This window comes from Saccostrea echinata, unplaced genomic scaffold (genome assembly GCF_033153115.1).
Source record: "Saccostrea echinata isolate AGI-Se365-2 ecotype Australia unplaced genomic scaffold, CSIRO_AGI_Sech_v1 ptg000033l, whole genome shotgun sequence".
NCBI lineage: Eukaryota > Metazoa > Mollusca > Bivalvia > Ostreida > Ostreidae > Saccostrea > Saccostrea echinata.
Window position 1 is genome coordinate 9,920,866 of NW_026889782.1, and position 72,089 is coordinate 9,992,954.

General features: G+C 33.2%; 5 protein-coding genes across 5 annotated transcripts in view; 3 read left to right on the forward strand and 2 right to left on the reverse strand.

Annotated features, from left to right (window-relative positions):
• The first annotated feature begins 13,941 nt into the window (after positions 1-13,941).
• On the forward strand, positions 13,942-21,927 carry LOC133198648 (signal peptidase complex catalytic subunit SEC11A). Its single transcript, XM_061334690.1, has 6 exons — positions 13,942-14,037; positions 15,756-15,865; positions 16,563-16,712; positions 18,125-18,244; positions 19,006-19,063; positions 20,708-21,927. Exons 1-6 carry the CDS (start codon positions 13,981-13,983, stop codon positions 20,756-20,758), a joined length of 546 nt encoding a protein of 181 aa, XP_061190674.1. The 5' UTR covers positions 13,942-13,980; the 3' UTR covers positions 20,759-21,927.
• Positions 20,822-44,028, forward strand: LOC133198097 (uncharacterized). Its single transcript, XM_061334242.1, has 11 exons — positions 20,822-20,855; positions 27,228-27,371; positions 28,691-28,912; positions 30,175-30,235; positions 31,094-31,230; positions 31,442-31,486; positions 32,176-32,292; positions 33,916-34,050; positions 34,223-34,396; positions 42,443-42,917; positions 43,797-44,028. Exons 1-11 carry the CDS (start codon positions 20,822-20,824, stop codon positions 44,026-44,028), a joined length of 1,776 nt encoding a protein of 591 aa, XP_061190226.1.
• A 353-nt stretch (positions 44,029-44,381) lies between these two features.
• On the reverse strand, positions 44,382-46,535 carry LOC133198098 (Rieske domain-containing protein-like). Its single transcript, XM_061334244.1, has 3 exons — positions 46,373-46,535; positions 45,308-45,423; positions 44,382-44,560 (listed from the first exon to the last, which is right to left on the reverse strand). The coding sequence occupies exons 1-3, from the start codon at positions 46,533-46,535 to the stop codon at positions 44,480-44,482; spliced, it is 360 nt and encodes a 119-aa protein (XP_061190228.1). The 3' UTR covers positions 44,382-44,479.
• Positions 46,536-56,748: 10,213 nt separating this feature from the next.
• Positions 56,749-59,608, reverse strand: LOC133198099 (uncharacterized). The gene is made up of 2 exons (XM_061334245.1): positions 59,403-59,608; positions 56,749-57,509 (listed from the first exon to the last, which is right to left on the reverse strand). The coding sequence occupies exons 1-2, from the start codon at positions 59,587-59,589 to the stop codon at positions 56,749-56,751; spliced, it is 948 nt and encodes a 315-aa protein (XP_061190229.1). The 5' UTR covers positions 59,590-59,608.
• A 6,148-nt stretch (positions 59,609-65,756) lies between these two features.
• The window catches only part of LOC133198100 (NADPH oxidase 5-like), a 39,492-nt gene continuing 33,159 nt past the window's right edge, over positions 65,757-72,089 (forward strand). The window contains exon 1 of the mRNA XM_061334246.1: positions 65,757-65,859. Within this exon, the coding sequence (XP_061190230.1) occupies positions 65,757-65,859 (103 nt within the window). The remainder of the gene's footprint in view (positions 65,860-72,089) is intronic.

A 72,089-nucleotide genomic window follows, 5' to 3' on the forward strand; every position in this document is an offset into this window, starting at 1 on the left:
ACGATGAGTTTTAGAAATCAAAGAAGATTAGTAAATCTATCAAAGTAAATTTGCTTTTACGTGAATTTGGGATAAAGATGTAGCGGTGTTTTTGGGGTAACATGATAAGATCATGGCCAATCATGTGAGGTACGGATGTAGATCTACTAAAAGTTATGTTAAGTATGAAATGTGAAATATAACAGTAATCATTCTCAAAGGCCCGTTTCATCGGTTCAAATAATGAGCAGGGATAACAAGGACTTTTGGATACAGAGGTGGGATTAGGGGAATTGGAGGAGTAAAGATCCCCTGTAAACCGGTCACACCCACCATGTGCTCTTGTCATCAACGGGTAAGAGGAAAAATCCGTGGACAATTCAGTGTGAAAATAATGGCCTAACAGTTTGAATGAAAAACGTCAGTCACGCGGTTATGTTAAGGCTACACCCGGATACCCTACATGCCTATACAATATGACGTCATAGTAAGCTGTATGACGTGAACTTTAGAGATAATAATTTCTTCATATCTGTATTTTAGGAATGACTCCAATTCTTGGCTAAATTATTCGAGTATAACCTGGTTTGGGTCAGTTTACTCTTTATAATCCGCGAAGCGGATTATAAAACAGCGCAAACTGACCCAAACCAGGTTATACTCGAATAATTTGGCCAAGAATTAGAGTCATTCCTTATAATTTAATTTTAAAATCATTAAATAACTACGGGTGTAAAATTTCGTTGCTTTTTATAAGTTCAAATTTGCCGCTCAATAATACAACCGTAGTAACGGAAGTGATGGGAAGCGAGGGGAGGTAAAAACTGATACATAGGCCTGGCAGCCTTGTTGTTTGTTTACATGTGGTAAGGTCGAATTATTGTTTGAAGTTAAAGGTACATTTATTAAATCTGGAATTTTCCATGAATCCCGAGGACTGGAAATGAGAGGATTGTATGGATACAGATGATTCAGCTGGTTGTCAAGGGGGGGGGGGGGGGGGAGGGGGGGTCCCCATACCAAACCAGGTTATACAGAAATAGTTTGTGTTCCTTTTTGGATATTAACCAATCAGAGGCTAGAATACAAACGAAATTAAATTATTTTAAGTTTAATATCAGGTCGAATAAATAATTGAAATCATTCGAAAACATAAGATAAACTAAATCTTGTCGTTTTTGGGTGGTATTTACAGTGGCTGCAACGTTATTGTTGACAACTTACACGAACGATCACGTTACACAAACGATTCCGCACGATTAACGCACGATAAAATCTGTTACACGAACGATCCTTCATGCACACGATTCTACACGTTACATGATCTTACACGATTGCTAACGCAAACGCACGATTCTTCACGCAAAATAGTTCAAATTCTTTAGGAATGGATATTTTCAAAACGAATTAAGGCTTAATACTTATTTTAGATTTCAAATAATTATTATATTATTTCAGCAACTTTGAAAAATTAAAAAAAGAAAAAAGAAATGGATATTTCTGGAGCTAAATACATGTAAGACTTATTAATTATTTTAGATTACAAATAATTATTTACGTAATTCTCCGACTTAAAAAAACTGATTTTTTTTTTTTTTTTTTTTTTTTTTTTTTTTTTTGTTCTATCGGAGGATGTCCATATGTAGGTGGACCGTGCGTTTTGATTGAATCGGATTACAAAATATGCAGAAAGGGATAAGTTTGAAAAAAAAAATGGCATGAAAATGAATTAAAATTATAAGTTATATCCATGTTTCCATTTGTGAATCTCTAAAATCAACACTTATTTTACAAATCATTTATTTGCGGAAATTAATATATTATTAAAAGTAAGATTTAGAGATAAACACTGATAAACGAAACCCCGACAATCATGTCGTGTACATGTACATTCGTCGCCTAAATATTTATATAAGAATTGAAAATAGTTTATTATTTATTTGTAAAAATATCTATTTTTGATCTATTAATTTTAAAAATATCTTGACCATAATTAGCAATGAACATAATTAACATCAGAGAAAAAATCCTTAAACTATCATAAAAAATCACGCGATTTGACGAGAACACAATATTGTACGACTTACTATATTGTACGGTGGCTGCTATAGGACATGGTATGAGATTTTTTTTTATTAATTCGTGGCCACGAAATAAAAATTCGTGGCCACGAAATAAAAATTCGTGAACACGAAATAAATTTCGTGGCCACGAAATAAAATTCGTGGCCACGAAATAAAAATTCGTGACCACGAAATAAAATTCGTGGGAACGAATTTTTATTGCGTGGCCACGAATTTTTATTTCACAATGATATGTACATATAGTGTTAAAATGAAAATTTGCTATGGACCTAGTGAGAGTCTGTCCCATGACACACAGACACAGTTAGATTATTGTAACTGGCCCGCACTGATAAACATCATTATAAATACCCATATATTTAATTTGCATATATATTAGAAGCAGCTGAGAATTGGTACACGCATTATGAACATAGTCTAGATGTAAATAATAATAATAATAATAAACTATCTCTTTTGCTCTGTGCCCAAAATTAAAACAAGACATTCAAGCCGATTCAATTGACTGTTCTGGAGTTTAAGGCAGTTCAATGATACTGCATCCAAAATGACATCCTAACCAAATGATAAAACAAAATGAAAGTGTTCTCTTCAGCTTGTCATCATGCTACATGACACAGCATGAAGTCACGATTTTTTAGATGATATGATACACAGGGACATATATATTATTATAACAGTAACTTGATCCGAAGAGCCGTATCACGTCAAGTTGACAGGCGCGGATCATCAGATCAAACGAGACGCGAAGCGTCGAGTTTGATCTGATGATCCGCGCCTGTCAACGAGACGTGATACGGCTCTTCGGATCAAGTTACTGTTATAATGATAAATTTATTATATACCCCTTTACAACTAACAAAATATAATAAAAGGAAACTTTTTGGATCAATTACAGAACTTAAGTCCATTAAACAAACCATTTTGTCAAGGAACATTTTGATGCGCGAGAATAAAAACGTCATTTATCTGTGTACTACGTCATCAGTTTCAGAGAGGGGTGATATGGATTCAGAAAACCACAGTGTGGTGATCCGGAACGTCGGATCACATCGTCACGTGATTGCGTGAATTCAACAGTAAAACTGAGTGACAAACAGTTCGGTATATAATAAAATTTTATATCAGCCAAGTTATGTATTTTTCTTAACTATAATAACTCTGGCAAGTTTTGTTCCTGATATTAGTCAAGGCAACCCGAACATTAATGACTTTAAGGGCTTATTTGCTGTTTTCTCACATTTTCTATTGAATCCTGTCACATAGTTGTAATGAAATAAAGACACAAAATCTTAGCATGTTAGGAGTATAACTTCTCATGTGAAACATGTTCTACGTAACAGCATCGAATCTCATTGCTCATTACACATATATCCCGTTGGCTCATTCCAATTAAATGATAATTATATATAAGTTCATTCATCTTGAATGACATAAAACAGAAGAAGCTAAAAATGGCATTATGTAGCACAAATTTATTTCGTGGCCACGAATTTTTATTTCGTGGCCACGAAATTTATTTCGTTCCCACGAATTTTATTTCGTGGCCACGAAATTTATTTCGTTCCCACGAATTTTTATTTCGTGGCCACGAATTTTATTTCGTTCCCACGAATTTTTATTTCGTGGCCACGAATTTTATTTCGTTCCCACGAATTAATAAAAAAAATTCTCATACCATGTCCTATACCAGCCACCGTAATATTGCTTATTTCCAAGCGGTAATTAGTTCGTTCTGCTTTCAATTATGTAAATTGCAGTTCATTTATTTTATTTGGATTGAAAAAAAAATAGACAAGCGAAATGCTTGTATAATAAATAACATTCCGATAAAAACTTACAAAACGAAATTTACACGTTTCTTAACGAATGATCACGCACGATTAAAACCGCAAACGATTGAGTCTGATACACGCACGATCTTGCACGTTACAAGAACGATCATGCACGTTACACGAACGATTTTACACGATTGGTTTTTCAACAATAACGTTGCAGCCACTGTATAGCTAAGTATTTATCGCAGGGGATAAATACCAAACACATGACGTCATAACTATTGATCAAATATTTGCCGAGTGAATCTTAACGTGACGAGAATTCATGTAAACAAATATATGAAATGGAAGTTTTAAAGCATATACCGCGAATGTCATGTGTGATTCATAAGGAATTAAAGATTAAGAATCGGGTACGCTAATTTATTCTTATCATGTTTTCTTAAAATGAACACAGGCAGTGTTTTGAAATCCCGATCAGCCTTTCCTCTGTCGGTCTATAACAACAAAAATGCAAAAGTTCAACACTACGCCGCATACTTTGAAACATAATTATTGTTTGTATTGAAAGCTTGTATTCTATAGTACTTAGAAAGTGCTGCTAGAATCGTGTGATTAATATGAATTGATGACAATTCCTTGATCGTATGTACAAAATGTAAAAATTTTGGTAAGGTTTCATGTGAAACTTTGGAATATTTTTTTCTGTGTCGGGAGAGTAGGATTCTAGCAGCACTTTTCATGACCCAGTGATGTTTTTACATAATTATTTTCAAAAAAAAAGAAATGAATTATCCCCAGGGTAGTGTTGAACTTTTCACTTTTTCGTTAAGGCAATTTTTCTATTTATAGATGTCACGTGATGACGTCGTAGTGGAGTGCTTCTTTTAGCCTAGGACTCAATGACGTCTATACAATGAATAATAATAGTAAATGTTTCATCTATGGCTTTTCCGACTTATAGATATTAAATTTTACGGAAAAAGTCTAAATTCGCCGAAAAATGATCTGGGTACTGCCTTAACATACTTGCGCAATTTTCTACTGAACGACAGATTGTATTTGCATACAAAGACATTGTACGAGGGTTGTTAGAAAAGATTGCGGACATATTGATTTACGGAAAATGTATTGTAAACTTTGAAGCGTGCTACTACCCTGAAAAGCATGTGACTTTTGTGCGCTTTTCGTTTCGTGCAAACCGTGTAGCGTTTCGTGTAAACCGTGCAGCGTTTCGTGCAAACCGTGTAGCGTTTTGTGTAAACTTCAAAGCGTTTCGTGTAAAAAGTGTAGCGAGCGTGCAAGAAGCGTGTGAGAAACGTGCGACTTTCGTGTAAGAACCGTTTTGTCATATTCATACATTTATTTGAATCTCTTCACCATTTTACAATTATGGGATATAGAGATTACAAGAACATATCGGTGATTAATATAAAATAATAGATAGATACGGCAGGCGTGAAAAATAAAATACAAAATTTAGTGCGTTGCTATAAATGTGAAGTATGGGAATTCTAGGCCGGGGAGCACAGTTAATTGATTTTCTTTATAAACGAACATAATTTTCTTATATTTCATATATATATTGAATGTATTTTTAAGAGCCCCGACTATTGATTACATAATAATTCATTTTTTTTTTGTCTAGACGGGGTTTGAAATCAAGGATTTTAAAAGGTGGTGGGTATATCTTTTTTATTTGATAAAAACAATGCCTCAAAAGAGAACTAAAGAATTAAAATACCTATCCCCCGGCTTCTCTGCCATACAAAATTTTAATGATGAATTAAAGTTTAACTCTGTAATGAAACGGTATAGTTACCATTCTGAATAAAGTGCATGTATGAATTACATGTATCGGGTCCCGCTGGAGACATGGATATCCTTTTTTTTCTTAGAACGGGCACTTGCTTTTATAATATTTTTTTCCCGATGGTATACTTACTGAAATAAGTGCCCGTTATATTTAGCCATGTACAGATACAAAAGTAAGATCTCGGTAATCAACAACCCCCCCCCCTTTCCTGCATAATGTTCCTGTTTGATGCAGTTTACATATTACCTTTGCAAAATATAAACAGAACCTAATTTAATCAAATGAAATTATTTCTTTTACTAAATCAATATATATATATATATATATATATATATATATATATATATATATATATATATATATATATATATATATATATATATATATATATATATATATATATATATATATATATATATATATATTCAAATCAATAAGTGAGTTTATTTGTCAGTAATAAAATGACTTTTTAATATCAAACTATAATTTTAAAAACATTAAATGCTGTAAAAGATTATGAATAACAAATATAACTAATTTTTTTCAGTGCGTAATTTAGAGTCTAGTGAAAAAAAGGTCTGTACACAGACGATGATAAGGATTTCACCGAGCGGGTCACATACTCAATGACAACTTTTAATAATTACAACTGAGCATTGAGCATTTTTATCTGTTAATATAGTACTGGTGTAGCGAGTTTTAATCTTAACTTAATCTGAATGATTGAAATTCTAACTAATCTTTGATTAATCCGTAGTAGTTGAAATAAAGTCCGAGAGATTCCGAATAGAAAATCCAGATCGAGGCCAAAGTGTGCGAGAATCGTGTACAAAGCGTGTGAGAAACGTGTACAAAGCGTTTCGTGAAGGCTTTCGTGTAAACCGTGCAGCCTTCCGTGCAAAGCGTTTCGTGTAAACTGTGTAGCGTTTCGTGCAAACCGTGTAGCGAGCGTGTACCGTTCGTGCAGCGTGCGTGTGGGGTAGTAGCACGTTTCAGGGTCTGTATGTCTAATTAATTTCTTATCTTTTGTTAATTAAAATATAAAAGATCAGGTCCATTTGCAAATTCTAAAAATATACAGATTTTTACTGTGCGGTCATAGGATTCACGGAGCAATCTTTCAACGTTTTATGACGTTAAGTGACGTTACAATCTGATTCCAAACCTGTGAAGCTTTTTCACAGTTCTAAATATCTTTCATTTCTATAGACTTTTCATGTCTTTTTCTGACTTAAAAATTGAATAGGTATATAAAGCCATTTTATATATTCTTTAATGTCTTTTGTGGCGTATCGGATATTAGTTAGATCTTTAAAACATGTCTACGCAGTTCAGCGATCAAATATAAGAAACAATGCAAAATCCGTAGGCGCAACGTCCATGCGATGAGCAGGATATACGGGTATCGCAGGAGTTGATATTCAAAAATGTCCATCCTTCCATTCTTACAAGGTTGTTACCACTTGAACACTTTGGTACTAGATACGTGTAAGCCATCCCCAGCAGCATCTAAAACATTTTAGTCTCTTTCGGGAAATTTCTTGTCTGACACATAATTTTTTAATAGCTCGGTGCTCCAAGACGTTCAATGACGTTACCACTTTTTGGCTTTGTTTTTACACATTGATCATCTATAATTAGTGATAAAACGGTCATAACTCCTCCAAAGTAATTCAAAATTCCGCCAAAAGACGATGTATGAATATCTTAGCGAGAGGTTAAATATCATAAATCTTTATGCGCTACAACAGAGCAATTTTTAATTTCAAAAGTATGTCTCTGAAATGTTAAAGTACGAAAAAGTAACATGCTCCTTGAAGCATGTTTTATCTAAATAATTTCGCTGTATATTTTTTAAAGATCATCGGAAAACACCAAATTTTTGCATATTAATTGGAAAATACGTATAGTTTTTACCTGCAGAGTTTAACTGATTTCATGCCAATAGCGCGCTCACAATAGAAATTGTCCGCGAACTATTCTAACAACCCTCGTATCGACAATAGAATTTGCAAAATTTTGACTTTAATGAGATTGCTGATAACTTATTTTATACCCCAAAACATGGAAACATGAATTTTTTACCTCCAAAATATGACTGAAATATTGCCGACTCGGTGATAAACAATAACAATCAATCTTCAACATATTTGTCAATAATTTTTCTCGTTTACGAAATGTTCCTATACGTAGAACATGCTCTTGCGCATCGAATCATCCATATATAGGTGATAGTGGACTATGGTACATAAATACGAGAAGTTGCCGATAGATAATTTAATTGAAGTCACCACGTTTTTCATAAAGTGTAGATGTCAATTTGCCATCAATGTCTTTCTCTTGTAAAACATCCAAATATGAAACAGATGTGTCAGACTCTGCGGTGTCTTTTATATCAAGATCAATGGGATAATCGAATCAAGCAGGAATGATACTGAACAGAAAATCAAATGTCGAATAGAAGGCCAAAGCAAGAGACCTTCTTTTCATGTAGAAGTTTTTGAATAAATTCCACTTATAGCCCTCATCTTCGGGAAAACCTCCATTGGCATTTGAAGAATGCCTCACTCCCATTTCCAAATTTTTAAAACCGGTGATCGACGTATGTGTGCTTTTTGGCTATTAATGTTTTCTAGCATGCAATATAAATATGTTATCGATAGTGTAACAATATATTATCGTCTTTTTTTTCTTCAAATACCCTCTCTTCTTTTTTTTCTACAAGAATCTACTCTGTTTTCTGCTAAAAAGTTAATAGCAACATACTTTGAATTAAAAAAGAGCATTTATTACAAATGCCAATGCAAGCAAGAGCAACATAAATATACAGTAGTATTAAATGTTACACCTGTCACAAGGAAAACTAAAAACAACCAAAAAGGTACATACAATACAAATTGAAGTCCATAACAAAGTTTGCCCTAATTAATATAGAATAACAAGATCTGTTTGTGAAACACTGATGCCCACGCATGGCAAGTTATAGCAAAGGTTAAACTTTCTCAAATGCAAATCAATTATGTTGGTACCCAAAGTAAGGTCTTGACTCGGGCAATAAACCTGTGAAATATGAAAGCCCTATCAGCAACCATTGAATAGATATGAAAAAAAATAAAGTTTTTTTTCAAAAGTATGTCAAACATCAAGGTCTAATGGTCTAAATTAATAGTGACCACGGAAAAGCCTTCTCCCAAGAAATACACAGGTAGAATATGAGAGCCGAAGCACCAATCGTTCAAATGTTATGACAAAGGTTAAAGTTTTCCAAAAGTAGGTCAGACTCCAAGGTCAAAGGGTCAAAGTCGTTGGTATCCAAAGGAAGGTCTTTTCACAAAAATTACACATGGCATGACTTAAAAAACATGCCACAAACTTGTCGAAAACACCAGGTTAGAGACAAGTGTCCCATCCAGAGGAGATGAATGGGGAAAAAATATGGATATCACCATGACAGGGTAGTATATACTTAGATAACTCCATTACAGGGTAGTATATACTTAGATATCACCATGACAGGGTAGCATATACTTAATGCTTAAAAGAAAACAAGATGTGTTTGTGAAACACTGATGCCCACGCATGGCAAGTTATAGCAAAGGTTAAACTTTCTCAAATGCAAATCAATTATGTTGGTACCTAAAGTAAGGTCTTCACTCGAGCAATAAATCTGTGAAATATGAAAGCCTTATCAGCAACCATTGAATAGATATGAAAAAAATTAAAGTTTTTTTTTTCAAAAGTATGTCAAACATCAAGGTCAAATGGTCTAAATTAATAGTGCCCACGGAAAAACCTTCTCCCAAGAAATACACATGTGGAATACGAAAGCCGAAGCACCAATCGTTCAAAAGTTATGACAAAGGTTAAAGTTTTCCAAAAGTAGGCCACACTCCAAGATCAAGGTCAAAGTTGTTGGTATCCAAAGAAAGGTCTTGTCACAAGGATTACATATGTGAAGTATGAACGCCCTAGCACCAACTAATCAAAAGTTATGGCCAAGATTAAAGTTTTCCAAAAGTAGGTCACACTCCAAGGTCAATGGGTCAAAGTAGTTGGTATCCAAAGGAAGGTCTTGTCGCAAAAATTACACATATGAAGTATGAAAGACCTAGGACCAATCATTCAAAAGTTATGGCCAAGGTTAAAGTTTTTCGCAAGTAGGTCAAACTCCTAGGTCAAGGTCAAAGGGTCAAAGCTGTTGGTATCCTAAAGAAGGTCTTTTCAAACGGATTATACATGTGAGGTATGAAAACCCTAGTACCAATTGTTCAAAAGTTATGGCCAAGGTTAAAGTTTGGTTGAATTTTGCAAAACTGGCTCAAACTCCAAGGTCAAGGTCAAATGGTCAAAATTAATAGTGCCCTCGGAAAAGCCTTCTCCCAAGAAATACACAGGTGGAATATGAAAGCCGAAGCACCAATCGTTCAAAGTTATGACAAAGATTAAAGTTTTCCATAAGTAGGTCAGACTCCAAGGTCAAAGCGTCAAAGTTTTAGGTATCCAAATAAAGGTCTTGTCACAAGGATTACATATGTAAAGTATGACAGCTTTAACACCAACTGTTCAAAAGTTATTGCCAAGGTTAAAGTTTTCCAAATGTAGGCCAAACTCCAAGGTCAAAGGGTCAAAGTCGTTGGTATCCAAAGGAAGGTCTTTTCATAAAAATTACACATGTGAAGTATGAAAGCCCTAGCACCAATCGTTCAATAGTTATATCCAAGGTTAAAGTTTTTCAAAAGTAGGTCAAACTCCTAGGTCAAGGTCAAAGGGTCAAAGTTGTTGGTATCCAAAGGAAGGTCTTGTCAAAAGGATTATACATTTGAGGTATGAAAGCCCTTGTTTAAAAGTTATGGCCAAGGTTAAAGTTTGGTAGAATTTTGCAAAACTGGGTCAAACTCCAAGGTCAAGGTCAAAAGGTCAAAAATGGTGGCACCAAAGAAAAGTCTTGTCACAAGGAATACATATGTGAAATATGAAAACCATGGCTTCAACAAATCAAAGTTATGGCCAAGGTTAAAGTTTTTGCGGACAAACAGACAGACAGACGGACGGACAGGGCAAAAACTATATACCCCCAAATTTTCTATACCGGGATATAATAATGAATACAAACCTGTTTAGGTATACACAATAAAAAACACCTAAAAAAGGGAAAAAAGATGGGACTTGATTAAAAAAAAAACATGACACAAACTTGTCGAAAACACCGGATTAGAGACAAGTGTCCAATCCAGAGGAGATGAATGGGGAAAAATATGGATATCACCATTACAGGGTAGCATATACTTAGATATCTCCATGACAGGGTAGTATATACTTAGATATCACCATGACAGGGTAGCATATACTTAATACTTAAAAAACAAGATGTGTTGTGAAACACTGATGCCCCCGTGTGGCAACTTATAGAGAAGGTTAAACTTTCTCAAATGCAAATCAGATATATTGGTACCCAAAGTAAGGTTTTATCTCGAGGAATATACCTATGAAAGCCTTAGCAGCAACCATTGGTTAGATTTGAAAAAGATTAACGTTGTTCCAAAAGTATGTCAAACATCAAGGTCAAGGTCCAATGGTCAAAATTAATGGTGCCCACGGAAAAGCCTTCTCCCAAGAAATACACAGGTGGAATATGAAAGCCGAAGTACGAATCGTTCAAAAGTTATGACAAAGTTAAAGTTTTCCAAAAGAAGGTCAGACTCCAAGGTCAAGATCAAAGGGTCAAAGTTGTTGGTATCCAAAGAAAGGTCTAGTCACAAGGATTACATATGTGAAGTATGAAAGCCCTAGCACCAACCGTTCAAAAGTTATGGCCAAGGTTAAAGTTTTCCAAAAGTAGGTCAAACTCCAAGGTCAAAGGGTCAAAGTCGTTGGTATCCAAAGGAAGCTTTTTAACAATGATAACTCATGGGAAGTATGAAAGCCCTAGCACCAAATGTTCAACAGTTTTGGCCAAGGGGAAAGTTTGTCAAAAGTATGTCAAACTCCTAGGTCAAGGTCAAAAGGTCAAAGTTGTTGGTATCCGAAGGAAGATCTTGTCATAAGAATGACACATGTGAAGTATGAAAGCCCTAGCACCAATTGTTCAAAAGTTACTGGCAAGGTTAATGTTTGGTAAAATTTGTAAAACTGGGTCAAACTCCAAGGTCAAGGTCAAAAGGTCAAATGTGGTGGTACCCAAAGAAAGGTCATGTCACAAGAAATACACATGTGAAATTTGAAAGCCATAGCTCCAACCAATCAAAAGTTATGGGCAAGGTAAAAGTTTTTGCGGACAAACAGACAGACAGCTAGACAGACAGACAGACAGCCGGACGGACAGGGAAAAAACTATATACCCCCGAATCTATGGCCAAAGTTATTAACGATTTTTCAAAAGTAGGTCAAACTCCAAGGTCAAAGGGTCAAAGCTGTTGGTATCCAAAGGAAGGTCTTGTCACAAGGATTACACATGTGAAGTTTGAAAGACCTCACCAACTGTTCAAAAGTTTTGTCCAAGGTTAAAGTTGGGTAAAATTTTGTAAAAATGCATGGGACAAACTCCAAAGTTTAGGTCAAAAGATCGAAAATGATGGTACCCAAAGAAAGGGCTTTTCACATGTGAAAATTGAAAGCAATCAAAAGTTATGAGCAATGTTAAAGTTTTTGCTTACAAACAGACAAACAGCTTAACAGACAGACGGACTTACAGGGCAAAAACTAAATACCCCCGAATCTTCGATACGGAGGCATGAAAATTAAACATAGTGAAATTATCGAAGCATGCCTGTCTAATGACTAAGATCGATCTGTCTTAAGACCGAAAGTCATCTTAAGATTCCACGATAGTTGTTTCACAAAATTAACTTTCATATTTATGATAATCCCAAGATCTATCAACCGGATACGTGTCTTAAGTCAAATGTTAATTAGGTGGTAGAATACATATTGGTAAAAAACAGAAGGTACGCATGAGAAAAAAACAAGATGTGTTTGTGAAACACTGATGCCCCCGTGTGGCAACTTATAGAGAAGGTTAAACTTTCTCAAATGCAAATCAAATATGTTGATACCCAAAGAAGGTCTTGTCTCGAGGAATATACCTGTGAAATATGAAAGCCCTAGCAGCAACCATTGAATAGATATGGAAAAGGTTAAAGTTTTTTCAAAAGTAAGTCAAACATCAAGGTCAAGGTCAAATGGTCAAAATTAATGGTGCCTAAGGAAAGGCCTTCTCACACAAGAAATATACAGGTGAAATATGAAAGCTGAAGAACCAATCATTCAAAAGTTATGACCAAGGTTAAAGTTTTTCAAAAGTATGTCAAACTCGAAGGTCAAGGTCAATGGATTACAATTGTTGATATCCAAAGGAAGGTCTTGCCACAAGGAAAAAAACATGTTAAATATGAAAGCCCTAGCAACAACTTTTCAAGGTTAAAGTTTTCCAAAAGTTGAGGTCAAAGTTCAAGGTCAAGGTCAAAGGGTCAAAGTTGTTGGTATCCAAAGGAAGGTCTTGTCACAAGGATTATATATGTGAAGTATAAAAGCCTTAGCACCAACGGTTCAAAAGTTATGGCCAAGGTTAAAGTTTTCCAAAAGTAAGTCAAACTCCAAGGTCAAGGTCAAAGGGTCAAAGTTGTTGGTATCCAAAGGAAGATCTTGTGACAAGGATTACATATGTGAAGTATGAAAGCCCTAGCACCAGCCGTTCAGAAGTTATGGCCAATGTTATTTTTTTCTAAAGTAGGTCAAACTCCAAGGTCAGGGTCAAAGGGTCAAAGTTGTTGATGTCCAAAGGAAGGTCTTGTCACAAAGATTACACAAGTGAAATATGAAAGCTCTAGCACCAATTGTTCAAAAGTTATGGCCAAGACTATTGTTGGGAAAAATTTTGCAAAACTGGGTCAAACTCCAAGGTCAAGGTCAAAAGGTCAAATATGGTGGAACCCAAAGAAAGGTCTTGTCACAAGGAATACACATGTGAAATATAAAAGCTATAGCTCCAACTAATCAAAAGTTATGGGCAATGTTAAAGTTTTGCAGCTTTCAAATGAAAATTTACATAGTTAACCTACATCAAACAACTATTCCTGGAGAAAGTGCCCTGGCCCCTGGAAACTGACAAAACATATGCATGGTCACTAATTTGATATTTATCTATTTATTATTTTATTTATTTATTCATTCATATATTTTTAGTCCAAAGTCTTTTTTTTTAATTTTACGTAGGATCTAAGTACTCTCAGTTCATTGATTATTCCTTTCGAGAGTTTATGTTGAAATCTCGCGTGATTTCAAATCAGCTTCCTGTTCGGTGGCGATTGGAAAGCGGAAACTCACAATGGGGTTGTTTGACTTTGATTTTCTGGACGATGTACGGCGAATGAACCCAAGACAGGTAAAACGGAAACACTTATCTCGATGTAGAATTCATTTTACTCTATACTCACTGCAAATAATTTCTTTCTTGAGGAAAACTTGGGGTAAGTAATATTGCAGTTCGAATTTCCTATGTTGATATATAGAAAGCGTAAGGAAATTCATGTAAAGAACTTGATGTCTTTTCTGTCATAAGCAGTATACAACTGTTTTGAAATATCTGCTTAATGAGGAAATGTATTGGAGGGTAAGAATCAATCATTTTGTCCGAGGTATTTCCGTGCAAAACCTGAACATATGGTGACCGGTTAGCAATAGCACCAGTAGCTCTCCTTGACAAAAATATACTGAAATATGTCAAAGCACGGGTACTGGAAGTTAACGTAAATGAACAGAGTTTATAAACTTTTGGAAGGTCTAGACAATGATTCACATGGCATTGTGTCTATTTCCCAGGTCCAGCACAATCTCTTGATTTAGTATATAGCTTGAAATAGCTATATAGCTTTATTAAGCTATTCAAAATAGCTTGATAAAGCTATTTCTATGCAATTTTTCACAAAAACTTTTTTTGTAAGAAATAAACAAAAATTTGCAAATATTTGACCATGCATATATGTACTATTGGCTATGAAAACAACAACCAAAATCAAAGATAGTTCTAACATTGCAGCATTTGAATACTTTTAAGAAAAAGATGAAATTCCATTGTTTGAGTAACTGTACACTACCTTGTGTGCATTGAGGAGTGGATAAGTATGATTGCTTCTCAGTGTATTGAATTATTACCAGTCAATTATCTTATTGACCATAACTGGCCTCCTTTATAATTTCACTGAAGAAGAAACTGTTTCAAATGCCTAAATAGCCCCAAAACATTTAGAACTTTGAGTACTAAGTCTCTTTAGGAGACGCAATTTGATGAGTGATTTTTACATGCATTATTTTCAGAAGAGTTCAAGGTTGAATATTATCACTGCACCAAGGTGCAACTTTTTGAACATGCTGAGAAAATAACACATTTTAGAAAAAAGTATGGTAAAATAGCTAAATCAACTATTCTGAAAAGCTTAATAAAGCTATATAGCTAAATCAAGCTATATAGCTAAATCAAGAGATTGTACTGGACCTGTTTCCAAAATGGAATATAGAAAGTGCAAATTTTTAAACAAACAGCATTGATCAACTTTCCCAATAGATAGTTTTCGACTGGCCTGAATTTAGCAAGAGTTATTTCCCTATTATGTATTTCATTGAACAAATGAATAAAGTTTTAAAAAGTAAGACTTTGTCATGTTTGTATTTCCCAGTATAGGACTTAATATCTCTTGCATGCAAGTCAAGTAAAAAGGACCCTGTCTCATCTTTTTCCCCAAAAATTAATCTAAAAATTTCCAAAATCATCCCCTGTACTGGGAAATACAAACATGACAAAGTCTCACTTTTTTAAAAATTTATTTATCTGTTCAATAAAATACATTATAGAGAAAGTAGCTGCAAAACTGTAGCTCTCTGGTTGAGAAAATTCGGACAAACATACCAGAGAGCTACAGATCCAAGCATTGTTATAAAAAGGACAATTTATGGCACCCTTTATTTGTCGCTCACTTAGGTATTACTTTTTATGTACTGTAAATCACTTATCATTTAATGATAAGCAGTTTTACTTCTCAGTGCTTTTTATCAACAACCCTGCAACAATAATTTGTGTTTATGATATATGATTCTCCTTTACAGCTTTATTATCAAGTTCTGAACTTTGGAATGATTGTGTCCTCAGCCCTGATGATATGGAAGGGATTGATGGTTGTTACTGGCAGCGAGAGCCCCATTGTGGTTGTTCTCAGGTACTCAGGAATTTGAATTATAAAAATCATACCGTCAGTCCTCGTTATCTCAAACCCAATTGGACCAAGAAAAAACTTTGAGATATCTGCATGATGATTCGAGATATTGAGGTTAAAATACATAAAGAAAAGATAGTTGGGACTTTTAACTCACTATTACATGTCCATGATATTTAAGATATTTATATCAAAGTTTAAGATACAAAGTTCCACTGTTGTTCATGTTGTTTACATGTATTTGTTTATTAAACTTTGTCAATATGTAGTACATTCATTACATTGCAAACTTTTGACATTTATTTGATTGAGAAGACGCAGTGACAAAAAAGTGGTGTATGATTTTAGGCAATACTAGAAATATCTTATTAAACACTTTGATTAAACCCTAGAAATGCGTGCAAAAGTGTAATTTTAAATGGGAAAAAGATGCATTCCTAAGGTTATAGCAGTAAACTGATTTAAAGATTCCAAACTAAAACAAGTGTAGGTTACAAAAATCTATTTCATATTAAGTTTATAATCTGCTTTATTCTCTTAATGTACACACTCAAATGTAAATAGTTTAGAGATCATTTGTAAGATTTTTTAAAATTTTAACTTCCTTTTAAGATATGTTTTCTATTCATCGAAAACAACAGCAGCATGGCGCCAGTATTTTCAGATAATGAGTAATGTGTTTTCTGTTCATTGAATTCAGTGGCAGCATGGAACCAGCATTTTTCCGTGGTGACCTACTTTTTCTGACCAATTACAGAGAAGAACCAATCAGAGTGGGAGAAATTGTCGTCTTCAAAATAGAGGGAAGAGATATTCCAATTGTCCACAGGGTGCTCAAAGTCCACGAAAAGTATGTGATTAAAAAAAGCAAAATAAGATATTACATGTTTTAGTGTCTTTGCTAGACAATATAAGAAATATTATGCATCCACTTCCAACAACTGTTATTTATACCTTTGGTGAAAAATAGTTTTGAAATGAACCAAACAAAGCATTTAATAAATGTTAGAGTATCTTTGTAAGAAATATTTTTCAGCTATTTTTATCAAGTGCTAGTTTTCAGAGTGTTATTGGTGTGTTACATGTAATCAGACTTGTCATATTTCATGAAGCACGCTAGCATTTCATGAAAAATATGCCTACATGCAAGTCTATTTGATTTACACACCAATAACATTCACAAACTGAAAAAACATTCCATATATTTACATTTTAAGGCTTTAAAACCAACAAAAAAACACTCTATATTTGAATTTTTGGCTGTGTATATCGATAAATATATTTTTTTTTACATTTTCGTCGCGCGGCATTGTTATGTCACAATAACACACATTTCCCCATGTATATTTTTATGTATGACTAAATACAATAATGACATAAATTTAAGGGGAAGAAGGACCTTGAGCTGAAAAAATACTTGTCATTCAATTTTTTTTATATTTTGTATATTTCTAATAAAGTATGTCCCACATATCTTGAAGCAGAAATATCATTAGGTTTCTGACCTTATTTTCGAGATATTGATTGACAAATACTATGTCCTACAATATCTAAGTGGAGTTTTAATTCTCCATGTTTCCGGGCTCATTACTCTGTCCACAATAGGATTTTTTAAACATTTATAAAGAATATGTAAGTGGACATGTATCTTTTGAAATATTTCAGAGTATGAATAGGGTTTAAAATTCGAAAAGCAAGTTTCTTCTATCACTCTGCATCTGGATAGGGAAAATTACGTACTTTTTAAGACAACTTAAACAACATAAAACGTAATTTACAAAAAATTCTATCATTCAATATTTTCAAGGTAAATTTAAAAATATTGAATGATAGAATTTTTTGTAAATTGCAAGTCCTTCGTATTATTGATTAACTGTAAAAATTTCGAATGGTGAAGCTGACCTCAATATTGCACAGGACATTGTGAAAGAAGTCATAAGCATGACAAAACCGTGTCATGTTTACATTTCTTGAGTACGGGAAAAACCAACTATGACGTCACGCGTAAGCTAAATAAGCGAAATAAGATATACCTACATAAGATTTCCGTCATCAGCAATGCAAAAATAATTTTTGTGTTCCCATTTCTCAAAATATTTCATCACATACTGATTATGACCTGTTTTTACATAATAATATTTCTTGGTATCCACTGATTTTTATCCCAACCCAATGCATACATAGACTACTACATGTATATCACCATTTGAAAATATGAAGATTAAATATTACCCTTCCCAAATAGCGATTTTCATTTTTCAGAGAGAATGGAAAAGTTAAATTCCTAACTAAGGGAGATAATAATTCAGTAGATGACAGAGGGTTATATGCCCCTGGACAGCTATGGTTGGAGAAAAAAGATGTTGTGGGTCGAGCGAGAGGGTAAGTTAAAAAAGATGGTAAAAAAAAAAAATTAATAAATAAATAAGTCAAGAGTATTAAAACATAATCCTCTTCACTCAGTAATGTACATGTAACACTTTTCTAACTTTGGAGATTTAAGGAATTTGTCTAAATTAATGATAAAAGATGATAAAAATTGTTATGCATATAGGGTTTAATTTTAATGTACTGCAACATAGGAAACTTTAATGCTACATGGGTGATTATGAAAGGATTTGAGTAAGGACCTTCAGTATTTAATACTGTCTTTATGTGAGTGCCAAAAGGACTAGCCTGATGACTATCACAAGTAAATATTCAGTCGGGCTAGTAAAACATATGTTGACACTAGACCCAAAGCCTAGGACTTGTAGCATTTTCAGTGACATGTATCTATTTTTTTAGTTCAACATTGTCAAAAAACATTTTTTGCCTGAAAAAATTATCTTCATGAATTTGCTGACTTTCATGTATATACCAGGTGATATCTTTTTTTTCTGTATCTTTGCCATGTTTAAAAAGCTAAAGAAGGTCAATATTGATATTTTTCTGGTGAATATCAAACCATATTAACCATCTTAACAGACTATATATTATTGTTTTATATTTACTGGGTCATTCCATTAAAAAAACAACAAAAAATTGACTTTCATTGACAAGAAAAATAACTCTTACATGCACATGAATCTTTTGATAATGACGTTAATGTTCATGTACTGAACGTTCAAAAAATATTTATAAGGAATTGTTTTTCATTACAGGTTCGTTCCTTATGTTGGTATTGTAACTATATTGATGAATGACTATCCAAAATTTAAGGTAAGTATATTTTAATGTGTCTGTGTTAAATGAAAAAAATACAGTAAAACACGCTTATAACAAAGTGCCAGGGACAGATGATTTTGATTCGTAATAAACATAATTTGTTATATCTGTTAGTATCACAATACAGTTTAAAATCACCGGGAATGAAAAATCACTTTGCTGTAAGTGTGAATTCATTATAAGTGTGTTCGCTATAAGTATGTTTTGCTGTAGTTGTAAAATTTATAAAAAATAATTCTTGAATATTAAAGTTTTTTTTACTACACAAACTCTTTTGTAATGCTTAATTTGTATTCTATTGAAGGATAGGAATAATTTCCTTATGAAAATTAAAGTCTTTTACAGTTTTTCACTGCACACTACAGAGTTTAATTCCATAGTGTTTAAGGACAGAGTGATATTTGTCCCTACATACAAAGTAAAATAAACAAACTGGAATACAGTCTCAGTTAGAAAATAAATCAAGCCTTCTTAGCATTTCATTACACCTAGATAAATTAATTATCAATGAACACTTTGTTTGCATGTACTTTCCCATAATGATTATACATTTTGAAAATAGAACATGTTGAGAGTGATTTGTTTTCAAACCAATACTCTGAAACCACTATTTTTCCATGGGGGTTTAATTTTTGTTGTTTTCAGGGTATGAAGAGAACCACAAATTTATGTCCACTACAAAATATACTAACTACTCAATAATTCTTTTTCCATGAAATCAAATCTCCACAAACCATATTTTTCCCCAACCATGAAAATTTGATACCTCAAAAATATTTGATTTTACAATACTTCCTTTAAAAGAAATTTTTTTTTCCTAGGAATAAATATAAACTCAATATTTACAGCTTATTATGAAATAACTTCCTCACCCCCCCCCCTTTCAAACAATTCATTCATTAGTGTTTAGAGGCTCCTTTATTATGGCCCCGCCATAAAATGGCTGTGGCATATAGTGTTACCCTGTTCCGTCATTCTGTCATTCCATCATCATTCACCTTCTGTTCTGCAACAGTTGCACACATTCAACTTAATTTTGTCAAATGGATACGTCTTAGGAATATGCAGGTCAAGTTTGAATATGGTCATGGTCCCGAAGATTTTTGACAGAGTTATCCCTCTTGAACTTAGGAAAAAATAAGAAATTTTCAGTTTCCGCTCTCTAACTTTTGTGGGGATGTATGTATAAGGTTGAAATTGCATATGCAGGTATTTTACCAGAAAATACAGGATAAGTTCAAATTTGGTCATGGATCCATGATTTTTGACAGAGTTATCCCTCTTGAACTTAGGAAAAAATAAGAAGAAATTTTCAGTTTCTGCTCTCTAACTTTTGTAGGGATGTATGTAAAAGGTTGAAATTGCATATGCAGGTATTTTACCAGAAAATATGGTCAAGTTCAAATACAAATTTAAAACTAAATATTGCATTTGAAATTTTTTTCTGCTTGTGGGGGCATTCGTGGCAATAATGACACATCTAGTTGATGGATAAGATTACTAATACATGTACTAACTCCAATTCTTTTACAATAGAAATGGAATGTTCCTGGCCTGTTTTTACTACAGAATTCTTTATTATCTCTCTATTCTTTATTATCTCTCTATTCTTCATTATATCTCTATTCTTTATTTCAGTATGCTATTTTGGCCTGTCTGGGACTCTTTGTGTTAATTCATCGAGAATAACAGATACCAGAAAAATAATAGGAAAACAAAGTGCTGGATAAAAGTGAGGGAAACTCAGAAGCGATGGGACAGTTGTTGGAGGATCTGTATTTATGGTGTAAGGGATGACATATTGTATTAAAAAAATGTGTTTTCTAATGTAAATTGTGCTTGATGTTTGTAATTGTGAAATGTGGTAAGAATTAATTAACATGTGTGAGAAAATCATGTGCATGGCTATGTTATGAGAACAATTGTATGGAAGAGTTGTAAATTTTTTTAAGATTTCATTTTCAAGATGTTTTCTACTCGTGTACTAGAAAATCATGTTACATTGTGATGGAGTGTATTTGGTGTATTATTTGAATAATTTTTTACAAATTATTCCAGTTCATACATGTAGTTATGAATTATGGATTTGTATGTTTCATGAGTTTGCATGGTTAAATTGTTGAGAATAATAAAATTCGAATCTCTATCATAGTTTCAAATTTAATTTATTTAAGTAAATGTGTTGTTTTGAAGTATCTTAGATACTTTTCTCAGATATGACTTACAAAGTGCAAAAGTGGACATTAAGATTAAAAATTCATTTTTTATCAACTTTTTTAGCTGCAAAATTTTGTATAAACTTAATCAGCCTGGGAAATACAGATGCACATTTTTCTTTCGAACAATAATTTATTTAAGACCTATATTTATAAAGCTAGATTTAATTTGCCAGTACTTTTTTGTACATTGTGAACGTGAATGGTTTACGCAAGATTTGTCAACTGTTTCTATGTCTCCCCTTTGAAGAATGGAGAGGTTGATTTACATGTATACTGAACTTTTGTTCTTCTCATAAAACCAAGTCTAACATGTCTAACATTTTAAGTCATGTAATGTATTGAGGGCGTATTATCATTCAATATTATACTTCCATGTATATTAGATGAATCTGATTCGTCGAGAAACATTTGTTAAAAAACACTATTACCCGCTGAATAATTAAGCCACGCCCTCCAGCATAGCAACAGTCAACACTGCTTGACGATGGGTGTTATTCCAAAAAATATTGACTGCGCAGAATTTATGCGCAAAAGGTTCACTGTAATATGTATTTGTATAAATCATTCAGTACAATATAATAAATATTGCATATCGTTGAGTGTAACATTGAAAATTTTCACCCCTCGGCTGTGTCTCGGTTGACAATGGTTTTTTGGGGTGAAAATTTTCAATGTTACACTCAACGACATGCAGTATTTATATAATGTTTCATGTACCATCATGACCCACAAATGACCTTACCCTTTGACCCCAAGAACTAGTTATGTCTCTACAGGCCTCATTTGACTTAGCTTTATGATCTTTGGCATAAAGTTATATATGTACCATCAGTGGCCAGTGTGTAATTAACCAAAAATGAACTTGCCATTTGACCTTGGAGTCAATTTATTGTTTTTGGCAAGTAATTGTGTTAAGTATTTTTGTATTAAACTTAAGTCCAGGATTATGAAGTTTGGCATGGAGGTATATCTTAAGAAGTTAATGTTACTTGACTCTCTTTTAACCTTGACCTTTAACATCAAAAATAGTTTCTATATTGGCAGCAAAACTGATGTATATTTCATCATTATCTTAATTTGGGATTATCATGTTTTGCTCATTATAAAAGAATGTGTTTTGTGCCATCACAACCTATGTTTGACCTTGACCTCTATTCATGTTTCACTTTGAAGGAGAGATATATGTTAAATAGTACTATTTATTGCAGTTGGAGGGCAAAATAATATTTGAATATTTACATGTAAGTATTTGACAATGTGCTGATGAATATGTTAATGTTCAGGTTTCCTTTGGATTGCTTTTCATCTAAGTCAGATATATGGTGCTCCTAAAAGAATGTGTTCTTTTGATCCATAAGAGACTCATCTATTTGTAAATTCTTAATGCAAATTCATGTCATGGAAGAATATTTGTCAGAAATAAATCTAGTGTTATAAAAAAAAAAGTTTTTTTTTATTTTCTCATCTTTAACCAAAGGGTCAAATGACCTTTTTAATTGTTACAATTTTTTTTATTTCTCTTTTGAAAATGACTTGAAAAACATGTATACTTGGAGGGGGATGGAAATTATAGTTTTATACTTGTAACCATATTCTGTATACGTATTTTAACTTACACATGTTATGACATGTATTTTGAAACTTGAAAATGTATAGGGTGTTAGTAACTGGTTGGTTGAGGGGAGGGGGGGGGGGCATAAAACATTGAAAGTAAGGAATTTGATGAAACTTTTAATAATAAATGATAAAATAAAATATATATATTTCCAATTATATATGCCAATTTATGCCTTACGGAATTTGATGACCCATAGAGCTGTTCTGCAGCTATAATACTTTTACATTTTTCTGATACATGGAAAACTAGGAATGGAGGAAATAGTTGATATAAAATTCCTGAAAATATTTCCAATTCATTACTCTTTGAGTGGTTGCTTCTTCCTCTACTATAAACAACATTTATAATGCCTGTACATTAATTATATATATGTTTTGCAGTACATTTATCGAAAAAATGGCCCCCAACATGTACTGATTTGGTTTCTGCTAATAAACACCATCCACTTTTCTCGTAGCCAAACGTTGTTCGCTTGTCTTTTGCACATACAGTGTACGTATATTAAATTCCAAATGTCAGAAAAGAAATGTTAGGAATTCAAAGATAATCACCAGATTTTGTGATGCATTATTTTCGCGATTGCGAGATATTTTATTTGTTTTTTATAAAGCGAGAAAAAGAAATCACTAATTTGGAATTTTGATGTATATAGTTTTTGATAAAAAGAATTATGCAAGAATGACATTTTCGCTATGAGACGGTACGTCTCGCGTAATTACGCGAAAACAAAGTTATCGTGAAGGAAAAAGGAATATTACAGTAAACAGAGGCCGGAATTTGCCTGTAACCACTTCGAAATAAACATGCATAAATGTTGATGTTTTCAGTTACTGGTATCTCATATGACGTCACCATGTTTTATGTATTTTTCTGGGGTTAATTAAAATTACCCCCCCCCCCCTTTTTCAATCCTTTCCTATTGGACCAGGAGATGAAATGATCATTGTCACCTGACTTATCCTTCTACGGAACTCTCGTTCACTAGCAAAGACGGACTGAATTTTATCAAACTGCATGTATTTCCTAGATTCAATCACAGGGGCATCTTATCATTATAATCTTATCATTATATATGTAATAGAGAACAGAGCGGATAAGATGCCCCTGTGTTTCAATTTCCTGATATTTTTCACACGAAGTGACAAGAGGGCATGATTAAATTGATTATACGAACCTCACTTCAAAGCAATACAGGTAACGAAGATCGATAGTCCTTGCTGAGGGTTTTTTAATGTCAAACTGTTTTACTCAAGTGACCAGTTGCTATGTCCGTTTCGTTCATAGCTGTCAAATGTTTGTAAACATTTCTACATTTCAGCCCCTTATCTGAAATGGCTGAATCAATATCAACCAGTTACGAAATGTTAACAGTAGCATTTACAATGTATACAGTATATATATATGGAGGGGAAAAAGATTCATGTTCCTCAACAACTAGCCCCCCCCCCCCCCCCCCCCGAGGAAATGGGAATGTGGGGCTGAGGTTTCCGGCAAAAAAAAAAAAAAACAACTCAAAAATCTTCGATTCTTTACTCAGGACATCTTGTAAACATGACTATAAGTTTCTGTACTAGATTATATGGTTAGAGGAAGAAGATATCCATACTTCCTTACTTCGTTACACAGTACTAGTACTGCGTAAGGAAGTATGAAAATTTTATACGAATTGCATGTGAACGCTTGTAAAAGTATTGTACGTGCCGTGTTGGGACACTTCCTAACCGCATTCTTCCACTTTATCGAAATACTGACTATCATATTAATCCCACCTGCTTGAGCGATGACGTACAGTGAATTTTCATCAAGTTTGGAAGTGTCTCGGTGTCTAGCTTTAATAAATCCATGGGGTTTAATTTTAGGATCTTGTTTTGTCTTCCAGTGTGTATCGTTTTGACAGGTAGGATTATATAAGGTTTAAGGGGGAGGGGTGATGCCGCTATGTATAGGCTTTTTAGTGATGTCAGTTTTTAAATGATATTACAATTTATTTATTTTTTGTCTGTTTTGCGTCATTTTATAAGAAAATGGAGCTTTTTTTTCAAATTTTGATTTTTATTCGGGCAATGGAATTCATGAGTAATCCTTTTTTTGTGCGTCAGTTACATTTTCCCCTCATTCTGTCCAAGTTTTTATCTACGGTGATTGAACTAGTGGATTTTTGTACATAAGTAAAATGCATAGAATTATTAATTCGTTTGCTTAAATATTGAGTATTTATAGAAAGACTTAGCTCATTTAGAGTGAAAAAAAAAATAGTCCATGTTTCAGAGTTCAGTTGGTACATAGTATTTCGACGGAATAGAATTGGCGATAAGACTTGATCTTCAAGTGCAGATTGTTTGTCGATATGTCAGTAGACTATAATACTATTAATTTTTGTTTCATAAGAATTACATTTTTAATATCACAATAGTTTATTAAGCGTGTAGACCTGCTAAGTTAGTACATGTATGTTTACATGTACGAGTAAACGTGATTTTTGTTCTTTCCCCCCCCCCTTTTTTTTTCTGTATGTTCCATTAAACATCGAGGTCTCCAAATTAAAAGGATTTTAACAATATTCAGTTCAATCACTCAAATGATATATTACATGAAGTATATAAACTGTGTTACTGTTCAGATATACCCACGTATTGCAAAAAGAAATCCAATATTATCTATAAAAGATAAATCTTAGCACAATAAGGGATTCAGGACAGGTTTGGGAGGGGTCCAGGGGGTCCGCTCCCTCCCTCTGCGGTCGAAAAACACAACTTATGAGAGATCAGCAAGAGTTCATTAAAAAAAAAAATACTGAACTAGGAAAGCTTAATACTGTTCATAGTCAGATCTTCCTTGGATGATGTATACACAAGCAAAGGGGATGTAAATGGAGTTGGGGTGGGTTGTGAAAACTGTCCCGGCGATCATGTGGTGGACCCCCCTTTCATATAGTGGACCCCCTCTCCTCCGCCCCCCCCCTTATTTTTTTCACAGATTACTTGATTCGCCCATTTAGATCTTGTCTGCAGTTTGAATTTTCAAATATCAAATTTGTTCAAAAAAGGCCAGAATCATTTCTTTCACGTGATCTACATGTACATGTATAGATTTGCAAATCGATGATGTAGACAAAATAGTTTAATTCATCCATGATTAGAAATTCTTAATTATAGCAGTACCTTTAACCATCAATATTTAACGAAATACAACGAATTTGAGCCAATGTTTGTTTATTTGTATATATATGGTACATGTACATAAAAAACAAGGACAGCATAAATAAACAGAGAAACGAAATAAATGTTTCGGCTTTCCAATATATGGTGTTAATGTCATTGTCTGTGTAGTTTTACAAGAGATAAAAAAAATCAAAGAATCTAAAAGTGCATAAATTGATTTTCAGATTTCGTTTATATTAATGACAGATAAACATTTTCAATGCATTTACATTGTAAATTCGAAATTCATAACAGGGGAAACGTATACCATTATAATAATATAATATAACAATGGTGATTTTTTTAAAGTAACAATTGGTGATTAATCAATAGATATGTAAACTGCTGATTAATGTATTGAATGCTATTGCAGATACGAAGTTTTTTGGGAGTTATTTTAAATCTAGATCTTTAGGTCGGTGGTCACCTAGGCTGCACTGAATAGCCTTATCTTATAGTACATATAGATTGACAATTAACAAAAAAAATAAATAAATAAATAAATAAATAAAATAAATTTTTAAAAGAGTTTCAGTCAAAATGTTTACATCAGTCTAAAATTTGTGATTTATTCGTGTTCATGAAATGGGCTTTTGCATATTATCTATTTTTAGCAGACCTTACCTGGATAATAAATAAATCACCCTGATATTTTGTTGTTCCGTGGATATAGTGGGGGATTTTCTACTAAAGTACGCATGTACGAATTATTGAGGATGCCTTGAAGTGCATTTGAGTAAAATCAAGTTTGGTTATGTACCTTGAATTGGTTCCTACGCTAATGTAGTTTGCCAATTCCGACTGGGTAAAAAAAAAGGCAGACATACACTGTACTTGTTTACAATCATTGTAATTATACTTATGTGAATGTTGAATTAATACATGTTTTTCACTGAAAAATAACTTTTGCAAAACTTTAGTAATTATTTAGATCCTGTAAAAGTCGTTTTCAGTTAAATTCATGTGCACTGTATGTTTATTGATATATTTTAAAATCATAAAATTTGAATAAATAGTTATTGTTCGAATATTTTAAAAAGATTTCATTCTTTATCCAAACGTGGTTAAAGTTACTAGCGACAACATTAATTGACTTTTGATATTTTTATTCCTACCCACAGCTAGTGTTACTAAACCACAGTTCTACGCCCTGGATAATCCTTGTTTGGAGAAGTTCCGGTTGTGTTCCACTTCCTGTTCCGTTTCTTACATGACCGGAAGTCTGAACTGCCAATTTTGTGTATGTGACGATCCTAGGTTCTCCAGTAAGTATTTCAATTGACTATTTATCATTTTTATAAAGAAAAATATTTTTATCTGATTTCTTTTTCATCGTATTTCATTATATATCAATGATGTAAAAATTTAATCACTTTTATTTCCACAAGGGAATACATTTATTGCATTTTATTTACATGGAAAATTTTTAGCTCGTCAGCCATATAACCAATAATAAATAACTTTCTTTAATTTGTCTCCAGAACTTTATTTTAGCTTTGATACGCCCTCTACAAATTGAGCAAAATTGCTCCCGCCAATGAAACATAGTTTTAAAAACGTGTATTGTCAGAATTTAACAGTGGCAGTCAAAGTTTTTGTGCAGTAGAAAATTGTTTTGGGTGTTGTTATTTTTCTAAAAATTACGGAAAATTCAGCATGAGTGCCAAAAATCCCGAAAAAGATTTTATTAAAATTATAAATTAGCAAATCATTAAAGCAAAAAAAAAAACAACAAACAAACAAACAAAAAAACAAAAACAAAACAAAAAACAAAACAAAACAAAAAACAAACAAACAAACAAACAAAACAAACAAACAAATAAATAGAACAAAAATAATAATGAAAATCTGGACAAAGATAGCTTCTTTAAAGTTTAAATATTATCTGTTATTCGCTAGATACACTTGTTATTTGATTTAAATCTTGAAGTTTATACACTGAGAATAAATAACATTCAGTAAGACTTTTTAGCAGTTTACCGATTGAATCGATCTGCCAAAATAAGATATTTTCAGAAATAACATTAATTGTAAATATATGCAATTTGTTTTTAAGTTTAAAGATATCGATTTGATAAATGTATCTCTTCCAAAGCAATGACAATTATATTCAAGAAAATAACTTAAACAATTTGGCAATGCACGTAAAATGAGGAAATGTTTCAATATAGTCTTGCGGTCATTTAACTTACAAACAAATGCGAAATGCATTAATGCGAAGTTTACATTTTGAAGGTCACATCCCCTGCACTCGTGGTCAAACAATATTACAACAATTTTTTGTTTACCATTGGGTGGTCCAACCTAAAGATAAACTCATTATTTCATTGGATGGAACAACCCAAAGATAAATCATTATTCCAATCCAAAAATAATTTCCCTGCCTTCAAAACAATTTTGTCTTGTTATCTAACGAGCTATTTATTATGAACGTAGAGTGAAAGTCCAGACAGTGTCGCAATATGCCAGTAGAAGTTTGAACAACTTAGTTTGGCATATTTTGAAAATTTCTGCACCTTCTTCTGCTATTAAGAGAACATAATGGATAGCGTAATTCAAGGATTGTCTGTGTTGCTATTTTTAGTCGCTTGGCCGGAGTCTACTACTGCTCTACCCGCGACGACAACGACTCCCAGGCCTACGCTCCCAGAAGGTCAATGGATGGCCAATAACATTATTTACACTAGACTTAAACATCCATGTTCTGAGTTTTATGCGGCCTGTCCACTCTTGTGCAAGAGAGAGAATATAACATTCACCAATGGAACCACATGTGAGACGTGCACGTGTGACAGGGATTTTTTTAGTGAGTAATTTTTAAGTTTTTCCTCAGTCAACAAATGCATCCATTTAATTAAACTCTAATTGTTTTTATGATTTAAAAATATATGTTGTTATTATTTATTTGCACAGAAGTGTTTTAAAAGATTTCAACGAAAAATCATAAGTTTTGAAAAGGCTAGATTTTGAAACCATATTTTTGACATTTGATACTACGTTATATTTTATCTAGATTTCTAAAGAATTCATTTATAAGGAAATTAAAATTAACACTGCTCGCTATATTTCGGGTTGTTTTTGTTGTTTTGAATGTTGACCTTGATAAATAAGCTCAAGGTTACTGTCCATATTCAAAGACCGTGTGCGCTATTTTACCACACTGGCCTTATTCCTCTTTTTAAGGACCCTCTACACTAATGAAAAAATAGACTGAGAAAATTATATCGTACAAAGTTGAAACTATTAACTATTGACTATTGACTTGAGGTATTATATTTTCAACAAAGGGTACATGTCATTTACACCCCCCCCCCCCGGAAAATGTTCAAAGAGAACAAAGTATTGAAGGAGAGAAGAAATTACCGCAACTTACTTAATATTAAGATTTCAGTGTGTTCAACATTAAATCAAAATGCAAATCTCTCTGCTTGCATAAAGTATGAAATTTTAACTCTTCATTGTGAAGTGTATAGGGGATCCTTAATGATCATTAAATTTAATTCCCTTCCTTCATGAAGTTTTCAATATTCATCTACTCGATTTCCTAAAAACCGTCAACAAATTAGGTTTAACAATATAACATTGCAATTAAAATAAGACATTAGTGTGCATATACCCATGACACACAAAACAAAACAAAAAAAAGTGTTTTTTTTTTTAAAATATATAATGATTGAATCAAGGTTGAAACGTGAAAAAAATGAAAAGGGGGGTTATTTCTTATCTGTTTAAAAGACATTTTGTTACAGAAAAGACAAATGAAACACTTTTGTTCGGAATATGAAAAAATAGATCTCCGAATATTCTTAAAAGGTTGGCAGTTTGGTTTGTAGAATAATATAGCGGTTCCTTAGCAAAGTTTTTCTGCAAGTATGAATTATTTTATCATACTGGATTCAGATGAATATTTATAAGAAATAACAATATAAAAGTGACACGGAGTTGTTCCATTAGAAATAGGTATAATAATTTTTTTTCCCTTTCGAAATTCTATGTATATGCATATCAGTATAATCTTTATTTGATTAATTCATGAGATGCTTCATTTATTTTTTTTTTAACATACAGACATTCTAGGAAGACGAGAGTATCCAGAAAAGTTCTCCTTGCATAAGAGACATGCAAGTAAGTTCATTGACTTTTATATGTACTAGTCTATTATAGAAGTTGTATGATTACAGTGGTACAGTGCCTATATTTGTTATAACACTGAGTATATTATTCTTATAAACATTAACATACCTTTATTTCGGTTCAGTCTTTCCCCTTTTAAAAAGAAAATTTTTCTATGAATTTTCTCTCTAGAACTTTTTTTATTTGTTACTAATTCACACTTGAAATATGTCATAATTAACTTTAAACTGAAATGTTCCAGTATGCATGAAAATAATTATGTTCCCGAAATTTGCATTGTCTCAGTGAAAGAGCAAAAATAAATGCAGTGGCTTGAAGTGAAATGATTTTACAACACAGCATTGGGTTGGATGTTTTTTCCCCCCAAAAATGAGAGTTGATACATTTTTTTTTTCAGAAAAACTAAAAAATATTTTGATACGCAAGAGCATATTCTAGATACTAGCAATTTCTGTAAAACGAGGCAGACTACTGACAAATAAGTTGATGATACAATGACATCAACAAAGTCAACATTTCCAAATTCTATTGTCAGTACATTGACGTACGCACATACTGTCTATCTTTAGGTCGAATGCTGACTGACGTCTTTCATACAAATTGTTAGGCCTTTATATCTTTACTGAATTGACTACATATTTCTCCGCATAACCGATCATAACAAAGGGAACACGGGGGGGGGGGGGGGGGGGGGCGTCGTATGCTTGTTGTATGTTCACTCTTCATTGCACCTGATCTTACCTTTGTTTTCAGAGGTCGGTGTTCGCTCTGCTCACAGTTTTTAATGTTTAATTAGACTTTTGAACATGAATATCCTCTGTTATCTTAACATTTCATTTGTATTTCCAGTAAGACACAAGGATTATAATAAAATGGGACATGTTCCGAGACCCTGTTTTCACTTTGGGTGCCCCATCTTCCGGTGCCCCGAGGGTTTACGATTCGCCATATCTCCCAGTGGATGCGAAGAGTGCAGATGTATTTCGATAGGTATTATTAAGATTAATATGCTATTAATCGCTTTTACTTTGAATTAGAACATGCATGTAAATAAATAAAAATCCGTTCAATTAACACACGCTTAAGATTCAAGTGAGGTTTTTTTCACTATAGATGTACATGTATATACCATAAATGATTGTCTTTTGTCATGTGAAATAATGTATCATTTACTTTCATTTATCGACACTTTGCTCTAAAGACCCTTTAACAACGACACCCGCTCAGATTTCAACAACAGCGGCGGGTGAGTAGATAATAAAAATTCTACAAAGTATGGAACTATAAATGCCTGCTGAATGGAGAAATATTTTTGTTTTTTGTTTTGTCTTTTGTTTGTTTTCTTTTGAATATGTGCCTTTTTGAGCTTTATTCTTCTTTGTTTGGTTATTTGTTTCTTTGTTTCGTTTTCTTTTTGCTTTGTCGTCTTTGTTATTTTTATTTTTATTATTATTTTTTTTTTTTTTGCATTAGTTGTATTTATTTATTTTTTGAATTTTTTATTTATTTATTTATTATTTGTTTGTTTGGGGGGTTGAGTGGGTGTTTTGTTGCTTAACATTCTTATAAGTAGTTTAACTTTATTTAAAGGAATGCAACTATCATCCTCCCCCAAATCTTTATTTTTGGGGATAAGGGGTATGAATAACTCTTCCTAATTGAATGAAAATGTTTACGATACGGGACAAATTTAAGACGAATCATTATTGAAGATGAAAATTTATAGCAATATATCATCCTCTCATCAAACGGCCAATCGTTCTAATCTCTCATTAAAAGATAAATCCTCCTTATAATTTTCAAAACACAATTTTATTTTACATTTGTTGTGTATTCATGTAAAGATTTTCTGTTGACATTGCAAAATTATTGACAAGTCGTAGTTCTTAATATACCACCATGTATTTCATAACACTCATTTTTATCAATTTGCAGGAAACGAGAATTTTATCCAGATGTATTGCCGGAAGGAACCGTCTGACTGCCCTCCCGGATGTTCTGTAGTGGACTTCCGGGTCACAGATTGGCACTGTTACCATTGTCATTGTCCGGGTGAGAATCAAATAGAGAACAAAGAGACATTAAAGAAAAGAAATATTAAAATATTGTGGTACGAAGAAAATTATTTGGCGGCCGCCAGATCTATTTATCTGGTGGCCGCCAGAAAATTAGATGGCGGCCGCCAGAAAATTATTTGGCGGCCGACAGAAACTTATCTGGCGGCCGCCAGATAAAATATTTTTTCTACTTGGCACCAACCGGCTTCCGTAAATTACAGATGGTGGAGATAACTCTTGCAGTTCCAAGTAAACGTTTAACGTGACGTGAAGTTTAACATAAATATATTGCGTCAAAATTATGAAGGATGCGATCCAAATATATTTTTATTTTTTCTATTGCAAGTGTATTAAAAAAAAATCCCCAGTGCGCTATACAGTGGAAACGGTCTAATCCGACACCTGTGCAATCCCTTTCACTTTGAATTCTGACCTTTATTAGTCCCCTACCGGTGAAACCGGAGGGGACTATAGGTTTCCTCGGAGTCTGTCCGTCCGTCTGTCTGTCTGTCTGTCTGTCTGTCCGTCGGTCCGTCTGTCCCTCTGTCTGTCTGTCAGTCTGTCCCACTTGGTTTTCCGCACTTTTTTTCTTAACGCTTACAGATATTGAGCTGATTTTTGGTATGTGAGTGTATATTGATAAGTTACAGATCAAGTTTGAATTTCGTTCCGCTTCATTGATTTTTGAGGGAATTACGGCCCTTTTAATTTTCAAGGGTTTTCCGCACCTTTTGTCTAAACGCTTGCAGATATTGAGTTGATTTTTGGTATGTAAGTGTATCTTGATGAGTTACAAATTAAGTTTATGCTACGTTCCGCTTCAATGATTTTTTTGACGGAATTACAACATTTTAAATTTTGATGGGAACCAGATTACACTTACCGGTAGGGGACTAGTATTGCTAATGCAATACTCTCAGAATGCTTGTTTTCATTAACATTTTTCTATTTTCCAAGTTTGACACTGTGCAATCCGACACCGTGTCTATTCCGACACAATTTTTTTTTCTCCCAATGTATGTCGGATTAGACAGGTTTCATTGTATTAAGATTTGAAGAGGAGAATAGCGTTAAACTTTGAGTGACTTACTTAATATGTACGTTTACAGCATTCTTTTAATCGGTGCTTAAATACTTACTGAATTTGAAACACTTATTATGTTTAGCACAATTAGTACAATACATACACTGAATATTTTCAGTGTATCTTTTCAAGATAAAACGATGTTTTTCATTGGTAGGGTAAATGTATGGAATCACCTTTACACGTTTTCATGTTTAACGGGCACCAGAATTTCCATTTTATTTATTTATTTATTTTTTATTTATTTATTTATTCATTTATTTATTTATTTTTTGTAATGCACTAAATAATTTTTATTTTGTTGTTGTATATCTTTTTGTGTGTGTGTTTGTTCGTTGTTTATTGGTTTTCCCTTTTTTTTCATAGTTTTTTTTGTTTGCCAATAAATAAGCTGTGTGTGTGGAGGGTGGGGGGTTATAGATGTTATTTATTTAATCTAATTATTATTCTCTTTTTTATTGATTTCTTCTTTTCCTTTTATTCTTTTTACAAATATGACCAAATACTGACCAAATATTTTTTTTCATATTTTAGAAAACAGTTACGTAGCACTACAAAAACCATGTGATCAGCAGAATTTTCTCTGTTCTACCCAATGTACCGTCCGCCATCTTGTCAACTCTAGAAATCAGACGGACTCGTGCGAGTTCTGTGACTGTACAGCTTCTGGTACGTCTTTGGAAACACTCCTCGTTTCTCAGTTTTAAATCAATTGTGAAAATCTTTTTTTTTCTACTAAAAAGTTCTTTGTCCAGTGGGTTTTCTATCTTGTCACTAAATTTCCTTACCATCTATGAAACACGATTACGTAAAAATAACGTTGTGAATTCTTATATTTCAGCCCGATTTGGCAGAAAACATAAAATATCCAGACGAGACACTACCTGTCCCTACCATTGTCCTCATTACTGTCATTATAGCCGGCAAAAGTCTTCTGGAACGTTTGGCCAACCTTTTGGACGCCGCAAAAGACAAAGTTTGGGATGCTACGGAGATTGCAGTCAATGCCCTTATAGTGAGAAAACTTTATTAGTTATTATTTTGTGTTAAATAAATAACATTTTGTACCTCTAATCATCTGATTTAGTTCTCGTACATGTAGAACTTTAAATTTTTGAGTTAGATTTATTTCTCTTGCTATTATTTTATGTGTTATTTTCATATTTTGAATCCGATGTTATAATTTTTCATTTTAATTAGAATTACAGAGAAAAATATTTAAAATAAATGTAGAAGAAGCAGAGAGAAATTTGTCAACTTCCCTTATTTGTGAAGAAATATACTATTATCACCTGCAAACGGGGTTTATTTCTCCCAGTTGATTCGATAAAAAAGAGCCTGTTCTACTTAGGAACAATTACTAAAACGAGACAGGCTACTAACGAATAAGTTGCTGTTATAAGGATATCAACAATTTCATTTAAAATCATTCAAATTCTATGGTCGATTTAATGACTGTTTGCAAATATAATTTAGCGTTACTTAGGTCGAATGTTGACTGACGTTTTTTATACAAATTGTTCGGCCATTATTTTACTGAATTGTCTACAGATTTTAGGTTTACACGATCATGACAAGAGGCTCAAGACGGGTGGGACCAATCGACAGGGATTGTTAAATCCTGCATGACACCTTATTCCACCTCAAGTGTTTTCTCTGCTCACTATATATTGTTAAATAGGACTTTTAAACATGCTTACTGTTCATTATCGTCACACTTCATCCAAAGTCTTTGTCACTGATTTAAGTGGTATTTTATTATTTTATCGTGATTTCGTTTGCTTAAATGGTAAAAACAGTGCGACATTAAACTCCACATACGAGTCTAAAAATTGATGCAAAATTGGTGTAAATCGTGAATTCAGTGTAAGTGTAATAAGATGGTAACTTAACAACCAAGCTTTATGATAAACCTGATGACTTCAACTTTTCAATTGTCAACTTCCCTTATTTAAGTCAAATGCTGACTGGCGTTTTTCATACTAATTGTTAGGCCATTATTTACACACTGAGTGAATTGGCTACGGATTTTTCCGTTTTCCTCAAACATAACAAGGAGCACACGGTGGGTGTGACCGCTCGGAAGGGGGATGCTCACTCCTCCATGGCACCTGATCCCAACTCTGATGTTTTGGAGGTCCGTGTTTTCTCTTCTCCTGATTTGTATTGTTTGAATGGACTTTTGAGCTTGAATAATGTTCGTTATATATGATATCTCCATATTTCATGTATATTATTGATTGTATAAACCTGTCTTCCAAGAGATAGGTCGACTCGAAATAATGAAAATTACGAAAAAATCAATTTCCAAACTTCTAAGATTACATTTTTCCAATCAAAGAAAAAAGGCCTAAGTGACGTATGATCTAGGAGACGATTCCGTAGCCCTCAAATTCTCTTACGTCATTCTTAAATTATGTTTTAACCATATAAGTTTGAAAGGAGATATCTTGACAAAGATTAAGTTTATAACATTTTTATTATAATATTGTAACTTGCACATGTTGCCAACAGATAATCCACCATTGGATGGAAGTTTACACACAACTGTTACAACAACTCCTTCGAAAATGCGTGAGTACATTTTTTAGCAAAAACATTCGTTTGAATCAAATACCCATAAATAAATAATGTGTTCATAAGAAAATAAGTTAATAAGTTAAAAATATTTACTGGGTGGAAAAATTACGAAGTGTTGTCGGCTGATAGGTACGAAATGGCTTTTATCCTTAATTAACTACAACACGAAATACCAGTTCATATTCTGCCACTTATTTCAATGACCTCGCCAACCCCACCCATCCATACCCAAAATTTAGTTTATCACTGCATTTATTCAATTCATTTATTAATATATATATTTTTTATTTGTGGATGATATCAACTGTTGCATACAGAAAAACTTAATTCGACATGGTTATGCTCGGATCCAGGATTTTTTTCCAGCTGAGGGGAGGGGGTGGGGGGTGGGGTGGGGGGGGGGTCCATCCCAGTCAAAAAAAAAATCTAACCCAAAAATTTCTTGACAAGCAAAAAAAAGGGGGAAATTCATTTTCCAAACGTGAAAAACACCTAATTAGTGGTGGTGATGGTGGGGTCAACGTTTTATAGAGTGGGTCCAAAGTCTTTTTTTTTTTTTTGCTTCAGTGTATACTTTTATAACTCTGCAAATTCCGGGGGGGGGGGATCCTGAACCCCCCACCCGACCCCCCCCCCCTCTAGATCCGCGCATGTGCTTTATTCAATACTTCCGGTAGAATTATACCATTGATATTGACATCTTGGAAGAATGATACGTAAACATATAAAATAGAAAAAAACAAAACAAATGAGGCCTGCAAATAAAGTTATCAAATGATAGAAACTGGGTAGAAAATGGTCAGTGAGATAAATAGAACGAATAATCCATATTAAAGTTTGTTTAGTTTTATCCAACTCTTTGATACGCATGGAATACATATGCTCGACTTACTTCACAAACTACTTCAAGTGGTTGAATAAAGCTAATATAAAACGTTATATACCTATACAGATATATCCTATATATATGAACATTTATTTCAGATATTCCAAAAATACATTTTGTGAGAAACTGCTTCCAGGAAAAATCTGAATTTGCCACTAAGAACTGTGTGAGAACTTCTGAGTTTTCTATATCTGGCAGACCGTGTCATGTTTGTCTGTTGTACAATACAGACGGACAATTAGGTAACATTCTCTTTATTTCCTATTTCAAGATGTATGGGGGGTTATTATTTTTTTTTTTTTTTGTAGTTATGAACTGATAACCAGCCTGAGACCACGTGACCCCGTCTTGGCCCCTCTTTATTTTCCTCATTGAGAAGCATCAAATTTGAATATTAGCCACGCCTTTTAGCATAAAATACACGGTTTGATAATTTACATTTCCAAATATATGTAATTAAGAACTATTCTCTGTAAACACTTAAACTTTGCCCATTATTACAGCTCGACACCAAAAAATATATCAAATAATTTTTTTTGTTATGTGTCTTGGTTGCCATTGTAACAGAAGGAGAAGTTTGAAAAATTGACATTATCAGCTACTTTGAATCTTTATTGCGCCTTAACAAAGATTTAGAAAATCAAACAAACCATTCTTACGAAAACATGACACCTTATTGCGATTTATGCCATAAAGAAAGTATTTAGAATATATCTCAAAATAAGTGGTAACCATGGGTACATTTAGAATACATTTTTAGTGCCGGAAAATGCTAAATATTCATTAATGATAGGTGTTAGGTGTTATACATGATCAAACTAAATCAACAACACAAGAAAAATAATTTACCTTAAGTAATTAGGTATTGGCAATATTATTCTAAAAATAACTTTCATGGTTGCCATGGTAACACTCTGTAGCCACACAAAATTAAATATGTTGCTATGTTTCGGTTAATCTGGTATCTTGAGAAAAAAAAACATGAAAATTAAGACTGGCAAATATATACGAGGGTCGTTCAAAAATTAACCGGACTTGTTGCACAGAAAAAAAATATAAGACGACATAATCGGGCAAAAAGTCACACATAATATAAAAGAATCTTTACTTATATGGTCATCAAACTTCCATTTCAAAATGCTGTAAATTGATATAAATTTTGGGTGATTTAACAGGACATATCATGCAGTCATGGTGCAGTAAAAATCTTCGATGTCACGGGTATTTTTTTTTTAAAATGTGAGCTTTCATTTTCTCAACATTTTCCCTCAGAGTTCGATCCTGGACAGTTTGGGTTACCTTATCCACTCGGCATAAACATCCATATATCATTTCTTGTCAAGCTTAAAATCTATAAAACTACTATAGCATATAATTCTTTTTTTGTTTTAAACCCTAAAACTGCCGATATTTCTGAAATATAGTGTGACGTTGGTCACTCTCAATCACGTTCCTAACAGTCCAGATAAAGTTTTCGTCGATGATCATCTTCCCGTCCCCTCCTGAATTGCCTTTTACTGAGGTCTAACCGTCTAAAATTCCACTTTGCTATTTGAAGACAAACGTCGAGAATACACGGGGTTTACTCAACTTTAATCAAGTATATTTTGGGTCTGTTGGCGTTTTCTCGAGCATTACACATAATTTGATAAAAGTGCGATGCTCCGTCAATTCACGAGACGTCATTTTTGCAGCTGTTTCCACAGGAATCGCATCGGAGAAAATCGCTATATTTCTGTTAGTACTTCAAATATTACGTCAGAAATTTAAAAACATAATAATAGGACAATAAAAAGATACCTTTGAGAAAATTGTCGGAAAAAAATCGTGAATTATAGAAAATAAATGAGTAAAAATTTCGGATTCCGCACGTTTGTTTTTCGAATTTTTTGTCGTGCTCCGTACGGCACCATCAGCGATATCAAAAAAAGCAATAATTTTAGGAGAAATTAATTAAAATCCAACAATTTTGCCAAAAAACTGATTGTAATCCTTAGGAAATATGTTTCTGTGAAATTACATTTAACTATTTGACGTCCGTAAGAGTACATAATAACTGAGTCCGCGTAAGTTTTGAATGGCCCTCGTACTGACCTTGTAACAGAGATAGCATAATTAAAAAATTAATTGTTACATTGCAGTGTTACCATGGAAACAACGTGTTTGATGTGATATTTTTGCTGTATTAGGGATTTAGTTATCTCTTAATCAAGAAACAGATTAATCTGACTCGCTTTGAATAGTACACTTATCTGACAGAACTAAAGTTGAATCTCGTTGATAAAGTTTGATAAAGAAAAATATATATGATCATGATGATGATAATATTATGGACAGTATTAGACCTTTGACTATTTTTGTCTTCTTTTTCACATATTTTTAATCCGTTCTCAGTACAAAAAAAAACAGTCTGTAAACGTCTTTTGATTGTAATTGGAGTGTTGTATCATTTCAGTGTACCATTTATTCAGTATAAGGATAAAAAAATTAAAAGAGAAAATATTTTTTCTCCATATCGTTTCACTCAAAGGAAAAATGGAGAAAGTAAAAACAGTATCTGTTTGGTCAAAAGGAGATTAAAAGTATAATTTAATAATTTTGTAAAATTTAATTTAATAAAAGCAAATTAAATGATAACATATCATTGATTAAAAAAAAGAGTCATTAGCACTTTATATATATTTAATGTATAACTGATCATTTCCTACTTTTGCTGTTATACACAGAAATAGATTCTGTCTTGTGTTTCAGTGTATTTAGAGCACTCGAGACATGGTAAGTATAAAATAATACTTATATCACAAGATTTAAAAAAAAAAGAAATATTTTTTATATTCCAATAGTTTTATTTTTGTAAACAACCTATTGAGAGGTTGAATGATTTTGTTGAATTTTTGCGAAGGATTTTATGTCAATAGTGAGTTACATTTATTATTACATATATTATTTTCAATTTTAGTGACAGCTGATAATTGTTTTACAAGCAATTACCAGGAAGTACTGGAACACATCTGTGTGCGTGTCTCGGAAGTACACACTAGCAATGACGTCTGTCTCATATGTCATTACAAAACTCACGAAAACGAAAGTAAGAATCTAAATTTTTGGTAGATCTAGCCAACAACAAAGTTTGAAAAGCTTAAGGGTTACGTTTTCGCTAACGTTTTCGTCTGTTTACTTGTAGTGAAAGAGTTATCTCTTGAAGGAATCTATCCAACAATAAAAAATGATTTGGTTGAAGTACTCCGACCGATCCGTGAAAAATTACCCCACCTGATATTTTTTAATTTCACATTTTTGGGGTTCCTTTTTCCCCAAGGAGATACAGATTGCCTTCATCTTCTTTAAAAGTTATGTTTATCAAATCTCAAAGATGTTTTTATTCCCCTACCGGTGAAACCGGAGGGGACTATAGGTTTCCTCTGAGTCTGTCCGTCCGTCTGTCTGTCTGTCTGTCTGTCTGTCTGTCCCACTTGGTTTTCCGCACTTTTTTCCTAAACGCTTGCAGATATTGAGCTGATTTTTGGTATGTAAGTGTATCTTGATGAGTTACAGATCAAGTTTGCATTTCGTTCCGCTTCATTGATTTTTGACGGAATTACGGCCTTTTCAATTTTTAGGGGTTTTCCGCAATTTTCTTCTAAACGCTTGTAGATATTGAGCTGATTTTTAGTATGTGGCTTTACCTTGATTAGTTATAGATCAAGTTTGCATTTCGTCCCGCTTCATTAATTTTTGACGGAATTATGGCATTTTCAATTCTTAACGGGAACGGAACTAGATTACACTTGCCGGTAGGGGACTAGTATTGCTAATGCAATACTCTCAGAATGCTTGTTAGTCCCCTACCGGTGAAACCGGAGGGGACTATAGGTTTCCTCGGAGTCTGTCCGTCCGTCTGTCCGTCCGTCTGTCTGTCTGTCTGTCCCTCTGTCTGTCTGTCTGTCTGTCCCTCTGTCTGTCTGTCAGTCTGTCCCATTTGGTTTTCCGCACTTTTTTCTTAAACGCTTGCAGATATTGAGCTGATTTTTGGTACGTGAGTGTATCTTGATGAGTTACAGATCAAGTTTGCATTTCGTTCCGCTTCATTGACTTTTGCCGGAATTACGGCCTTTTTAATTTTTAAGGGTTTTCCGCAATTTTCTTCTAAACGCTTGTAGATATTGAGCTATTTTTAGTATGTTGCTTTACCTTGATTAGTTATAGATCAAGTTTGCATTTCGTCCCGCTTCATTAATTTTTGACGGAATTATGGCATTTTCAATTCTTAACGGGAACCAGATTACACTTGCCGGTAGGGGACTAGTATTGCTAATGCAATACTCTCAGAATGCTTGTTTATATTGAAAGCTTTAACAGCAAAGAATATAAAATCTGTCTAGCCGTCCCCTGTAAACATTGTAACGAAAACCTCAATATATTTCTAAGTCTATGATTTTAATGACAATATTAATTTCAGTCTCTTACATATTAAAAAAAAAACTACCTACTTACCTTAAAAAAATGTGGGTCGGAGTACATCGAACATTTTTGTTTAATGATGACCTTACAGGAAGAAATGTTGATTAATTAATTACAATGAAATTACATGTTGAGAGAAGAGACACATTGATTAGTTGTATGTTAGACAAGGTACATGTAAATGATGCGGAATTTGTTTTGGAATACTAGTATGAAGACTGGATTACTCCATAACATGAATTATTCTACTTCATTCAAACACCTTCATAATGACTAACTGTATAATAAAAACAAAAACAACAACAACAACAACAAAGCGAAACAAAACACAACAAAAAAAATAAGTGCATAACAGAAGGCTATGAAATATATTTTTTAATCAAATTGACATCTCTTTAAAGAGAACAGATGATTGTAGTTGTCACGAAAGAAAGGATTGAACTTATCTACTCTGTCGACTCCGACACTGTTCATAATACAGTTAAATGTCATTTACAGTTGTAAATGCGCAGTTTTACAATATTTATTTCGTAACTAAATTACCGTATTGTTGATGATGCGTTAATGACTCTTTTATCATGATCTTTGAACACTTTATTTCAAATCAGACACGTATTTCTTACTTGCATTATATAACAGCCTAGAGTGATATTTCATTCCACCATGACTTTTTATTTTCTACCGACATTTTTAATATGACAGAAACTGATTAATCTGCCGTAATAAAACAAAAAAAGTATGTATATACATTCGCCAATCTGTTAAAACTCGAAATTCTGCAAAAATTCCCGAATTTGGAAACTGTAGGGCCGGCAGAAACATTAATTTTACCATCGGCAAAAAGGAATGTCTTGTTGGATATGTTTTCTTAAAAGATTTGCTATTCTCAATTTCAAACAAATTTCATTTTGACCGTGGAAAGTCTGCCACTTGATAAAATAGGGATGTTTGTATTGACTGATGTTAAAATTAAAGTAGTCCTTGGAATCAGAAGCCATTTCCGACTTCATTTTCAAACCAACTCCTGGTAATAACGAGGGTGGGGGAATAAAGTTTTATTTTGCATCTTGCATTAGTACTTGCTGTACAGTATACAACTATGTTCACAATACTATTCTTGATTTTCTATTGTAGTAATTATTTTACCGCGATTTAAACTACAAACAGTACTACAACAAAACCATATATCAATTCAACAAACTGGGACACTTAATACTCACAAAGCTACAACATCTAAGCCGTATATGGAAACATCGACAAGGTCTATTCCAGACATGACAACAAAATCTCTTACAACAAATGAACGTACAACACATAAAACAACAACTGGATCAATAATACAGAAACCTACAACAGTTGTTACAACTCGCAGCAACACACCAGGAACAACAGCAACAACAACTAGTTCAAGCACAATAACAACATCCACAACCTCAACGCCTAGCACAACAACAACAGTAAGGAGTACGACGGTAGCGCCACCTATGTGTCATACTTGTAGTAACGTGACGTGTTCGTCGGCAGATCTACAGGAGTGTAATACTGGATCAGAATATTGCATGAATACGTTGAAACAACACAGTGACGGAAGCAGAACAATTACTCGCGGGTAATATATTTATCATTTTGTACATGAGACGACGTAAATACAAAACAGATAATGATAATATAACTGCACTGGGAAGCAAATTTTTGCATTGGAACATTTTAGATTGTTTCAGCTACAAAGAATCTGTTCTTTTTAAGTTACAACAAGATGATATATTAAATATACATGACGTACGAAGTTGATCCAAAAGTAACTGCTATAAAAATTTTAATAATCGAAAGTTTTCATCAAAACTTTATACACTAATATCTCTGTACATTTTGACCTTTGCCCTAAAATTTCATTTAGATATATGCAATACCTTTTAAAAAAATATCAAAGAAAAACACAACATTGGGTCTCGTCCATCGCCGCACGGCAAGAATTTATCGACGTCGTTATATGATGTTTCGCTTCGACCCTCATTTTACATCTGATAATACATAAAATTTACGCAAAAATGAATGAATTTAGAAATAAACTTTGGACAAAATTAAAATAATTTAGTAATACAACTCAAAAGAACTGAAAATGGCGAAAAATAACGTCGACGTCATAACGACGTCAGTAGCATTCTTGACATGCGACGATAGACAAAACGTAACGTTGTTTTTATCTTGATATTTTAAAAAAGTATTTTATTCAATCGAAAGGAATTTTCAGGCAAAAATCAAAATAGGTAGCGGTATTGGTTATGTCAAATTTTGTTGATAACATTTGATTATTAAAGATTTTTCTATCAGTTGAGACAATTACTTTTGGATCAACCCTCGTAAATATACATGTACATGTGGAGCAGCTCATGTTAAACATTTCTTTTTTTTAACAAAATGAATCACTTGAAATCGTCTGATTGTTTGTTTTAAACTAGTTTTAAATTGAAGAGCCTTTTTTATACAGTTGTGTTTCGGAGAATGAGTGCTACAACAAATGGTGGATTGTCTCCGCTGATAACCCGTCCTGTCTATCAAAGGTGAACACGCCCACTGGAAGGCCAGGTGCACCAATCGAATGCAACTTCTGTTGTAAGGGGGCGGGGTGTAATCAGTTGATGAGAATTCCCGACAGCTTGTTGTACACTGGGGAAGACCATCCTTCTAATGCAATGGGCGGGATTATTCAAATTGGTTAAAAACAAATGCCATTATCTATTAAGATAATGATGGTTTGATAAATGGCAATTCTTTTTCAAGTTTATAATGAACTTGATTTCTTATTACATGAAAAAAATGTTCTGCAATCCTTCTTTAAATTATTTTTGAAAATTACAGGTATGTACATGTATGGACAATATTAAGACTAGGAAAGTGTTTATAGTATCTTTAAAAGGAATGTAATCATCATTTATCATTGTAAATTTTATAGCCATTACGACAATGAACATCTGACCGAAGTATTCTGTCAAATGATGTTCAAATAAAACAAAATAACCAAACATCTTATAGTATCACTTTTTATTTCATATTATACAAATTTACAGTTGCTAACGTGGTTTGATATTGTCAATTATGACCAAGGAAAATCATAGATATATATTGTGAAGACTATGAAATAAATATTGATTTCAACAGGTCTGCATACCTTTAGGTAGCGGATAGGCTCAGCTCAGTTTTGTATAAAACATACACTTTTTCATCTTCTATCTTGACCTCATGCACTTCTTGCTGTCAACACAATAAACAGCTAATTAAAAGGTTATTATAACAACTTCTTTAAAATTAAATGTTAAGGGTCCATGAACTTTTGAATATTTTTGATATTCAAACATTACAAAAGTTTACGCTGTTTTTATTAATTATTTCAAAGTATTAATTAATCTCCGTTTTTGTGGTAATTTATTTTTTAAAATGATTTTTGGAGAAGGGCCACGAAAAAAGAAAGGAGAAAACTACCAAGGATATAGTAATATTTTCTTTACTAATTTTGATTCAAATATCTATTCCTTCTTTTTCGTCTTCCGTACATGTAAATCTGCCGTACTTTAATCTGAGAGGTGAACAGTTTTGAAATCGGTTTTAAGCTGTTAACATGTAACCGCCATATAAAATCTAGCAATTCTATAATCTGCATTAAACATTGACTACTTCATGTACTTAGCATTTTTGAAGCATATGTAAACATGAACTAAAATACATGAGCGAAAAATATAAAGCATAATGAAAGATTCATAATGAATTAATATCAAAACGTTCTTGTAACAGAACTCCAGCATTACGGTGTATTACACAAGTGCTTTGGTACATTATGCTTCATAAGAATGATAGTAGAAAGGAACGGAGTAATTCATATAATACTGAGGTTTTATTTTTACCGGTATTTCTTTTTCTTCCTTTAAAACAATTTCATTTGTGATAGAGATATATCGCCAATGATTAATTGCAAATGAATCAATAGGTAAAAGATAAACTTACCTTAAGTCCTATTTCATTAGTGCCATCCTTGATATCAAACATATATCCATGCCATGGGCACATCACGTGACATCTTCCTTTGTAATCTTCGATTTCCCCACTGAATAGTGGACCCCCTATGAACAATGACATTTTTACATTACAGAACGTAAAGTACTATAGTATACTTTTATACTTTCATAATATTTGGATGTACTTCACCTTCTAGATCTTACAAAAGTCCAAATCTTTGATACAGGAATAAGAAATATCAACGTCAGAGGAATAAATTAAAGAAAGGATATGAAAAGATGCATTTATCGTACTAGCCATTTTAATATAACAGATGCATAAATTGAGATATTGGCATACTGTGGTAAAACAGAATACCGAACCAATATTAATGTCTTTTAAAAGTACAAAGTGGTCTTACTTATTCAGTGCAATCAAAAACAAGTCTTTGTATCTTACAAAGGCTAATAGAAACAAACTTTTACAAGCTTTTATCTTAAAAATACCTTTGTCTCAAACATCGAAAGTTTCAAATGAATTCAATTGAACGTATGTGAATTTGTTAGGATTGGTTAAGTGGCACTCCTTTTCTTTCTTCCCTCCCCCGTTTTTTTTTTTTTTTTTTTTTTTTTTTTTTTATACCTTCCGCTTCATATCTTCCCCTCCCAACCCTTACTTTAACTTGAACTATGACCCCAGTGGCGGATTGAAGGTGGTGCTACGGGCGCCTTCCTAAAATTTGGCCAATTTCTCTTTTCCCTTAAATATGGCATAGTAAGTAGATACTGCACTGGAAACTATTTTAAACTAAATTTTTACATTTGAAAATATACATAACATTAAATTATGCACCCCCTACCCTTGGAGATGTATACGTAGCACACTGGGTGATGTTTAGATAATTTGTAATTTTAATTAATGTTGGAATAAATGAAAATTTATTTACTCTAAAATATATTTCTATTTTTGGATTCTATTTCAGTAAAGATATGACATCTAAATTAATTTTTTACGCATTTCCAAGTTCATTGTAATTCTAATTAAACCAAACACTTTAATTAAATGATACCTCACCTAAATGTGAACACCAAGCTTCCATGGCGTAAAACTTTCCCTCGTGATAAAAAAGCGCCAAATCGTAAACCTTTCCACTGGCAGAATACAATCTCTGGCATTTCTTTTTGTTCAGTTCTTCCACTGTCCCCAAATATCTCCATTCTTTCCCAGAATCGCCCATTTCAAACGTCCGTCTGCATCAGGTGAAGATGTCGACGTCAGATCAATGCGCGTAAATCAAGGATCTTGATGTCTTCGGAAGAGGTTGTTAATTGCTTTGCGGATCAATACGGATAAATGTTTTCGCTCATCAGAGTTATTGATTACAGGTTCCAGAGTTCCAGATTATCTAGTAGATTGCTGTGTGATGAACTGAAATGAACCTGGAAATCTTACCTGGAGACAGTCGGAACTCCTCGGATATATCCTGTACACTCGATAGTGCGAGATATCCGAGGAGTTCAATTTAACGTACATGTAGATAAACGAAATTGTGAAACGTAAATTGAAAGGTTTGTTCCTGCATAACATGCATAATTGAGCGTCATTTGTTAATAAAGTGTTTATAAAAGCGAAAAAAGGGTTGTCACAGTTAAAGAAAATGCATACTTATACAAGTAAAATTGATGCAAAGCATCAAATTTATCGACTGCAAACAAAATTAAACATTTTTCATAAAAAGTTCTTTTTCTTCAAAGGTAAAAAAAAATCAAGATATTTTTTTTAAAAATGCAGCAAATGGCGTGTGCTTTCAGTGCATTTGTTAATAAAATCGATTCATCACTTGCCATGAATCTTTGTCACGTGAAGAGGCGGTGAGGTGCAACACACAAAAATGCTAAAAGAAATATCCTTGCTTCATTGGCAGCTGTAGCATATTCAAAGCACTTTTACTTGGTCAGCTTATTTTTATTCATCACTTTTTGTATCCGGAAAATGTGTCGATTTGAGTTCACACCTTACACATTCCAAAGTTGGGGAGTACCTATTGTAAAACTCTTTCGTTTAGTCGTAAATAACTGATGAGAAAATGAAATTAAAATTGACAGATGTAGCAGCAGTTTAAACAAAATTTAGGACAGGTTTTTGAAAATACTTTTCTCATAATTTTTATACATTTTATCAATAACAATCATTGCTTATTTCCCAATATGCACTTTCTATCACAACCACTAATAGATAATTGGAATAACTGGTCATGACCAAAACTTTTTTCTGTAAACATATATGGGCAAACATAAAACATTCATTCAAAAAATACAAATGTAGTGTTTTGGCCTGCTTCATTTTTACCTTTCCTTTCTTATTATATGTTCCGAATAACTGGTACAATAATACATTTAGTAATATTTCAAGATATTATTTTATTCAATTATTATTTATTTATTATTTCATTCATTCATTTCTTCATTGCGGTAATGGTTTTTGTACAAAACACAGGATATTTACCTGATGCTCTGTTTTCTTCGTAAACGAAATTGAGTACTAAAAGATTAGATTTTTTTTAACCAAAATGTGAGTAAAAATAGCTGATCTATTCTAATGTTCTGATTGGTCATTGAAAAAAAAAAGATAAAAAGATTTTTTTTAATGTAATATATCTTTCCTGATTAAATTTGAGAAGGTATAAATTACTTCCTGAATACATGTATACATTAATACATGGTCCTTAGACCTCTATATAGAGAGATCACGATCAGGATTTTAATAGACTTTTTTCGTCTAGCCCTTGTAAATAGTTGGATATGGAAGGTAAGCACTCTCAGACATAAATTTATTTGGACGAAAATAATGACCACGACAAATAAGTACATGGGAATGTCACCTAGACTAAACACAATAATCTAATTAACAACCATTACAACCGAAGGCCCCCAACTCGGTAATTTTGTGTGCGAAGAAATGTCGTGTTCTGAACATACGTGTCCATTTGTTCACATCTCGAAAGGATAAATATATGAACCATAGTTTTGGAGCGTTTCATGAAAAGATTTTACTTTAATTTTATTCTTGGGAGCCAGAAGGAAAGCGAAAATACATTTAGATCTGTGCTAGTGTGTAGTTTCTTTTACGGAATATTACAATGAATTTCGGACATCAGTTTCACAGAAACAAAAACTGTGCTTAGTGTTGTGGTTAATACATAATTATGAATTTGTTAATGTTCCTCACTCACATACTGTTTTTCCTCGTTGACCTTCACCTTGTGAAAGGTCGAGGTCATCTGATTGACCCCCCTATGAGGTCAAGCTTGTGGAGATATTACCCTTGGAATCAGATGGGTGTCCCTAAAAATGTGGACGACACAGGACTGAACTGCGGGGGATTCTGGGTAAGTTTGCAAAAAATGCAGAGATTTATGGTATGTTAAAAAACAATTACATATTCTAGTCTGTATCATCCAGACGTTTGCGTTTACCTCCACAAACGCAAACGACTGGATGATACAGACTATTACATACTCCGCACCTTAAGTACATGTATAATTCTTACTTAAACGAAATATTTATTCTAAAAATGATTATCTAATAAGGAAAATTCAAGTTATATTAATTTTTCTTCCAATTTTAATCTAGAACAGTAATATGTAGTACAGGTGATGATTACTAGACATGTATTTATTACCGTCTTCCTTGGAAGACGGAATACAGAGTTGAAGTATTTTACAGTCTTCGGACTATGCACTTCCTCTCTTTTGTGATTGGTAGAAATTGCATGATGAAAAAATTTTCAATTATTTCATTGGTTGAAATGCTGTTCAATGCAAGGGAGATAATTTTCTGATGATCTAATTTTCGTACGACTTAACAATTTTTGTTTCTTAACAATTTGGCAGTAATTATTTCGATATAACATGCTAGTTTTTTTTTTAAAGCAATTACCAAAAAAAACAAGATGTGTTTGTGAAACACTATGCCCCCGTATGGCAGCTTATGTCGAAGGTTAAAGTTTCTCAAATGCAAGTCAAAATTCAGGCCAAAAGATAAAAAATGTTGATACCCAAAGAAAGATCTTGTCTCGAGGAAAACACCTGTGAAATTTGAAAGACCTAGATACAACTGTTCAAAAGTTATGGTGAAGGTTAAAGTTTTTTAAATAAAAGTCAAACGTCAAGGTCAAGGTCAAAGTGGTTGGTATCCAAAGGAAGATCTCGTCACAAGGATTACATATGTGAAGTATGAAAGCCCTAGCACCAACCATTCAAAAGTTATGGCCAAGGTTAAAGTTTTTCAAAAGTAGGTCAAACTCCTAGGTCAAGGTCAAAGGGTCAAAGTGGTTGGTATCCAAAGGAAGGTCTTGTCACAAGGATTACATATGTGAAGTATGAAAGCCCTAGTATCAACCATTCAAAAGTTATGGCCAAGGTTAAAGTTTTTCAAAAGTAGGTCAAACTCCTAGGTCAAGGTCAAAAGGTCAAAGTCGTTGGTATTCAAAGGAAAGTCTTGTCATAAGAATTACATATGTGAAGTATGAAAGCCCTAGCTCTAACCATTCAAAAGTTATGGCCAAGGTTAAAGTTTGTCAAAAGTAGGTCAAACTCCTAGGTCAGGGTCAAAAGGGTCAAAGTGGTTGATATCCAGAGGAAGGTCTTGTCACAAGGAATACACATGTGAAGTTTGAAACCCTAAGCACCAACTGTTTAAAAGTTAAGGCCAAGGTTAAAGTTTTTCAAAAGTAGGTCAAAGTCCAAGGTCAAGGTCAAAAGGTCAAAGTAGTTGGTATCCAAAAGAAGGCCTTGTCACAAAGAATACACATGTGAAGTTTGAAACCCCAAGCTCCAACTGTTCAGAAGATATGGCCAAGGTTTAAGTCTCATAAAATTTTGCAAAAGTGGGTCAAACTCCAAGGTCAAGGTCAAAAGGTCAAATATGATGGTACCCAAAGAAAGGTCTTGTCACAAGGAATACACATGTGAAATATGAAAGTCATAGCTCCAACCAATCAAAAGTTATGGGCAAGGTTAAAGTTGACAACAGACAGACAGACAAACAGACAAACAGACAGACAAACAGACAAACAGACAGACAGGACAAAAACAATATACCCCCGGGATCTTTCGATCCGGGGGCATAAAAAAATTCTATATTTTCATTCTTAACAGAATTGATCTTTATTGCATGCAAGCTTTACAGCTTGTATGCATCTTTTTCCCTTTGTTTTTCACTGTCTTTCTAATCTCGGCAGCACTCGGCAACACCTCGGCCGATTCATACCTCATCTACATATCTCAAAGGGGATGGAATCAGCCGAGGTTTGCCGAATGATATGAACGGAAGCAGAGTCGAAGTTTACGGAGACAGTCGAACATCTGTTAACTTTTCACTTGGTAGGGTTTATGTCAGAAAAAAAATTATGAAGAAATAGAAAGCCATGTAATTTTCAAGAATTATACGGCCTGATACGTTTAGTTCGGTTTACTGTTTAAGGTTGTTGCTAAAGACGGTAAGCTTTTTGAAAAAGCTCTACTTGTTAATTGTTTACCTCAAGGGCATGTTTCTGTTTTTTCCTGCGAATACATTATTGTCGTGTATTGGGCTTTTGATAAAGGTATATATTGATGTTAAGCTGACACAAACAGCATATAGCATGTATAACGTTTTGGATAATTCCGATGTCTGTTGTCGTATTTATAAACACTAGATAAGGCCGTCTTTAAATTAATGTTTGCTTGCCCTCTCCCGACACAGGGTAAAAGAAATTGGGTCGCTATAGGTAGGTGGGAAAATCGTTTTTTTTCTCAGATAATTTCAACATATGTGTTGACGAATGGGAAAATTCAGGAATAAAACGAAAAAAAAATGTCTTAATTCCTGGAGGTTGAAAAAAGTTTTTAGTCGGGCCTTTTTGAGTCAGTCGGTCGGGAGAGGGCAACCAAACATTTTTTGAAGTTGGCCTAAGGAAGCATTGTTACATGTGTAACTGTCTATTTCACCAACAAACCTCGGGTAAAGAGATCCACCTGTAAGGCCAATTTTTTTTTGCATTTTATTCATTTATTAATGACAATTATTTCAAAGTGATTGATATATATTTTTACGCTCTCATTCGTGGTAAATTTCATAGTCATATGGATAAAAATAGAGTTATATACCAAATGAAAATGTCAACTGTAAGACTGTGATAATTATCATTCTTTATATCCTTTCTAACCAAAAGCAAATTGGAATATTTGAAAAATACACATTTAATTTGATTCCAAACAATGTACAGTAAAACCCGCTTATACATGTAACGAAGTGCCAGGGATGGATTACACATGTATTTGGTTTCTTTACAGTGTATAAGCGTAATTCGTTATATTCATCAAGTTTACATTATATTTTTTAAGTCATGGGGAATGAAAATCACTTCGGTGTAAGCGTAAATTCATTATAAACTAGTGTGTTTGCTATAGGCGTGTTTTACTGCATTCCGTATCTGCTAAAAGATGGATTATTAAATAATTATTCATTTATGAACGCTCTGTATTAACAGTATGATAATGTTTGGACCTTTTTTTCAGGTAATTTTTTTTTTTATATAAAAGGATGCATATAATATTTAAATAATTTTTTGAATCTCCTAGCGACTGCATGAAATAAACAACGGAAGTTGCGGATTGTGTGGAGATTCCTATGACGAAAAACGCCAAAACGAAGCTGGAGGGCTTTACGCTAATGGATATATTGTACGGAAATATTATCAAGACGACGAGTTTCTGAACGTTACTGTAGATGTGTTAACGAATATTGGGGGATATTTTGAATTTCATCTCTGTTCTAACAACAACGTTTCAGAGCCAATAACCCAGGAATGCCTAGATAAATACCCATTAACGATTGAGGGATACGGAACTAGATATGTTCCGAATGCTGCTGTGGAACACAACTTGTTTCTCAAGATACCGAATGGAGTCACGTGCTCGCAATGTGTTCTTCAATGGAAATGGGTTGGCGGTACTTGTTTTTCCAATTCCTTAATAGCTTTACATTTTTAAAAAGTATAAATAAAGATGTGGTGTATATTTGTTTTTGCTTTTTCTTCCACAAAGAGTTCAAAGAATTGTGCAATATCCTAGTTGTTTTTCCAATACTTAATTATCAGTTTCAAGGTGCAAGTATCCGATCGTGATTTCTTTACATTTGATTGTTTTTGGATTTTTTATTTTATTAATGAATGAATGAATTAATTAATTAGTTAATTCTTATTTTTTTTTAAAATAACTTAAAGTTCATTAACCTCTGATAAGATTACTCTACCTGAGACTGATGATAATTATTCCTTTAAAAAGAAAAAGACAGGTTACAGAATTTGTGTTTTATTCACTTACGATTTAAATTACTTTTAAAAGAAAATTATCAATAAATCAAAATTTCATATATGAATATGTGAACAGGGGGACGATAAACTTTGAGAATTAAAAAAAAAATGATTTGACTGATGCAATATACTTTTTTTTTTTTACAGGAAACAACTGGGGAACCTGCCAAGACGGATATGGAGGACTTGGTTGTGGGAAACAGGAAGAGTACTATAACTGCGCAGACATAGCTATTCTTCCACCTTCAGGTAACAGAACGAGGATAGCTCGTCCTGGATTTAAAGACCGGAAGTATTTGTTCACTACCACGACTCAAAATCCAATGATGCCAATACTCCCTCCATTTATAAGACGGTCAGAAAAATTCAAAAGATTTTACAAGAAATATTTAGAAAAAGTTATGAAAGGAATGGTAGCAGGGAAATGGTCCGATAATGCTGTTTCTAGGTTAGATTATGAACTTGAGAAACAGAAACAAACCAACCAATCAGAAAAGAGTACGTATTGGGTGCCGAATCGTATATCAGACTTCCGCCTGACCGGTCAGTATCCAGACTCGTCCTTGCCCTCTTTATCAATCAATGTGCCGAGTTCTTTCAAAGGGAAGACAGAGTATTCATTTCTGGATATTGTTAGAAATAGCTTAAAGTATGGAAACTTTGACAGCAATTTTAAAAGTTTAGAAGTTAATGGCTTTGTCACTGGGCGACCTGTTTATCTGCCGGAGGGACCTCTAAATATGCCTCTACCCACCACTCAGACTGCAGCACCCCTAACACCATCAACAAAAACAGGTAAGAATCCCCACCAAACTTCAACAGACTGATGTGTTTGTTATCTTAGTTGCCCTTTCATTCATTATTTAGGATCTTTGCAATGTTATTTACATGTATTCATTTTAGGAAGACATTTAATAGACTTTTAAAGGCAGTATCATTTGAAATTAATTTTGTCATTTTGTATTAATATACAGTGTAGGAAATTAATGTATTACAATACTGTTTAATAAAACCGTTTTTGTTTTTTAGTTGGTTAGTTTTAATCTGTGCTTCATCTGACAATTTTAACTTCGACATTTTGCGAACAATGCCCAAAATCTCATGGAATATAGATATACCATGGAAATCGACTCTGAAGAAAAAATACATCTACATCAATTGATTATTTTTATTCAAATCATACATGTTATGAAAAAACGATTCTTTTGTTTTCTTTTAACCTTTTAATAATTAAAACTAACTTGACTATACATTTATTCAAAATTTTTAATAATTTATAAAATTTCTTTCTTTTATATCCATTCAATGTTTTCATCTATATATTTGTCATTGTAATGTTTTCATTAAAAAAAACTAAGTTGACTATAAACGTCTAGAAATTATTATTCCTTTTATCATTCCTTATGCAAAAGTCTCGGAAAAAATTAAATCGGTTAAAGAATACATTGTTCTTCTTTGGACAAAGAAAACTCAGAAAAAAGAGTCATGTGATAAGAAATCTGTATCTAATTGTCAGAATTTTTTGTTGATTTTGTTTTGTTGTTTTTAGTCTTTTCCACTACCAAGAAGCCCACAACGCGCTCGTTGAGCAAAAGTAACTTCCTTAGCAAGGATTCTCATCAGTTTGTTTACAGCCCTTGGGCAACAGCAGCTCCAAAAACAACGCTATCACCTGTAATAAACACGATAAAAAACACACCATCGGCATTATCGAGAACTAAAGCGACAACAACAACAATCAGCACTATAGACCCCAACAGAGTTATGTTTCCTGATTTTGACTACGAGCAAATTCGGACTAACAGAATCATTGCGCAAAGGATTCCATACTCTCTTCATAGGTCCGCGCTTCAAACACCGACCAATCCGGTGACGTCATTTTTAAACTCTATTTTTAACGTATTTTCGCCCTCTGTGGATTATATGTCCGAGAATCCATTCAATTATGATTCAACCTTCAATGACGCGATGTATCCAAATTATGCTAATGATATTTATATTTCAAGTGCAAATCCATCGACTAAATTCGGAAACAACAATAACCTACAAAATACACAAGAGAAGAGCATAAATTCTAACCCAAAAGATGTCGTTAAAGGAAACTCGAACGGTTTACTTTCTGTAAATGCACCGAAGACTAATTCTTTCATTTCGCGTGGATTATCGTCGGGAACGGAAGTAATGCGGGCTGGGACCGGAAAGATTTCTCCAGCAGTGAATAAAGTGCGTAATCAGCCGGATATTTCTACTCGACAGCTTTCTAACAGCGAAGGGAATCCTGGGATGGGGTTGAAGGACTCGACAGTTAATAGACTACGTTTCAGTGGTAATTTGGTCCTGTGATAAACAACTATTATACATTATTTACATTTCTTGCTGAAGAATTTTACATTATCTAGATGATTTTGAATCAAAAACGTGTGATAATAACAGTTTTATTACAAACATTATTTCTTTATCTCAATTAAATGAGGAAATTTCATAAATTTAAGAAATTACAATCATTGCAAAATAACTTTACCAATAGAAAAATCATTCCTGAAGTTTTGAAACAATAATAAATGATAAGTAAACTTTCTTAATGTGCACATGTAAAAAGTATGCATTTATTTGCTTTCTTAAACACAAACGACTTTTTCAATAAGACAATATTTTCGATAATGTTCCTGTAGGAGTTTCTCAGAGCTGTATTTCTTGTATAAATGTTTACTAATAGCAAGGTTCAATTAGATCAAGAATTTTGTTTTATTTGTATCAGAGTCAATAAAGGCCAATGGCCAACATCTTTGTTATTAAAGTAAATAATTTAGATCAATATTTTTTTCTTGACTTGTCATTTATGGACGCGTTTGTTTTGGTCTAAACTGTAGTTCACTCTGTGTAGATAATTTACCACTAAAAATCAAGTGCGATTTATTGTAGTATAATTATATATGCAATATTTACGCCCACACTTCAACAGCAATCGAGATTTTTTTTGGATCTCAGATTTTTTTAATGTTGCTTTTGTAAATGATTTCTGCCTGAATTTTTTTGAGTATTGAACAAAGTACCAAACATTTTCTTTAATTTCTTAAATGCATTGACTTTTGACTCAGTATATATTACTAAACAAACAATCTGTAGTCAACCTATCAAACACCTGACATAATTATAAATCACAGGGGAAACATCTTCAATTATACCGTCTCAAAAATTCTCAGCCATATTGAATTTTTGGCACTTACCAACACATGCCCTGTTCAGGGTGTAGGTGATGTACACCTGAAAGTGTATAATTACATGTATGTACAACTTTCCACTTGATTATGGAAAAGCGTATACGCTATACTTTGTACCCAGTGTAGAAAAATTAAGCTCAGTCTTGGAAATAAATTTAATTGACGTTTATTAGCGATACCTCATCTCTGTTTTGATCTCTTGTGATGCATTGTATTCAGGTTACATTTTTGGATTTTAAGATATCGTATGGTCAATTTCAAGCTTTTAAGATCACGCGGGGCTTGAACATTTTTGACTCGTCCATACCTTTATGAAGAAACATTGTAATCAAAATTATTAGACTACACATTTACTAAAGAACATGCCTGTTGCCCGAGTTAACCAGCTTGGTGGTCATTCATGAAAGGTCAAATTTATCCCCAGGACAAATTGACCAAGCTAGGGGGCAAATCGTGTTTCACAGTTTTTCAAAAAAATATCTTCAATATGTTCAAAAACAATTGAAATCAATATTTATTTATCAATTAATAAAACTTAAATTAAAAAAATATGAAAGAACTTGTTTAATAACATTTATTGAATCTTAAACACGATTTGCCCCCTAGCTGGTCCCCCCCCCCCCCCCCCCCCCCCCCCCCCCCCCCTTCTGTCCTGGGGATAAATTTGACCTTTCATGAATGACCACCAAGCTGGTAGGCATGTTCTTTAGTAAATGTGTAGTCTAATAATTTTGATTACAATGTTTCTTCATAAATACAGTTTCAAGCCCCGCGTGATCTTAAAAGCTTGAAATTGACCATACGATATCTTAAAATCAAAAATGTAACCTGAATACAATGCATCACAAAAACAGGAGGTATCGCTAATAAACGTCAATTAAATTTATTTCCAAGACTGAGCTTAATTTTTCTACACTGGGTACAAAGTATGAACAGGGCATGTGTTGTTGGAGCTGGTGGTGTTGTTGTTGGGACAGCTATATCTGGAGTTTGCGCATGTGGCTCATTTCCCCCAACTACAGGTCCGATAGTCTCCGTGGGGCCTTCGGTATTTTCCATCACTCGGTCAACTACAGGTATTTGTTTTTCCCTTCTACCTGCAGCAGTTGCAAACTGAGATGATTCTGTGGGTATTCCTAATCTGTTGACATTTGGACGGACATACGACGGCTTTATAACAACACCTTGAGCCTCAAGTTGTCGGATTCGTGCAATCACAGACGGATACCTCTGGCGCATAAGAGTCGAAAAATAAAATCGGCCGTTACGAATGGTGTAGATTGGATATGCTCGAGGAACGAACTGATTTCGGAAATTTCGGGTAACAACATGAATGACAGGCATGCGCAGAATCCTTCCATTTCTCTGTTGAATATTCATGAAGTTTATCCGGGGCATTGGAGGTCGAAGAAGAGGATTTAATCTATATTGTGGTTGTCGATTGTTGTTACTTTGCAGTCTGGGAAGGCGAGGTGTTCCAGGATCCATGCCCTCGCGAAAACCTGTCGCATCTGGCGGGACTTCTGATTGTATTTCCACCACTGCTTTGGGTACATCTATTGTCTCTGATAGTTTGGGATTTCTTTGATCTCTGGATAAATCTTTAGAATTCTTTGCATGCAGCGAGTTGATACCTGAGAAAGCAAGAAAATTGTATATTGTTCTTTTTTTCATCTGTTATGACAATTAAACAACTTACACTGTTAAAATGCGGTACGAACATATCTAGTTGGAATATGCATGTCAATTTTTAATGTTTTATTTCTCTCCTCCCACAATAATTACTATAGTAAGTTAAATTTCAGAATGAAAATGTACATATATGAAATTTTTTAAGTTTTCAACACTTATTGTTGTTCTTTTTTATTATTCTTGACTTACAATTTCGCTAATACTTGTACTTTGCAGGGTTAATTATTCAATATTCGGAACTGAGGACTTTTTCCCAAATGCTAACGCATCAACTTGAAAACAAACTTTTCCGTTAATTTTATGGGACCAAAAGTTGAGCTCTTCAGGATACACGTTGTTTGTTCAAGTATTAAAAGGGAGGTAAATGTTTCTTCAGTGTTCATAATGTCGATATCTTCAAATACATGTACTGATCGTGTACAATGTAGCTTCCTGTCAGATTTCTCATGGAAAAAAAATGAATGCATGATGGATATAAGGCTCAATTATTGAATATTTTCACCAATAATTTAAGCTACGAAAATGTTTTCTACATATAAAATGGTACCTACTATACAATTAATTAATTTAGACTGTATTAATTAGTTGGTATATTTTACATAGAAAGAACAATTCCATTGAAGTGTTTGACAATTTATTGTCCATTTATTATCTAGGAACAAAATGGAGAAAGTGCCAAAAAAAAAAAAAGAAAAAAAGAAAGAAAAAACATATATTTATTTGCCTCATTTTCATCTGAAGATTGGCTATACTATTTTTTTTTTTATGGAGTAGCAACAAATCAAAAAGAGAATCCTTAAAATGAATAAACAATATCAAGGAATTCCACAAATGAAGTACGTTTGATATACTCTCTGTTTATTTACCAATATGACAGCTTTATTTTTTTTTTCTTTAAAAAAAAAAGAGGATCATTTCACAAAGAGCGAACAAATACATATCATACTAATATTTTCTAAACTTTGATTGATAAAATTTTGTTTGATTTTTTTTTAATTTCTCCTTCCTGCTTTGTACAAATGTTGGATTTTAATTGATAAGTTTCGTCAAACATGAAATAGTAACAGACAATCTAATGTATGTGAAAAAATAAACGTCTACAGTAAATATTGTCAATTTGCATGAAAGTTTGTATGAATTTAGCAGTGTATTCTTTTGAAAATATTTCATTCTAATTTTGCTTTTTTTTTTTAATATAATGCTCCCAAAAAATATAATTTCTGCCGCTTTGAGAAACTACGAGAGAGGTACATGTATCATAGTTCGAAATATGAGTTTTAGTCTTTTTTATGTAGAAATTTATTTGTAGATTGATTAATAATAATAACAGTAATACTAGTTTTAATGCTTGTTTCAAATATAAAACCATCGAAATTATTTTGCTAGAATTCAATTTCTGGTATTGAAACAAAAGCGAGAAAAATTTAAAACATTAAATGCATGTATTCTGATTAAATACCACATACTTAATATTCTTGTTATTCTTGGAAAATTACGATTTGTCCTTAAATAGTAGTTTGTTAAACACAAAAATGAACTGTAGAAATTTAAATTTTATCGAGAGGCAAATTCGACGATTTGCAATTGTCCTTTAAAAAAGCTCTATTTTTAGCCAGAGATAATTTTAGCAAATTCATTTTGAAAAGAACGTTAACAGGAGCTATTTCTTCGGATACCGAATGAATTGTAAATTTTAGCGATCTTAATTCTCGCTAATAATACCAAAATTAAATTCTCCTATAAATTCTGCTACGGTCTTCTTTGGAACATTGCCATAATCAAGACAAATTCATAATGAAAAAGAAATCATTGTTACTTTAATTGTTAGGTCTTACCAGAATTCCAGGGGACACATCTGCAAAATTCTGCGGAAAACACCAATCCTTTATCGCAGCACATAATTCTTTGTACGGCTCTTTGTCTGATATTTGTATAATAACACTGAGGAGTCCCCCTGACAATCATATTACTACATGGCAAATTAGCCAAAAGTGACGAAAGCTGTAAAACTTCTGCTGCCATTTTTTCATTCAAATTTAAGTTAAACCTACTTTAAAAGAAAGACGAAAGATATTTGCATTATTTATATACCGTTGTCTTGCTTTAAGCTTCATTAGACACGCGTGATTTCCTCTGGAAGTTGAACAGATTATTTGACGCAAAGCAGTACTTCCTGCGAAGTCAGCTGTTTACGCATGCGTGATGATGTATGAGATACAAAAGGTCTTGTAGCTATTGACTTATAGGTGATTGGCCATTTCACGATCTGTCGTTAGCTGTACGTGTAATTAAGATTGATAATTAAGAATATTCGTGTAAAAAAAAACACGCACCTGTTATTTTCCAGCAATCAGTCAAACTCTCCCACGCCTATTGCCAACCAAAAATTTACATAAATTCACCAAACATTTACTAAAAGTTGTGTGTTTTAAATTGATTTGCTTTAGGATAGATAAAATATGCGGATCTTAAAGAAGACGATTTTTGTTTGCTTTGAAGTTTTTTCTTTCAGTTCTTTAAGCTAGTGTCCATAATGGGTTCAAGCAGATGAGCTTGTGGGTTGTGGTGAGGCTTCCTGTCATTTCAGTTAACAAAATAACTACATCTTAGTGAACAACTACATCTTAATGAACAACTACATCTTAGTGAACAACTACATCTTAGTGAACAACATCTTAGTGAACAACTATATCTTAGTGAACAAATACATCTTAGTGAACAACTACATCTCAGTAAAAATTCTTTACTTATATCGTATCAAACTTGTTTTGATTTTTTTAAATAGTTCTGATGACGTAAAACCTGTTCATCAAACTTTCGTTCTCGTGGTAAAATCCCACAACTTAGTCCATGTATCCAGAACAAACAAAAAATCGGGTTTTCATGAACTGTGGACAGGTTCTTTATTTCTGCATTGCTAGTTGAAAAATGAAGAAAAAAATTATTAGGAGATATTTGATTATTCATTGAGTATACCAGAGACTAATGAAAATGCCAATGAATCGCCATTATAATAAACCATTGGTCGGATATCGCAAAAGGGATTGTATTGTGTTGCCCCGAATTGAGCATTTCTGAGTTGATCGAGCTGAGTTGTGTTGGAATGGTGGTGTTTTATATAAATGCCATGACTTTTTTTCCGTGGGCCATAGTTGTGTAACAAATTAGCAGACAAAAGTTTGTCGTGAATATTAAACATATTTTTGTTGAATTATAATAAAATGTCAAACAGTGAAAGGTTTATAAAGTACATGATTTACGTTATTGTAATTATTGAAGTCTACTAATTTTATTGAAATTACGTGTTTGAAAATCTTTAAAAAAAATGGGCTTCATGTACATGTAATACAATTTCTGCAGGGAGTGGGTAAAATAGGTTATGTGCCTGCTGCCAATTCACATTCATTTTTATGCCCCCGGATCGAAAGATCCCGGGGGTATATTGTTTTTGTCCTGTCTGTCTGTTTGTTTGTCTGTTTGTCCGTTTGTCTGTTTGTCTGTCTGTCTGTTGTCAACTTTAACCTTGCCCATAACTTTTGGTTGGAGCTATGACTTTCATATTTCACATGTGTATTCCTTGTGACAAGACCTTTCTTTGGGTACCATCATATTTGACTTTTTGACCTTGACCTTGGAGTTTGACCCACTTTTGCAAAATTTTATGAGACTTTAACCTTGGCCATAACTTCTGAACAGTTGGAGCTTGGGGTTTCAAACTTCACATGTGTATTCTTTGTGACAAGGCCTTCTTTTGGATACCAACCACTTTGACCTTTTGACCTTGACCTTGGACTTTGACCTACTTTTGAAAAACTTTAACCTTGGCCATAACTTTTGAACAGTTGGTGCTTAGGGTTTCAAACTTCACCTGTGTATTTCTTGTGATAAGACCTTCCTCTGGATATCAACCACTTTGACCTTTTTGACCTTGACCTAGGAGTTTGACCTACTTTTGAAAAACTTTAACCTTGGCCATAACTTTTGAATGGTTGGAGCTAGGGCTTTCATACTTCACATATGTAATCCTTGTGACAAGACCTTCCTTTGAATACCAGCCACTTTGACCTTGACCTTGACTTTTATTTAAAAAAATTTAACCTTCACCATAACTTTTGAACAGTTGTATCTAGGTCTTTCAAATTTCACAGGTGTTTTCCTCGAGACAAGATCTTTCTTTGGATATCAACATTTTTTATCTTTTGGCCTGGATTTTGACTTGCATTTGAGAAACTTTAACCTTCGACATAAGCTGCCATACGGGGGCATAGTGTTTCACAAACACATCTTGTTTGTGAATGAAATTATATACTATGAATAACAAAAATCTGCAGCATTTTTTGGGGGGGGCAAAATCATAGTCCGTCAACTTTTATCAAGAAAAACATTTTTAATTTCACTTTCATCTTATGTATTGTAAAACTGTATTGGAAATTGTGGTTTTAAAAAATTGGTCTTGTGTAAGCAATAAAGTAATGTTATGCATCGGTGAAAATTATTATTATAGGTCACAGATTGTGTCAAAGAATTCGGTTATAAGATTCTTTTTTCATTCTTTTTTTTTTTTATTATTTGAGAATGACACCATACTATTCTCTGTTATCGTAGGAATAAGCATACCAGGTATGTAATTTTTGCCAACGTCATTTATCTGTTAATGTATATATGTCGATTCAGAAATGTTTCGTAACCAATATATATATATATATATATATATATATATATATATATATATATATATATATATATATATATATATATATATATATATATATTCACAAATAAAAAAAAAAACATTGTTAAAAAAGGTGCACAATAAAAAGTAAACAATATAATCGCGTAATGAACTCAGTGATAAAGTAGGTCTGAGTGAGAAAGTTCTCTATTAAAGTTAAAAAAAAAATATATATGCAGGTATATGAAAGAATTCTTGTGGTTATTAACTGTATTGTATAAGAACACAAATATATGCACAACTGTAGCTCACTGAGCTGGGAAATGGGGATTTATGACCAGAAAATTGTAATTGTAGTTTTATGGGTACAAGTACAGCCGATTTAATCTATGACGCAGGGAAATAAATTGCACAGTCTTCGAGCTTTTCGATGCATCCCAATTTTTTTTTTTAAAAAATGCAAACCAAAATATGTTTCCCTGTTCAGATTATCCAACTTGGTTTTTCAATTTTTTAAAAATTTTTTTTATTTATTTTTTGGAAAAGAGGGATAATTCTCTCTTTTTATAAATCTCACTTTTGTTTTATATTTTGTTAAGAGAAAATATTCATTAAATTTTTCGGTCCTGGTTTTCTCATTTTCTTGCACTTGTTGTGTAACCTGCTCTCAATGGTTGTTCATCTCATAGACATGAATAAGCTTCAAAACAGCGGCGACTTTAAAAAATAAAAGAATGCATATTTTAACAAATAAATTGACGTTATAAACATTTTCATTAGGAATTGACATAACTCCAAAAAAATATTGATTATGGAGACCCAAAGGAAACAAAGAAAGTCGTGAAATGCACAGCTACAGCAATATTTAAAGGAAAATAATTGATCAAGTTCTTTCTTTCGGTAATTCTTTAAATCCCAAATTAGATAAATTTCTAGAATGACTTACTAAGTCAATATAGTATCTAAACAAAAAAGGGCGATACCGTTTAATTTAAAATTAGTTTAAGACTTGTCTTCACAAAACAAAATAAGAGGCTGTGAAATTGAACACTTCTAAATAGCCGTGCCAGATTGCTGAGAGAGAACAAGAAAAAGAATAGAGTTTGATAAGAATGGAGTTTCGGTCTTTTTCGGAATGGCAAGGTAATTCTTGTACTTTTTATTATTTAATTACTTTTCCTACACTTCTTAGTCTATAGCTTTGCAAATCTAAGAAATGCCTCAAACGGTATATTGTCCTTTCTGACATATTTTATTTCATCAAATAAAATCTGCAACATGTCTGTTTTAATAGCGATTCTCTGTAACCACTTAAACTTCTTTGCCACGCATGGTCACCGATTTTGATGAAACTTTGCCCATTATTACAACTTGACACCAGAAACGTATATCAAATAAAATTTCGTTGCTATGTGTCTTGGTTGCCATGGTAACAGCCAGAAAAGTTGAAAAAATTGAGATTTTCAGCTACTTTAAATTTTTATTAAGCCTTAATAAAGACTAAGAAAAACAAACAAACCATTCTCCCAAAAACATGACACCTTGTTGCCACTTATGCTATAAAGAAATTATTTAGAATTTATCTCTAAGTAAGTGGTAACCATGGGTACATTTGGAATACATTTTAGATGCTGAAAAATGCTGAAAAACGCTCTATAGTCACAAATGATAGATGTTACATGATCAAACTCAATCAACAACGTAAGAAAAACAATGAAAAATATTTGACCTCATGTAATTAGGTATTGGCAATATTATTCTAAAAATAACTTTCATGGTTGCCATGGTAACACAGTGTCACCATGCAAAATCTGTTACTATGATTGGGTTAATGCTACTATCGTGAGGAAAAACAATAAAATTCATGACTGGCACATATGCATCCTTAGGACCTTACAACACCGACAACATAAGAAAAATTTAGATTAATTGTTACTTTGTAGTGTAACCATGGAAACAACGTACTAGTTGTTTAAAGTGATATTGTTTTTGCTGCTTTAGGAATTTACTAACTTTTTAATCAAGAAAAATATTATTTGAATCACCTTGAATAGTACTTATCTCGTAGAACTAAAGTTGAATATCATATATTGATAAAGGTTGTTGAAAAATACAACACTGTTGCTATGGTTACCAAGAAGAGAAAATGTTCGATTTTGTTAAGTTTTTGTCAATATTAGACCCTATGTGCCAGCTTTTTGCATCCAGTTAGAGATTGGGTGATAGTCAAAATTGAAAGTCAGGTTAGTTGTTCACATATATCAATCATTAAAGTTTTGGGAATCTACATACAACTGTACGTATCCAAGGAAACAGAGTGTTTTTCAGATTTTTATGCATGTTTTTTCGCCTTATTTCCATAGCAACGCACTATTTAAAGAATTGAAATTGAATTTTTTGAAATGCGAAAATTAGGGTCACACCAAGGCCTTTTAAAATTGATCATCAGTTATATAGAAATATGCTTTTTAAAAAGATAGGATAAGATTAAAACACTAAGAGAGTAAATTTAAAATCCCTTCGTGGTATTAAAACCATGGCAACCATTGCCAACCTATAAGAAATATCATAATTTGTCCTTGGTATATGTTACAAGGATCTCTTCTCTATTATTTGCTTGCATTTCAACCTATAATTGTTTTTATTCTTAAGTGTATGACTTTATAAAATTAAATGAACAAAATTATTACTTTTGAATACGTGGTTTCCATAGTAACGTATGTTATAGATGATTTACCAAACATGTTTATCATGCATTTAAGACACCAGGCCTTCAGCTTTCAGAAACAGTCATTGCCACTTGTTTGCTTTGCTGCAAACGTTAAATGTGGGACTCTGAAGATGTTGAAAAATGCCATTTTTCAAACTTTAGGACATGTTGTTATGGTAACCATGACACGTAGCAACCAATTTTTGCCTGATTTGAGTTTACGGTATCAAAGACTTTCATCATAGAGAGTTTGGAGAAATTCTGAGACTATGCGTGCCACAGCTCCTATATAAAAGTTCAAGTCATTACAGAGAATGGCTCTTAATTATCATATACAAATTAAATTGAATAATTGTAAAAATTTTTAGTGGCCAATATACCAAAGATACGCAAGTTCTAAGAGTGAATCAGCTATTTATTTTTTTTTTTTAAAAGGAAAAGTGACAAATGATCACACCCCAAATAAAAAAATGTAAATCAAAGTTTCATATCAAATCCCACCATCATGTAATTACACGTACTACATATGTACATGAATCCAAATTACTGCACACATGCTGTAAATAGAGGACAAGTGAAGGCTCCATAAATATACAGACAAACAGTTTGAAAATTCATCTCTACTTCAGTCAGTATCAGCTACCCAAACTTGGTTTTCACAAAGATACACTGGTATACGACCCGATTGCAATTTTTTTTAATTTCCATATATATTGTATATCTTTTAAAAATGTCTGTATGCGCAATGTCACTATAATAAACGATTACACTGTACTTACTTAAATGTACTTATATTTAAGAACCATCATGACCATGTCTCACTGCTTATGTGTGGGTCTGTACACGGTTAAGTTCAGTATTTTAGTCACTTTCTGGCTGATCTCTATGCGTACTCGAGCCGAGGTTGCTGGTATCCTGTCTCGTCCCCTTTGAAGGTGAATTCGGAAAATACTGATTGATTGAATGATTTGTTTTTTAAATCCCATTTGAGACTTTTTTCTCTCATGTAGGTGAAGTCACTTATACGTTTAGTGTCACAAATTTTCACCTATGCATAGTGCTTTCGGTAGTTGCAGTACTACCGAAGGTCCTATTATCGTGCTAAAGACTATCATGATGCAGAACATCTGAGATACCCATTACGTTCATATTTAATGTAGGACGCTTGCAGAAGAACAAGATGTGTTTGTGAAACACTGATGCTTCCGTATGGCAACTTAAAGCGAAGGTTAAACTTCCTCAAATGCAAATCAAATATGTTGGTATCCAAAGTAAGTTCTTGTCCCGAGGAATATACCAGTCTGTAAAATATGAAAGCCCTAGCAGAAACCATTAAAAAGATATGGAAAAGGTTAAAAATTTTCAAAGGTAAGTCAAACATCAAGGTCAAGGTCAAATGGTCAAAATTAATGGTGCCCAAGGAAAGGCCTTCTTACAAGAAATACACTTGTGAAATATGAAATCCCTAGCACCAAACGTTCAAAAGATATGGCCAAGTTTAAAGTTTATCAAAAGTAGGTCAAACTCCAAGGTCAAGGTCAAAAAGTCAAAGTTGTTGGTATCCAAAGTAAGGTCTTGTCACAAGAATTACATATGTAAAGTATGAAAGCCCTAGCCCAACCGTTCAAAAGTTATGGCCAAGGTTAAAGTTTTTTCAAATGTAGGTCAAACTCCTAGGTCAAGGTCAAAGGGTCAAAGTTGTTGGTTTTCAAAGGAAGGTATTGTCACAAGGATTGCACAAGTGAAGTATGAAAACCCTAGCACCAACTGTTCAAAAGTTATGGCCAAGGTTAAAGTTGGGTAAAATTTTGTAAAACTGGGTCAAACTCCAAGGTCAAGGTCAAAAGGTCAAATATGATAATACCCAAAGAAAGGTCTTGTCACAAGGAATACACATGTGAAATATGAAAGCCATAGCTCCAACCAATCAAAAGTTATGGGCAATGTTAAAGTTTTTGCCGACAAACAGACAGACAGACAGACGGACGGACAGGGCAAAAACTATATACCCCCGAATCTTCGATACGGGGGCATAAAAAGTCAATGTCCATGCATGGTACATTGTAAACGTCCTGGGTCAGACGCGGCGCATAGAACGTAAATTGAACTTGGGGCCTCCCGACCAAGAAGCGAGCGCCCAACCACTAGGCCACCGAACAATACGATAAATAAGTCGCCGATGTCCTCTAGGTTTACACGAACACTTTACTAATGTGATTTGGAGTAGTTTGATACCAATGTAAAGAACGATAACTCATTTGAATAAGTTGTTCACAACAGCTGCCAGATTGTAACTTTTCATCTCTCCATCACCAGTATGTCAATTCTTCTGGTTCAAACATTGTCAAGATGCAACAATACACAGATTCTTTATTCATTCTTTATTTCCACCACATGGAGATTTATGAAATATAAATATAAATCAGAACGTATTATCTTCTTTGTGTGTCAATTAATTAACAAAATAATGTTAAAGAAATTAATGCAGTTGAATAAAAGATCAAAAAGATGTTTTGCTTACCCAAAGCCGTCATATTATATCTACAGGAATATCATTTGATACAGTGTGTACAAATAAATGTGAAACATATACATAAACTTATAAACCACCATATTTAGATCTCTATAATACCAATTTCACAGTGGGAAATAAACTTTTGTTTTCAATAATTCTAGATCTAATGGATTCAACGCCCCCTCCCTCTTTTCAATATAATGTTTTATGTAAATTATCCATTCTAAAACAAGTGAAGCATAAATCCGATCATTTCTTGGAGCAACGTAAAATTAGCACAACAGGAAAAAACTGGTACGCTTGTGATCCATTCGTATAGTAAAAGTATGTAAAATTTATTTCCCTCGCCATCGTAACATTTTTGCTCTTCACTAGTAGCCAATTAAACTTTCCCTTCAATCAAACTACGGAGTAAGATTTCATGAGATAGTATTGTCCCATCATTTTGAAAATGGTCAACCTTTATCACACGTGTAATATGTGTAAAATAAAGTAGTTTCTCCTAATAGAATATTAAGGAATCATTGTCATTCCTGCTTTAATATTATCATTATTAATTACTTTTCGAGTTGATCATAAAGACTTTGTTTTGTGTGTGTGGGGGGGGGGGGGAGGGGGGGGGAATGTCCATCAATCACGTTAACAGTAGTTACAGTATTTCATACATCAATTAAATAAACCACCCAATGTCGATTTTATCGTGTACTTTACCCAGCTGACATGGGTTGTGAATTCACGTATCAAATTTCGACGTCTTTTTAGGCCACTCTTTATATTTTCGTGATAGGTTATATTTCAGCACAAACTATATATTTGACCCGATTGAAAACAAGATATCCCACAAGCTAAAGAAATCCTTTAAATTGCACAACAAAAATTTCGTGATTAAGAAAAATTAAAAGACCCGTCAGTTTAAACTAAATCAAACTTAACATTGTCAGAATTGTCTTTTTCTACTGTGTTTATAAAACAATATACAGTTTATCAGATTTAAGACATCTTAATATCTATTTTTTTCGCATTTTGCGTGAAATTTTGAAATTTTCAAGAGAAAAAAATATCGTGACACAACGGGGGTGTTGCATTCTTTGGGATTTCTTTTTCTACTGTGCTTTTAGAACAATATACAGTATATCAGATTTAAGACATCTTAATACATAACAGAGAATATCTATTTTCTCGCATTTTGCGTGAAATTTTGAGAAAAAAAAATCGTGACACAACGGGGGTGTTGCATTCTTTGGGCTAACATTTCTTGCATGCTTTTAGTATACACAATCATGAAACTTGTTTTCACATCTCCGTTCGTCTGAATTTTTAGATTTAGGTTCATGAGGTCATTTTAAATCAAATATCAAAATAGTATATCTAGCTTGTTAAGGTTAAATCCTTGCTTCACGCACATTTAGAAAAATCTCCACTAAGTAGACATAAAATAAGTTGATCCATTTCTTTTTCTCAGCGAGTTATCACCTTAAATTAATTCATTAAGAAAACATCGAGTCTTCATGAGGCATTTCTTTTCAGTCTTGACACATTTATGGAGGGGTTTAAATTTTCGATTATTTGGAAAATTTAGTCCTTGTTAAATGGGCGTCGACTCAACACTGATTCTTTGATATACGGAGAGAGGGTGGATTAACGCTTGTTTATTTACACTCAAATCGCTCAGATATACAAATGTACAGAGGTACCTCAACAAAGTTTTTTCTTGTAAAATAAAAGCACTTTTTCTGTTATTCATCACATAAGAAGGATTTTTGAAGCGGGTGCAAGTTAAAGGTAAGCCGAATTTTTTTTTTTTTTTTTATAATTTCTTTTTATAATTTAAAAAAAAATATTCATAAGTACTTTAAGCTTTTGTTTTATTTTGAAAACTGAGATTAAAATTTTGGACAAAAAATATCTGTCCCCAAAGTCAATTATTCTCTCGGTTTACTTTTTTCAAACAATTCCTAGTTAACTGAAGTGCTAAACTGTTAATAAAAGTTTGGACAATTTTAGCGAAAATTACATAGGAAAGGGAGCAATAAAGAGTATTTTTCATTTGGTAGAAATGAGTGATGAGCGCGGGGGTTGAGATCGAGTAAAAATACCCCTAAGTACCTAAAAGGGACAAACCAAAATATATATGGGAAAAATAGAATATTCTTCGAGAAGTGCTCCCACACCCTTTCCCCTTCAAGAAGGGTTTTTGCGCTTGGAGAGTTTTTGTCTGTGTGCATGTTTGTTTGTTTGTGAGTGTATTTGGGTATGTGCGTGTGTGGTGTTAGATTGTCAAATCGGATTTTTCCTGTTTTATGAGAGTACTGACCCTCCAGCCCCACCCCCACCCCACCCTCCATCCCCCAAAAAAGAAAAGAAAAGAAAAATTCCTGGATCCACCCTTGTGTATAGACGGTTAATTGTTTACTAACTTGATCTCGGCGTCATCTTCGCTAGTCAAGGGTTTTTGATATGCTACTCTCCTCACAAACCCAGAGTAGCGGATCAGAAACTCTTGGGTAGCGAAGATGTCTCGGCGTTGATCTTTTTCCTTGTATAATATTACACTCACAAATTGTGACCTGGAATTGACCTTGATGTTTGACCTGAGTAGTAGTATTAAAACATCTATTATATAGACAATAAGAAAAGATATTCTACAAAGATATTATATTTTCACTTCTAATTATAACCTCATGTGTCACCATTTAAATTTTCTTAGACAAATGCCTTTATTTTCGTTGCGTTAAGTAAAGATACATTTAATTTTGAGCCCGCGTGGCGCAGTGGTTAGAGCGTTTCTCTAGAGTGGCGATGTAAGGAGTTAATCCTTACGTCGCGGGTTCGAATCCACTTCGGGACGTGGAGGCCGGTCCTTCGGATGAGACCGTATAAACCGAGGTCCCGTGTCGCAATAGATGCTGGCACGAAAAAGATCCCTCAATGCTCAATGGCCCTGAGTGTCGAGTATAGGCCAACATTTGCAGCCCTTCATCGGCAAGTGGTGGCGTCTCCATATGAGTGAAAAACGTAAAACAAACAAGCAAACAAAACAAACAAATTTTGAGCGCTGGGCATACCTCTATAATTATTTATAAAATTTATATGTTTCCGATACTGCTATCGTAATTGAAATCGGTTCGGCCCTGACATCGGAATCAATCAAGAATCTTTGATGCGGGCACTTCAAAAACCAATTTGTTTTTATGACTGTTCCATTCCACTTCCAAGATAGGTAGATAAATTGCAGAGTCCTTAATTTGTTTTATTAAAAAAAAAAGATTTCACTTCATATTAAGTTCAATATGCATCTTACAATCCTACCTTGTCTCTTGTTACGGAATTTTTTCCAGCCATAACGAGAGACACAGAGAGTTCAGTGTAAAGTAATATTGTGGAATTCTTACCCTTGTATTTTTGTACCTTTTAATGGCGATCTTTTAAATGAAATAACGACAGCCACACAAACACGCCCTCAAACACACACACATACACGCACACATACTCGAGAAATGAATTTGCTTATATTACAATAATCATGTCTGTATATTTGCTAGATTGATTTTTTTTCATATAGAGCAAACCATGATTGTCATGCTCTCGTGCTATATAAAGGTACAAATTATTCGTTTGAAAGTGATATCGGACTTTGTCCGAAGACGACCGCAAATATAACTTACATGTTGGAGAATGTTTGTTTTGAAGAAATGGGGCGTGGTCCCTGTATCAAATACCATTCAATGTTCTATCTCCCACAGCGGCAAAGAGCCAAACAAGATAATATAAAATTAATGTGTTTACACTTATCTTAATATTTAATAAAACCATTTGATTTGTCAGAATTTGTACACAAGGAAAGCCGGCTTTTTCATGTGACAATTAGGTTCCACTGACAAGTTCACCTGGAGAAATTATCGAAGTTGAGGGCATGGATTTCATTTTACTTAATACCGTCATTACTACAAAGATTTCTTATATCTTAAACTGTCAACCACTGGCGGAAATTAAAGGAATGGAAATGTTCACCTGTACGTCACTATTAAAACTAATCAACATCTTTGAGCTCACTCAGTGATTTTAGAAAAGAATATCATTGGAACAAGTTAATTTGTGTGCATTATATAGTTTAACAAGTACAAACTCAATCGAAATTTCTCGGGCCTTTCCGACAAGCGGAAAAACGACCTCGAATGTGTTACGTAGGCGTCCATGAGAACCCTCCTTTTCATAAACTTTGAAAATAAATGTAGGGAGACCTCTTATTTGTTGAGTTTGGAGCCTAACTTTATTGAATGTAAAGATATTACCTAAAATACACTACAGGAGTGACTTTTAACTCTGTATTTCCAATTCTTTAATAAATAGGAAGCAAATCCATCTTGTATAAATTTTTAACATCGGTGATGTTAATACATTCGAGGTTGTTTTTCCGACCTTCGGCGGAAAGACCCGAGATGATGCAATTGAGTACAAACTATCAATATTACATGTTCATAAAAATCCTATTGTATATGCTATATTTCTTGGCTTTGTGCAATTAATAGATTATACCTCCCTAAACCCCCAAATAGAAAATTTTGACTCATAAAACATCTTCTTTATTCAAAAATCAGTTCTTTTGCAAAAATACAATGGATGTT

Bases quoted from the DNA above. Each gene is read 5' to 3' on its own strand.
- LOC133198098 (XM_061334244.1), bottom strand. From the start codon at position 46,535: ATGGGCGATTCTGGGAAAGAATGGAGATATTTGGGGACAGTGGAAGAA. The intron at 45,424-46,372 runs GTGAGGTATCAT...CATTGTTCATAG, and splicing joins AGCTTGGTGTTCACATTTAG to GGGGTCCACTATTCAGTGGG. The intron at 44,561-45,307 runs GTAAGTTTATCT...TTGTGTTGACAG, and splicing joins CTAATGAAATAGGACTTAAG to CAAGAAGTGCATGAGGTCAA.
- LOC133198648 (XM_061334690.1), top strand. From the start codon at position 13,981: ATGGGGTTGTTTGACTTTGATTTTCTGGACGATGTACGGCGAATGAAC. The intron at 14,038-15,755 runs GTAAAACGGAAA...TCTCCTTTACAG, and splicing joins GGCGAATGAACCCAAGACAG to CTTTATTATCAAGTTCTGAA. The intron at 15,866-16,562 runs GTACTCAGGAAT...CATTGAATTCAG, and splicing joins CCCATTGTGGTTGTTCTCAG to TGGCAGCATGGAACCAGCAT.
- LOC133198099 (XM_061334245.1), bottom strand. From the start codon at position 59,589: ATGGCAGCAGAAGTTTTACAGCTTTCGTCACTTTTGGCTAATTTGCCA. The intron at 57,510-59,402 runs GTAAGACCTAAC...TTGCTTTCTCAG, and splicing joins ATGTGTCCCCTGGAATTCTG to GTATCAACTCGCTGCATGCA.
- LOC133198097 (XM_061334242.1), top strand. From the start codon at position 20,822: ATGGGACAGTTGTTGGAGGATCTGTATTTATGGT. The intron at 20,856-27,227 runs GTAAGGGATGAC...TCCTACCCACAG, and splicing joins GGAGGATCTGTATTTATGGT to CTAGTGTTACTAAACCACAG. The intron at 31,231-31,441 runs GTATTATTAAGA...TTTGCTCTAAAG, and splicing joins GTGCAGATGTATTTCGATAG to ACCCTTTAACAACGACACCC.